At 41.6% G+C, this 66823-nt stretch overlaps 7 protein-coding genes and 1 pseudogene across 9 annotated transcripts; 3 read left to right on the forward strand and 5 right to left on the reverse strand.

Annotated features, from left to right (window-relative positions):
* Positions 1–2046: 2046 nt before the first annotated feature.
* Positions 2047–5498, reverse strand: LOC105055652 (peptidyl-prolyl cis-trans isomerase CYP19-3-like; annotated as a pseudogene).
* A 4186-nt stretch (positions 5499–9684) lies between these two features.
* Positions 9685–11205, forward strand: LOC105055653 (LOB domain-containing protein 15-like). Its single transcript, XM_010937563.4, has 2 exons — positions 9685–10014; positions 10521–11205. The coding sequence occupies exons 1-2, from the start codon at positions 9736–9738 to the stop codon at positions 10950–10952; spliced, it is 711 nt and encodes a 236-aa protein (XP_010935865.1). The 5' UTR covers positions 9685–9735; the 3' UTR covers positions 10953–11205.
* Positions 11206–18262: 7057 nt separating this feature from the next.
* LOC105055592 (LOB domain-containing protein 16) lies at positions 18263–20032 on the reverse strand. Its single transcript, XM_010937455.4, has 2 exons — positions 19181–20032; positions 18263–18855 (listed from the first exon to the last, which is right to left on the reverse strand). The coding sequence occupies exons 1-2, from the start codon at positions 19460–19462 to the stop codon at positions 18547–18549; spliced, it is 591 nt and encodes a 196-aa protein (XP_010935757.1). The 5' UTR covers positions 19463–20032; the 3' UTR covers positions 18263–18546.
* A 909-nt stretch (positions 20033–20941) lies between these two features.
* Positions 20942–23692, reverse strand: LOC105055593 (pentatricopeptide repeat-containing protein At1g06140, mitochondrial). Its single transcript, XM_010937457.4, is given in 2 exon segments — positions 20942–21101; positions 21103–23692. Coding segments are annotated over 2 exon segments (2070 nt in total). The 5' UTR covers positions 23101–23692; the 3' UTR covers positions 20942–21029.
* Positions 23693–23842: 150 nt separating this feature from the next.
* Positions 23843–28814, reverse strand: LOC105055594 (uncharacterized). The gene is made up of 5 exons (XM_010937458.4): positions 28501–28814; positions 26950–27233; positions 26513–26602; positions 24375–24739; positions 23843–24254 (listed from the first exon to the last, which is right to left on the reverse strand). The coding sequence occupies exons 1-5, from the start codon at positions 28685–28687 to the stop codon at positions 23990–23992; spliced, it is 1191 nt and encodes a 396-aa protein (XP_010935760.1). The 5' UTR covers positions 28688–28814; the 3' UTR covers positions 23843–23989.
* Positions 28815–30895: 2081 nt separating this feature from the next.
* On the reverse strand, positions 30896–36098 carry LOC105055595 (deoxyhypusine hydroxylase-B). The gene is made up of 7 exons (XM_010937460.4): positions 35873–36098; positions 34393–34526; positions 34075–34307; positions 33849–33987; positions 31999–32125; positions 31278–31396; positions 30896–31198 (listed from the first exon to the last, which is right to left on the reverse strand). The coding sequence occupies exons 1-7, from the start codon at positions 36027–36029 to the stop codon at positions 31166–31168; spliced, it is 942 nt and encodes a 313-aa protein (XP_010935762.1). The 5' UTR covers positions 36030–36098; the 3' UTR covers positions 30896–31165.
* A 1430-nt stretch (positions 36099–37528) lies between these two features.
* On the forward strand, positions 37529–44777 carry LOC105055596 (bet1-like SNARE 1-1). 3 transcript variants are annotated; one of them, XM_010937461.4, is made up of 6 exons: positions 37529–37718; positions 38193–38343; positions 41402–41549; positions 44215–44271; positions 44377–44436; positions 44512–44777. In XM_010937461.4, exons 2-6 carry the CDS (start codon positions 38330–38332, stop codon positions 44599–44601), a joined length of 369 nt encoding a protein of 122 aa, XP_010935763.1. In that variant the 5' UTR covers positions 37529–37718; positions 38193–38329; the 3' UTR covers positions 44602–44777. The 3 variants fall into 3 exon arrangements, with proteins under 3 accessions (XP_010935763.1, XP_073102895.1, XP_073102896.1); XM_073246794.1 differs by having other exon boundaries at positions 37576–37743; XM_073246795.1 differs by lacking the exon at positions 37529–37718 and adding an exon at positions 37818–37835.
* A 4671-nt stretch (positions 44778–49448) lies between these two features.
* On the forward strand, positions 49449–50891 carry LOC105055654 (AT-hook motif nuclear-localized protein 20-like; the record flags this gene model as incomplete). The annotated part of the gene is made up of 1 exon (XM_029267495.2): positions 49449–50891. A coding segment is annotated over one exon (951 nt), but the record flags the coding sequence as incomplete, so codon positions are not given.
* Positions 50892–66823: the final 15932 nt, after the last annotated feature.

A 66823-nucleotide genomic window follows, 5' to 3' on the forward strand; every position in this document is an offset into this window, starting at 1 on the left:
ATCTGGGGCGTGCCGGCCTTGGAGTCTGTTGCCGGGATGACTTTTGGATTCGTCGGGGTGGCGAGATCCGACTATCGGTCGGGGGCCTGCTGGGTTCGACGGGTTCCCGACCCTTCCTCCGCTTCTCCTTCGGGCCTCTGGGCTCGGCCAAGCGTCGGTCAGAAGCTCCTTCGTCCGCGCACATGTACTTGTATGCGCACTCCAGTAGCTCGGCATACGTCCGGGGGAGGATCTTGTCCAGAGAGTAGGTGAATCGGGACGCCCTCAGCCCCCGTTTCATGACTGAGATAGCCATGTCTTCGTTGAGGTCTCGGACCTCAAGCGTGACCGTGTTGAATCGCGCCACGAAGTGTCGGAGCGTCTCATTTTCTCCCTGTTTGAGGGAGAAAAGGCTGTCCGACGTTCGCGGTGGCTTCCGACTGGTGCTGAAGTGGGCCACGAACGAGTGCTCGAGCTGCCCGAAGGAGTGGATACTTCCCGATCGAAGACCGGAGTACCAGGCCCTGGCAGCCTTGCGGAGTGTGGCGGAGAAGCCGATGCAAAAAAGAGCGTCGGTTGCCCCTTGGATCGTCATGAGAGCTTTGTAGCTCTCAAGGTGGTCGATCGGATCGGTGGAGCCGTGGTATGGCTCCACGTGCGGCATCTTGAACCGACTGAAAATCGATTCGTCGAGAACTAATCGGGAGAGAGGTTGGATGGTCTGAAAGTCGACGTCGTTCGAAGACTTCTGGCCGTCCACCTGCAACTGCGCGAGCCGGCGGTCGATCTCCTCGAATCGGCGCTCGTAGTCGTCCGTCTGTCGGTGCTGGGAGACCCCAGGAGTGGAGTCTCCAGAAGATTTCGAAGGGGAGGCGGACGGCGTTCGCGGCCGCTTCTCCTTCCTCGCCCGTTCCAGCAGAGAAGGAGAGGGCTGCTGGGACCGTCGGTCATCGCGCCATGGCCGTCCCTCCTCCTCTCCGTGGGATCGCTGTTGAGGGCGCTCGCGCGGAGGCGATGGGGACCGACGCGGTCGTCGGCGGCTGCTCCTGGAGGGCATCGGACGGGCTGCCGGTTGTTGCTGGAGGCTCTTGACTGCGTCCGTCAGTACGGTCATCTGCCGTACGATGACCGCGATCTGCGCCTCCGTGGTCACTGCGGGGCGTGGAGAGCTAGGCTCCGCCGCCGACGGTGGCGGGGAGGCCTCTTCCCGGCGGGAAGAGCGCCTCGCCGACCCGGTGATCCTCGATCGTTGGGCTCTTGTCTTTGTCATCATTTTTCCGTCCCCTTCCTGGCGCGCCAATCTGTTGTGGCCAATCGCCTCGTCGTCCGATCGCCGGGGAACGTGCACCTGCAAAACGAGAAGTCCACACTGACCGGAGGTGGCTCCGACGGGGACCCTCCGATGGAAGTCAGAGAGGTGACTGGGCAACAGTGAAATGAAGACAGAGAGCTCAATCGAGGGAGAGAGGGAGAGAGGTGCGAGCCTGTGGTCTCCAAGTCGAAAAGTGGAGAGAGAGAGCCCCTTACACTGTTGCCTTCCCCGATTTATATAGTGGAGCACGGTATGGCGCCGTCATTAATGGCGCAGACAAGTGAGAAATTGTCAACTCACTGTAGACTGTATGAGTCACCGTGAAAGTGTCATGTCGCCGTAGGGCTGTCAAATCACTAGGGTTGACAATGCCCTCGACGGGACAATGCCCCTAGGTGGCCGTGCCGCATGCGGCTGTCAGAACTGACAAGCCCTGACGGCTGTACGGCGATTGGAGGAGCCGACCGACCCTAGGTCGGTGGCCAGCTGAGTGGCGTCGGGCCCCTCCATTGGTCGGCGAGCCTTGCGTGAGTCGGCCATCAGACTTCTAGGTTCAGTCGGTCGGGAAAAGCATGCCCGACCGACACATCCTCAGTCGGTTGTAGGTCGTTAATTGGTCGGTGATGGCGCCCGTCGGTCGGTCCCTCCGTCCGTCGGTCGGTCGGTCCCTCCGTCCGTCAGTCGGTCGGTCGGTCGGTCGGTCGGTCCCTCCGTCCGTCAGTCGGTCGGTCGGTGGGTATTCCCCAACAACAGGGTTCATAAAAATCTTATTACACACTATTTGAAACATCCAGTAACCCAAACTGCATATCAACCTCTAGTTACAAAAATCAAATTTCTGTGATCTGTGCGGTCGTTGATCACCACCAACAAAGAAGTCCTTCCACTTTCGGAACCCACGACCTCCATTGCCAGCACTACACTGTAACTATTGATAACCTTCCCAAACACCAGATGTTTTCCATCCAACCATGGAGTCTTCTCAGTGCAGATGTAACTAGGATCCATTAGGGTTGGGACCAGCATTTGCCATCAGTAGCATACAGGACCAGTTGCTTCTTCTTGAAGTTCTGATTCTCAAACTCGAAGTTGTATATAGATTCACCACCAGTTACACTGCCCCTGGTGAAGTCCCCACCCTGTCACACGAAGTTTGGGATGAAACAACGAAAGGTAGAGCCTTTGAAATGCGATGGCTTGGCTGACATCCCTATCCCCTTCTCTCCAATGCAGAGACCAGAAAGTCTCAGCAGTTTTTGGGGCAACATTGGCGAACAGCTCCATCACAATGCGACCAGCTTTTGCCTTTACAATCAGTATATCAAAGAAATACTTTGGGATTGGCCATTCTCTGGCAAGAGAGGAGAATCCCTCGAATAAATCTCTGTCCAAGTGAACAGAAAAAGTAAGATCACCGATAACATTCTGCTTTATGAAATAATTAAGAATCAAATAGTTGAAAAGTTGCCAAATTCCTGAACCATATTTACCGATAAAAGACCAAAAAGAAATTACTTAACCATGAGAATGAAATGAAAATAAGGGATCATTTTAGTAATATGTACAATTAGCAAATACTTTAAATCAAAAAATCTTCCCAGAAAAAAAAAACTGGGTGCAAAATCTGCTTATATACTTAGATGAAGTGCTTAAATCAGTAATATTTGAGGTCCTTTTCTCAATATGAAGCAATAGATTGAAGTAAAATGGTTACCAAGAGAACACCTAATCATAGACAATATTAGCTCTAACAACACCAACCACACACACACACACGCAAACACACAAAACAACAAAAAAGGGAGATAAGAATTACTTAAAATATGAGAAGAAAGGGAGAACGAATTCCTCCCATATTGCGTGGATCAGCATGTATGTTAATTCTGAAAAATTATTAGTAATTTGGTGAAACTCTGATTACAACCTCGCAAAAGTCAATAAAAATCAGCATTTATTAGAAATTCTTGGCAACCATTTGCTGATGAAACTATTAATTGAGGCAAAAGATTATAGCAAAAAATGCATGACACTGTTCCACAACATCAAATTAAAGGGCATAAAATTTGAAGAACAGAGGAAACAAAAATGTGATCTTTTCAATCCTTGTTCGGAGAAAACATGAAATTTATGCTAATGATTAAAAGATTTCCATCTTCCTCCAATGACTTCCAAGAAAAAAATTGGGCTTGGAAGAGGATATTTGATGGGAGAGAATTCTATATCGCACAAATTTTGAGCTCAACAGGCGCCTAATTTCGCCTCCAAGCCTTCGATATGTGCTCTCTCTCCTCGTCTGTTCTTAATTCTAGATTTCTAAAAATATATGAAGAAATTGAGAAATTTGAAGGATTCACCAATGGTGCGAAGGATCATTTTTTTTTTAATCAAATTGAATGGATCGAAATAGACATTCAGATAGAATCCGTAGTGTAGCGCAGAAGAAATGAGAGAAGAAAATAAAAATAAAAATCTAACCTTGTCGGGGAAGGAGAAGGTAGGCTCCCCTAGGGTTAGGATTTAGGGGGTGGAAAACGTTATGCTTGGAGCTGGGCAACGGTTTCTAGGGTTAAGGTGGATGAATTGACGAAAAACTCCTGGTCTTAGATTAGGGTTTGGTGGGCACTTGACGCCCGCCGAACCAGTTTAAGAGCCCGCCCAAGAGACGCTGGATTGAACCGACCCAGCTATGCTCACAGGCCGAGCTCATCTCCACGGGCTCTCTCGTCGATTTAAGCCACCCAATGACCCAAACCAGGCCACTGTCTTGAATCCTCATCGCTCCTTGCGACAATAGAAGATAAATCGCCCTGGCCCCTGAGGCATAAACAGAGGATTCCTTTCTGACTTGAATTCCAACTAAGTAATAACATACAATCTAGGGCTTTCATTCCAACCTGCAAAGATATGGCTAACTCGGACCTGATCTGGATCCTAGACCCAAACCCGACCTGTTAATGAATGGATTAGGTGTGGTCCAAAAAATCACATCCATTAAAATCCCGGCCTGAGCAAGTGAAAATTTGATTCTTCAAATGTGTGCTCGATCATTGGTAATCTTCCAAAGAGCAAGATTAGTTTCAAAATTGAGGTTCGGATTGAATCTTTCACCCAAAAAATGATTCATCTTTCGTGATGTAAATCATTGGATTGTGCGATAGCTACTTCAAGATCTATATATAGATGGATGAAAGAAAGAGATGAGAATGCTTTCGAGACCTATACAAGGTGCAATCCAATAATTATGTCATGAGAGAAGATCCATCATTTTTTCACATGAAAGATACAATCGGAACCAGTTTCAAATTCTTTGCATAGTCTTTATACATTGGAGCTCATGTGCCATGGATACAAGTTGAAACCTATATCATCGTATTTTTTTTTTGGATATAAATCTAGGGATCAAACACCTCATTAAATAACAAAAAATAAATTTCATGAACAAAATAGTAAATCACAACAAACTACATTCCCCAACACATGCGTGATATCGAGTCAGGCGGCAAACTTTCAATTTTCATCATTAAAGCGAATTCTTAGATGCGACCATCAGTTTAGAGACATGGACAGGAACCCCACAATGAGCCATGAAGCCTAATCATGTTCCAGTTCCAGGTCATGAGCCGCTTCATGGTATGACTCATTGACTGCACGTAGTAGCCGACCAGTCTAAAAGTGCAGAACAGATTGGAGTCTTAACTCTTTTTTCACTCCTACGCGTTTCTTGAGCCGCTCAACAAAATCAAAGGTAGAGACCAAACTCTCTTTACTCATTACATCCCCCCATGGGTCAGAGACCTACAAATAGGTTCCCACACCTCCAGCTCATTACTTCTCGGACTAGTTTCCGCGTGTAGAAAGACTAGCTCGGAGTCTTGGCTCTAAGCTTCTCCAAGGCCCCACTCAAAGATTTCAAGTTAAGGAAGAAACAATCTCAAACATCTCCATCACTCCCCTTCTTGGAGGAGCTTTTCATATAGACGCTAATGCATTAAATTTAGTCAAGGGTCCTACGCTTAGAAAATCTGCCTTCATGTGAGACAACACGTCCACATCTGATCCAAATGTAACCACCATCTTGCCACACCTAAAACCCTAGTATATTACAATTCCACGGGTCTGAAAGCGAGGCAATCTTGTCATGTCCCATGACCCTCAGGCAGCACCCGTCGTGTGGCCATCGGTGTCCCCGGGGTTCGGAGACCGCCATGGCTGACGAGAAGAGTGAACTAATGAGGTTGGGGGGGTGGAGATCTAACACAATTGTGACCGCATAACTACCTCCATGGTCTCAGCAGGAACGATAAGGACCCAAGACCTAAACCAAGTCGAATCCCATGCAATTTGGTCCTTGCTGTTCCACTTGTTGGTGATCATGTATCCTGTTATGAGCTTGTAAACAAATGCATGGAGTAGCGAGGTCTTTTCTTTTCCTCTTATTTATTTCCTCAATGCATGCTGAGAAGCACCAAAATAAACTCCTGAAAGTGATTGGTAGAAGCATTGGGAACACACTAGTCGAGAAGTAGAAGCCTTATAGCGTCAGCCTCTGGAAAATTTGAGCTAATAAAGACTTTGTTATGGCGTTTGGTGGTTCACCTCAGATGACAGGCTAAAGAACCCTAGAATCTACAGTCATCCAGCACGTGCATGGTGGACCCGCATGCAAGTTATCTGTCGGTTTGGTGGGTCTAAAAAGACTTACGTGAGAGCTATTGTTGTTTACGGTTTACACCACCCCTTTCGTTTGGTTGGATCCCCCTAACCCTGCCAAATTTGACCATCAACCAAACTGCCTTGCAATCAGTAACATTATTCATTTGATCGTTCTATGTGATGAGGGTGACCTTCTTGGCAAGGCCCACAAAAAAAAAAAAAAAAAAACAGGGAGTATAAGCATGGTTGGTAAACAAGATTTTCAAGAACAAGTAATTTTCAGGTTGTCGTCATAGCGACGAAACAAAAACAATTCTTCTGTCCGATTTGGAAATGCATGCATGAGTTGGCGAAGATGGTGGAGTGAGATCTCAATGCTAATCTGCGTGATATGTATGGCTTGATCTCTTATTAATTTGAAGGAAAAAGCACGGTGTAATTATCACTCAAATTAAGCACTTGAGATCTAATACAGTTTATTTTTCGAGTTATTTAGTACAGTAACTTCCAAATCTTTCAAATTGAATGATAAATTAATCCTGGTCAGATAAGTCTATATATGTTAAAGTTATTAGGCATATGAATAATGATTCAATGACTCTTAATTTGTCTTGATGTAAGTATAAAATAAATTGGCCTCATACTGTAAATTAGATATTCCAGACCAAAAAATTATTGCAATAATTTATATTTTGGTTGCCTAGACCATACCCACGGTGCTTACGAAATCATGTCTCCTGTTGGAAACTCTTAGCTCTGTATGGGCTTCACATGCAAGTATTTGTCACTTTAAAGTACCACAACATATAACAAAAAAAAATTAATAAAGATGTTTGGTATTGAGGATAATATAAAATGTACTTGAGGACGAGATTAGGCAAATTTTATGCCGAGTACCAATCTAACATCAACTCTCCAATAGATTGTTTCAATTGTTATGAAATGAGTTTTAGTTACGGTCAGTTGGTGTAATAATAGATAACCTCTCACCTAATTATGAAACTCCAAACCTTGACAGCTTAATTTCTAGTGATTCCCTTCTACTTTATTGGATTTTCTCCTCTATAGCAATCTTCCCACTCCACCCCCACTTCATTTGATTTGCCACACGTCAGGCCAATTAAGCGTGAGATTCTTGAACAGACTAGAATTCGGCGAGCACATTCCTTCCGTAATCCGAGAGCCCATTTGCCAGTAGAATAGACGAGAGCAGTGCCTTTTGATTGCAATCTATGTTTGTTTTTGTTGGTACACGCGTACGGGATTCCCCAGAGCACAAGATTCTGGGGTACAAAAGACCTTTGCCCTTTCATCTCTTGTTGAGCTCCCCACAGCCATCACAAATACAAAGCTAGTTTTTGATACGATCCACGGTTTTAAATATAGTATCGACATTTACACCCACCTGTGATTTGATATAGTTTTAACTATGCTAATAGAGTATTGACTCCATGGCGACGCAGGAAGATAAAAATCCTTCATACAAAGAGCCTGGGACCAGTTCACTACGGCACTTTGTTGGCATATTTGGTTGGAAAGGAACTCTCAATTTTTTTTTTTGAAAAAAAAAAATTCTTTCATTAATGTGATTCTTCACAAGGCCCTCCAAAATTTTTATCCCTGGGAAAATTAATGTTGTACGAAAGCAATGTCTTCAAGAGCTACTGAAATCCCTCACCCCTTTGATGCTTAGGATTAGCAACTATTGCCTCTTGTCTTTCCAGCTCTTATCTCCCATTCTTGTACATATACACTCTGATCATTAATATAATTGGGGGAAGTATGTCACTTCCTCCTTTCTTCTCTGAAAAAAAAAACTTTATATGTATCTTATATTAGAAAAATTGGATACATCAAACGGTTTACAAAAAGAAAATAAGGTGCTTTCTACCAGCTCTATTCATAAAATGGCAGTCAAATCAGCAGGGTTTGCTACACATATTAAAAGTCTTTTGGTAATTGAATTATTGATTTGATGAGCTATTCAAGATAACATTTTTGTTGGAGTGATGCATAACTTGAACCATTACTTCTCACTCCCTTTTTTCCCACTCTCTTTTTTTCCCCCCCGACAACCCCTCTTTTTTTCTTTTGATGGAGAAATTCTTATTGCGTTCAGTAATGAGAAAATAAACGAGGGCAGGAAGAACCTTCCACCATGACAGAGTTTGCTAGAATAGATTCCTGACACAGGAGCTATTCCATTTGCACCTCAAAAGATGGACATCAGATATTAATCAACTAAAAAAAAAAAGATGGACATCAGAAAGTCTGAAACACATCTAGTTGTATTTGTTGGTACTGCACCTTGGCATAGGACATTTTTGATGGCAGATCATATCTACTTTCAAAAGCCAAGTAGAAAGAGATAGGTGGAGGCAGTTGATAGGCTCCTTTTATTTTTCCTTTTCTCCTGCTTCTTTTGCCCTTTCTAAACTATCACCATTTGGAAAGTAACAGTTCTCTTTACAAGTGTTTCCGGTATGCTCCGCCTACTTGTAACCTGCACTAATGGTGCAAATAACCATTTTTTTTATAAGTAGCTGAACGGATTTGCCTTTGCTGTCTCCAAAACCAGCCATTCCTCTGTGGTTAAGTGGCCAACAACCATCCATGACCAAAACCATGCAAAGGTGGGAGAGTAATGACTTCCAGGGAGGCTAATGCCATGCATATATGAAGCCGTCGCCTCTTCTGATTATTCCACAAAATGGCAGACCACCGTGGTCCCAAAGATTCCAATTCACCACTTGCTTCCAATTTGAATCGCAAGTACATTAACCTCAACAATCCCAGAGAAAATTCGATGGTGTTTGTTCATCGAATTTATCTTTTCACCATGAATCAATTTACAAAGCATGTCATTCTAGTTTGAGTGGTAGGGAGTCTGTGTACTTATTTACCAGACTGGTGGTAAGGCCATCTCTTAGAGATAGGCTATATGAGCTTCGAAAGACAGGTTACATGATCATCATTGACAAATTACAAAACCTTTAAAGGTAAAATATATAGGAGCACTTTTAAACCCCGGTGACCAGTATGGTAGGTTTATTTCTTGATGTCTTCATCCTTGGAAAGATGCTAGGGTTGGAATAATATGAAACTGAGCATGCTAGGTGGTAGTAGGCAGGCTAGCAAGTTAGGGTGCACATCATTGCAAGGTCCACATGTCAATGCTAATAAGCGGCACGCAAGATTGATTGAAAGCGATTAATGAGCATGAGCATGCCATGGTTCTACCGCAGCGAGGGACTTGGCTATGCGACATGGGCCCAAAAACAAGCACGCATGTGAATCTAAATTTATGTGTGACATACTCGCGTTCATGTCCTCTTGTTCCACTGCCTTTTGCTCCATTTCTAGAAACATGCACCTCTCGTGATAGGATCGCCGGTGCAGATTTATTTCACAAGTTAAACAAGCGTAAATTTACCCTTTAATACACAAGGGGCCAAGGCATCGCCACGCAAAACAAGTAGAACGCCCAAGCAATCAGAAATGGGTTGGGTCAGTGTTACCTCCTTTGTCTTTTGGGTCTCTTTGAATGGAATCTCTAATTAGTATAGAATTGGAGATGAGGTGAAAAGAGGGCCATGCACTGCAAAAAATAATGAAAAATGTAGCCCATTAAGGAGACCAAGGCAAATTAAAAAATCCTTATAGTATGATCCACCCCCTTCTCATTCTAGTGTTTATAAGCAAAGGGATGATTCACTCCATAGGCATAGATGCAAGCAAGAGAGAGAGAGGGAGAGGGAGAAAAAAAACACCAGCAAACCTCAAAGACCAAGATGACAGGGTTTGGCTCTCCTTGTGGAGCATGCAAGTTCCTCAGGAGGAAGTGTGTGAGGGGCTGCATCTTTGCCCCATACTTCTGCCATGAACAAGGTGCTGCCCATTTTGCAGCCATTCACAAAGTCTTCGGAGCGAGCAATGTCTCGAAGCTCCTCATGCACCTTCCGGTCACCGACCGGTGCGAGGCGGCGGTCACCATCTCCTACGAGGCTCAGGCGAGGCTCCAAGATCCTATATATGGCTGTGTTGCTCACATTTTCACTCTCCAACAACAAGTGAGTATTCCATTAATCTCAAAAACAAAGAGAACTCTGCAATCTATATGAGGAATTCAATCATCACCATATCCAAACACCACGTCATGTCCTCAAGGACATGCCACAGCAGGACGTTCCCCGAGTGTCTCACTAACACTAATCCTATCAGCTTTCGTAATATACTTGAAGATGGTTTTCCCTTCTTTTGGAAAGAAAAGAGGAGAAATCCTTTCGTCTTAGAAGATCGACTTCACAAGCTGCCAAGTTTGTCGCTGCAATTGGCAAAAAATCTTCTCCAAAATGGATTGGATGAAATTGTTCTTCCAGATTTGAGCACTTGCCACAAAAGACGGACACTAGCTAATTTATTTTCCACCCAGTGTTTCACCTTGAGAAATGAACAGCCTTGTTCACCAATTCTGTTCACATCTCACATCCTAGTCGATTGATGGAAATAATTCAGCACTGTAGGGAATTAAAGCATTTGGTTTCTTGTCGCTGATATTACTCCTTGTTTTGTATAGGTTGTGAATCTGCAAGCACAGCTGGCTTCTCTCAAGGCCCAAGCAGCGGCTCAAAGCTGTGCCAGTGCCTCCACTTCGACTTCCAGAGAAGAGAAGTTGAACAACAAATTCCCACCTTACCAACAAGATGGGCAGGGTTTCTTTCAGGGTGGTGACTTGAGGACGAGCCAACCTTTGGTTTCAGAGCCAGTGATGAATCCCGAAACCATGTTAGGCTTTGACAATGGGCTTCTCAACCCTAATTCCTTTCAGTCTTCTCAAGAATATTACCCTCGTTCATATATGACTGAAGATCCTATCTCCTTCTCCTCCGACGACAATTACTCTTGTGCTGTGGCCTCTCCTGACATGCAACCGAACACCCGAAGACCGGCATATCACGACATGGAGGACCTCCAATCGGTAACCTTCGCCTATCTTCATCATGCATGAGAAGGCAGTGCATTTGAAAGAAGATGATCCAAGGAAACCTATCATCAAAAATTTTGTTATTAGTTACATCAGAAATGTATCGACCTCCCGGTACAAACTACAAATGCACCAAATTTATATGAGAAAGCAAATTCCATGCGACGGTTGATAATGTGTGCTAATGTACTATAATTTTGTAAAAATAAGAAGACCAGGGTTCATTCATGTCTATTATCTAGATATTTTGGACTTAATGATCAAACCCCAATAAAGCCTTAGGATTGAATACCCTAGCATTTGAATGCTCGTAACTTCGTTATATCTACTTTCTAGGGGACATACATAATGGGATCCAACAAAAAAATTAAGCACTTATGTTTTTAAAATGTGGATTATATATTAGATATTGAATAGCTAGCATTGTTTTTGGGGATGAGCTTGGTGCGATGGTAATTATAAGGTTGCTCCATTGTGATATGATGGTCATGGATTCAAAACATGAAAACAACCTCTCTGCACGCAGCGCAAATTTATTTGTATTTGGCCCTCCCTAGATCCCGTATGTGATGGATCCAGTGATACCTTGTTTACTCTCTGCTAAGCTTACATCTCCGTTTTGTTTTGAAGTGAAAACTGGAGAATGTTACCACTCCCGTGCAACCTAGACCAAGTTAAGGAAAAAGGAGAACTCAGTAAATAGTTCTATTCGAACTTTCTCGGAAAGCAACAAGATAAGTTTGCGTCCGAGGCTTCTGTTTGGGTCTAGTTCCATGGATTGTGGTGGGGTATTAATTCAGGTCTCTTCAGCTGGCATCTTTAACTTTCCCATCACATGGAATATGGAACCCCACTAGCAAGCACAAGGTCTGAGCAAGTCTTTGTTACCTTGGTCAACTTACAAGGATTTTCCCGATGTTAACTCACAAAAACTGTGAGAAAAAATTTTAGAATGCTGTGAAGTGAGTGTAAGTGGAAAATTATCCTTCCTAGTGGATTTCACTTACCCCAAGTTTGTGTTGCAAGTTACATATAGAACAATATGAAAGGATTGCCATTGTAAATTTTCCTAGAACAACACTATGTAGATCAGAGCAATTATACTCTTGTAGATTAGCTGCCACATTACAAGGTGCATTTAATTTTTTTCTGCATCATTTGGAAGCCTGAGTTTGCCCTCTATCAATATAGTCAATTTTCTCTTTCTTCTTTTGGAGCAAGAGTTGGGCTAGACCTAACCAACTTTTATTGTGAAATGTCAATCAAAAGGCAATGAATGTTGTTTGTGATTATGTTGTTGCAACTCTAAAGATCAACTGTTTTCTCTGGTTGTGTCTGGAAAGAAAGTTTTTTTTCAAAGAAGAGAAAAGAAAGTTGAACACTCATGACAATCTCAGTAAGAAACTCGGAAGGAACCTAGGAGGTTGTTGTTTCCATGGGAATCGGGCTCCTCAATGATTGGTCTTCTTTGCAATCCCAAGATGCTGCTGGGTTTCTCTATGCCTTGAATGTTGATTAAAGCAACCCCGTCCCTTCTCTAAGACCATTGTTTTTTATTTCTAATCAGCCTGCCTTTTTTTCCTTTCCAATCAGCCTGCTCTTTTATCTCTTCTTTTTTGCTTGAAGCATCAAATTTAGATGTCACAACCACTTGAAGTAGCTTGTTTTCAGCTCCCAAATTATCAAGCCTTCTAAACTTATTATTTGTTATAGTTGATCTGAACCTATTAAATCAATTTTAATAATCTTTTCTCAAAAAAAAAAAAAACATTTTAGAAAAACTCTTTAGTTCTTTGAATGCAGATATGTATACTCCTTCCAAATATATTTCAATGGCTTATAGTATGGATATAATTCTATATGATTTTTAATAACCCTTTCCTTCTCTTCCTGTAAATTAGCTGGCATGTTCATCGTTGTTGCCAACATAAGCCACATGCTATAATAAATATGACTTCAGAATCACGTAGACATTTTTCATTATATTTTGGCTTGTTGATATCTTGAGAATTTGTATTCTCAAAAACAAAAAAGATAAAATCAAAAAGAAATCTTGTGAATGGTTGATGGATTTCTACCCCCAGAATCCATATGATAGGCTAAAGCGCAAATGATTGGATCAGTCTCAACTATTGGGCCTCTTGCGTTGCACCTGGTAAGCTCATGATTATGTTACAAGGCTGGGCCTTGTGTGCATTTACCACGAGAGCAAATGCAAAGAAAACTTGTCCAAAAAATTATCATTTCTTAAATTCTAATATTTTATATTTTTATTTCAATTAGATAAATTTAAAATATTTTATAACTAAATTTTTTGGTCATGTAGCTTATGTCATGTATCTTAATAATAGGAATTTCCTTGGTACTAGGACATATATTGATATGTTAACACCAAGGAGGTGGTAGGGAGTACTGATCAACTATGTGCAATCAGACGGCCAAGGACTCGCATGATGATTTTGTATAGGAAAAAAAAAAAAAAAAAGGTGTGCATTACTTTATCTCTGATAACATGTACTCACGTTTCTCAAATAAAGATAACATGTACTCACGTGTCTCACGTCTGCCATTATTGTCTCTAAATAAAATAAAATAAAATGGGTCAATATGTTGTCACGGTTGGAGGGACGGTGGCCATTAATCCAATGGCTGAGATCTTACCAAGAGGCACAGATCATGCTCGGCTTTCGGCCTTCACTTAAACGAAAAAAAGGGGGGAGAAAGATGAAAGAGCTCGAAGTGCTTTGAGCTTTCAAGAAGAGGCGACTTTCTTTCCGACTTTTTGAACGAACCGCTTGAAGTTCTCTAATATTTTAAGCAGGACAACCGACAAATAAATTCTTTAAAATAAAATGCAATGAGGTGGCAATGGATGGAACATCCCATGGAGAGACAAACTACTGTTTGGCAGCATGCGCATATTGATTTGTTTGGTTTACGATCGAAATCAGAATTAAAAAATATAATTGATTGAAGAGAGTTAGATCATGAAACAAGAATGTATGGCTTTCATTTTAACTATTTTATTAAAAAAATATTATTTTAATTTTAATTTTAGAAAGAAAAAAAAAAAGACTATCTCAATTTTTTAAAATCTAATCTCAATATTTTTTTTACTATTTAAATCTCACTGTGATTTCAATTCTGATTTTAGTTTCAAATTAATTGCATTGGAAAATATGATCATTCCATTCCAATTCCAACCTATTCCAATTCTAGCTCAGATCATATATCAAGCACATCCTAAAATCAAAATTAGAATAGTATGGAATAAGAATTAAAATGATTATAATATTTTTTGATTTATTTGATATGTAAATATAATCAGAATTAGAAACAGAATGAAATTTAAATACCAAAGTAAAATCTGAATTCTTAAAGCATTAGAGTATTCCTATCCTCCTCTAGAATTAAAACTAGAATGGGACTTTTTCATACCAAACAACAAAGTAACTCATTTTTGTTCTTATTTCATGTTCCAACTCCTCCCAACCAAATATGTAATTAATTATATTATATAAAAATAATAATAATTAGACTTATCCCATATGATGCTTTTTAGTATATTTCTTTAACAACAAAAATATGAAAAAAAAAAAATTACCTATCAGAAAACAAAAATATGAGATGAGCGGGCCTATATTCCTTCTTAGCAAGCATAAAGAAATTTTCCTCTTAAATGCCATCTACATACACAATATTATTGTTGGATTTGAGCAAAGTATATGCGAAAAGTTTTGAATAGGCTTAACCAATCTTGTATCACTAGGTGAAGTTGTTGATATTCCTACTTTTGACCCAACAGCATTGGGGGGGGGGGGGGGGGGGGATCATATATTGCCTGAACATGGTAATATATAAGTCCTGGACACCTTCAAATGCATAAGTTTGTAATTTCTTTTTCTATACAAATTTCTTTGGTGTCTATATTGCTTTTGGTCTCTCTTTGCATATCATATGTTATTGGTCATAGGAATGAGTGGGTGGCAGTGGACTTGAATGGAACATCATACTTGGGTGTTGGTTATGTGCAGGGAACGAAGGGTAAGCATGAACAATTAAAATATCCAGACACCTTTCTTTCGTGTCTATTACTCTATTTTGCTTTTACTCTCTTCTTGCTCATCACATGTTATTGGTCATACCAAAAAAAAAAAATGATAGCAATGGACTTGAATATATTATCATAAACTAGTGTTGGTTATGTGTAGTGCACTGAGAGTAAGCCTGAATAATTGTTAACTTCCAATCACCTTGCAATTTTTTATTAATTTTTATCATATATAACTTGATGAAGGTGCATATTGGACTTGTCCACTATTCTTTTTTCTCATCTTTAGAGAGAGAATAAGAAATGGATATAAAAATAGTGTATTATTGAGGATGAGAATATTTATTTGACTTATGAACAAGATAATCCAAGCCGCTAATTTGTTTCATATATATTTTTTTTATTTCATCATAATTGTTGCCCCTCCTTCTTCTTTTTTTTTTCACCCTATTGGCTCTCTAAAAAGCCGATGGCGCTCCTTAAAAGAGAAAATGGAAGGAAATGAAAATAATATCATAATCCAACAAGTCGACGATAAAAAGTTCGAGTCTTCAATGATGGTGACTCGGCATTATAATATTAGAGACTCGTAGTTGAGGAATAAAGCTATAATCCAGCAAGAAAAAAATATAAGCATGGCTGTGTTCACTCTTTTTTTTTTTTTTTTTTTTTTTTTTTGCAAGTTTCTAGTCTTCAATATTATATTGTACTGATGAGGTTGGATCCATCTCCATCATAATTGTCTTTAAGCACTACCCACGTTCATTCAAGCTCTTTTCTTGAGCCATTTTTGTTTTGTTTTCTTTAGAAAGAAGAGTGTTTCTTTTATTACCTTCATTGGTCTCATTTACTTTTTCCAACGGGCGACCTTTTATTGATCCCCAAGCAGCAACAATGATGGATGAAAAAAGTATGGGTTTCCACATGGTCCACGCCCTCAATAAAAAAGAAAGAAATAAAGAAAGAACCAAAGCACAATTAAGTTTGGCAATTGGCATGGCCCTCTTGATTGATCAATGTTGTGATGACCTTACTTTTCCTAGAGGTTTTTTTTTTTTTTTTTGGTAAGAAACTTTTCCTAGAGGGTTGTTGACCCATTTGATGGTCTTACACTTTAAACACCACATTCCAAAGTGCACCGGTCAAGCCATAGGAAACAGCAAAAGCTGTAGGCCAGAGGTTATCAATACAATAAGCACACCCTATGTAATTAGTCTTCTTTTTTCTTATAAAAGAATTCAAAATCTATTAAGTTTTGGGATTACATGGATAATATAATACTAAGGCTTAGCTTAACGATACCTTTTTGTATTTGTTAGAAAATAAAAGATTAATCGAAAGATATTATTTAGATTTTGTTAATCTAGTATAAGCATCCAAAAATTATAGAGAACATAAAGGTGCTTTGCGTGGAAGCTCTCGAATTAAGGGCAGTAATATTTTATACTTAATAATATTTTATAACCTATTGATGTATATATTCATGCCTCGAGGAATAGGGCTAGGAATGGGTCAGACTTGAGATAAAGACAAGCAATTAAATCCCAATTACTCAGAAGGGAAAGCCTAGATGTCCAATTCGAACTAGTATGGAACAGAAGCTACCTATTTTCCAAATGTTGCCTGGTATGTTGTAGCTCACTCGAACACACAAGATAGGTCTCAAGATTCAGTATCTTTTTTCTCCCTCAGGCCTGGAACCTGAAGTCTCCTCAAAGATATCCATGCTTTTTACGATCAAGCACCCTAGACAAAAAGAACCCTATATTGAGAGATCAAAGGGACAATAAAAGATCATAGATCTGGAAGTGAGAATCTAAAAAATCCTTTCTTTTTGATCGATAAGTAAAGGACCCATAGACGTAGTTCAGGACTTTGGATATAATGTGCCATTGCATGTGCCTGTATTTATTATGTTAAATAAGAACGTGGTAGTGTAATCCATAGCACTATCTGATTCTTCCTTCCATATCACTATTTTTTGAAAAAATCAAACAACTCAATTTCTTATTTGTTCCCACATGCTCCACCTCTTTCTCGCCGTGCACGTAAGGCCAATAGTGGGACCACAATTTTTTTGGTAAACTGGTATTATTAAATAAATCTCAAAAAAATACATCCATGACAATCCAAAATAAAATATTGAAAAGCTCGTAAGGGATACCAATCTTAGCCATCTATAAGCCATCCAATCTGCAATACTGTTAATAGGTTACGGATTTTCAAACATAACTTTTTTCAACTATAATTTAAATCCAATAGCTCCAAGCATGGGAATGAATAGAGGAGATCGTATAGAAGATAAGGGATCAACGATGATAGAATAATCCAAAATTTCATTTATGTCCATGCTTCATGTGATGCTTAAATTGCACTTCTAATCAAACCATCTTGATAAGAGATGATTGCCATTAAACAAATGTTGCTTCCTGTATAATATATAATCTGGAGTAGTTTATTGTAATAGCTACACCACAGCACATCTGGTCAAGGTTCCCATAGCCTTTCTAAATACATGTGACAGTAGATATGTGTGGAAAATTTAAATACTATTTCCTTTTAGAAATCAGCATTTCACCCATTTATACTGCCTTGTCTATAAGATTGGCCTATGGCTATCTGCACGCTTCCCATATTCCATCTCTTCAACAAAACTACAGAGTGTTCAGAGCTAATCTATTGGGTGTTTGTCATGATACCCTAGCGGGGCTTCTGGGTAATGACTAATGAGTAGTCATCTATAAGGCATTCTTCTGCCCCACTTCACAATAGCACCTTTCATTGATCTGATCATGTCCCTCGTCACATCAGCCTCAGAATAGAAGATCTTTCATGAGATTGGCAAGGTCTTAGACTGCAAAGAAAGAGTAGCCTAGCGTACAAATATTGCATGCTTTCGATCAAGAAGACACATAAGGGACATACTAGGGCAAGTTCTAAACTTATTTGTTAATTCTATGTGCATGGTAGGGTCATTATATCGCTCCGTTAAAATTTTAATAGAAATATGTGGCGTAAGTTTGTACTTCAAAAATCTGGGCCTTGAGTGCTTGAAAGTCTAGAGTCTTTAATAAAATAAAATAAAATAATAATAATAATATAGAAAAGAAAATTAAGCTCAACTGTGAAGCTAATGATGCAGGAGGAACTAAAATCCTTGGAGCTTGATGCTTTCTGTTTCTTAAACACAGAATAGAAACATTTAAGTTGTTCACATGTATTACTGTTAAATTGCCACTTACTATAGCATTTAACTTGGGTAAAACCTGGAAGGCATGCCAAATAACTAGCAACATCCTGATTCCATTACTATTCATCACAGAAAAATGGATGTAAATCCACTACACATCAACTTTGAAGGACCCATTCATGTCGAGCCGACTCCAAAGAATCATTATTGGAGAAAGACCTAATCTTGGAAAGTTGAGAACAAGGAGCTTTGAAGGTTGGAAGATATCTAAACAGCAACATTAGATTCTCCATTCGAACCACCCTATATTACTTAAGATTTATGTACACTAAGCAGTTAAGCAGTAAGCACTTCTTATCACATCATGCGAATGAGGATCAGCTCCCCATGATCCTGAGAGCCAAAGCTTGAAGTTCCCCTAACTCATTGTGCGGTGCCCTCCTCTTGGTGCAATGCTGGGTAGGGAGATCCTCCTCAGAGCCCATCTCTTGCATGACCATTCCATCAGAACTATAATCCACGCAATCGAAAGACCTCTTGGGATACAGGGTCTGCATATTTGAGTATGCTTGGAGACGTGGATTGGCGATGTTCCCTTGCCACTGATCACCTGACAATTGTGACCCTGCAATTGTATGAGCCAATTGTGCTTTCAGTTGCATTAGCTGTGCTTCCAAGATTGCTACCTGTCAATTTGAACAAGAACAACAAGAAATTCATATGCTAAAGCAAACTTATGTAGCTGAACTCATAACTAAAGTTACCAATCAAACACATCCCTGACATTTTTAATGGGCTTGATGCTTCATACAAAGACCTTAGTGTAGATTGATGCAACCAACCTTATGTTACCAGAGGGAAAAAAACAAAAGGACTTGGGAGGAAATTAAAATTGTTCAAAAGTTCTAGAATGAAATGCTATTTCTTCCTCACATGGACTTATGTCTAACGACAAGATCAAGTTCATTACAGACAGAAGGAACTACATAGATAACACAGAACAAAGAGCACCTGTTGTTGGAGAGCAAAGATGTGTGCAACACAACCATAGACAGGGTCTCTGATCCTGGCCTGGGCCTCGTAAGCAATGGTAACAACAGCTTCACATCGGTCAGGAAGAGGTACATGCAACAAGAGCTTGGACACATTGCTGGCACCGAATATCTTATGGATAGCTGCAAACCGGGCTGGGCCTTGGTCAGAGTTGAAATATGGAGCAAAGATGCAGTCCGATGCACACTTCCGGCGGAGGAACTTGCATGCACCGCAGGGAGAGCCAGCTCCAGAGGCCATGTCAAGAGATTATGGAATAGAGCCACTCAAGATAACCGGGAAAAAAAAAAAAATGGGGCTTGGTCTAAGGGGTGAAAGGAGGGGGGACTCGGGCTTTTGGGGTGTGAAGAGAATTGTGTACAGGAGTTTATAAAACTGGTATGGGTGGGACACATTGAAGGTATGGATGTAGGGTTTTAAGGGAACAGTGCATTAATGGTGGATTGAAGATGGGTGTCTTCTTTCAAATATTTTGAAGGTAGAGTGGCTTTAATATTACCCCCAAGGATTGGGTTGGAATAGTATTTTATAGAGGTTCGATGAAAGTGAGCTCCTATAAACTATGTATTTTCCGCCGAATGCCGCACTCGGGGACTGTCTGATGTGGGTGATGCTTTCTTTCAGGAATGGGTTACCATGACCTACTAATGATCTTTTCTTCAGTTGCTGACTAGTGCTTTGTTTTTTCAAGTTATTTTACTGGGGAAGGAGACAGTGTCAGGCCTATACAAAGTAAATGTTTTGTATAGTAAATATCTTTCCGGAGGAGTTTCATTATCAGACCATCCCACTGGTCCTACCAGGCTTAAGATTATGCTAGTCTGTCACAGGGTCTTCCTATGAGCACCTATAAAAAATTTGGGTCAAATATTCTCTAGAAAACTCTATCCTGTGTGCTGAAAGATCTATTAGTTTATGGCTGAGAATAGATATAAACAGCCTGAATGCCTACTGAGCAGAACGGTTCCAACAATCTAATCCAGAAGTATTTCTGTGACGTATCACAAAGAAACGTGAAAACAGGGATAGGCATATCAAAAGACTTGAGCAATTCAAGCAAAAAAATAGTGAAATAATATGATGGCATACAGATGTGGTGAGAAAATGTATTGTAATAAATGCTGAGCTTCTCAAGTTTACAAAAAAGACGGGTTAATTTGCAATAATCCAGTTGAAATGAGGTGAAAGCACCATGGTCTCCAAAAGTGAATTAAGAAAAGGACTCAAGGACCAACAAGAAAATACAATAGGAAAAAGAAAAACTAGAAATTGGAAGCACTATATTAGTTTGACTTTACATGCAGCTAACTCATTAGGTAAATAATTAATGTTGAGTATGAAGTTTGAAATTGAGCTACAAGAGGACCCTTTCAAGGAGATAGGTAATACCATGGTTCTTGTTTCTTCCTTCCTCCTGCCAATCTAATTCTCAAAGTCAACTAAGAAATGGCAATCGTTATTAAGAAATTTGGTCATCGAAATCTGATACATATTTTTGGAGCAAAAAGGTAGATTACTCAACCTGTTTAGGGTTTCGATTTTTTACACTGCTTTTGCCTAAGTGTGTCCTGTCTGCAATCATCAAAATCACCAATATTATCAATAAAAACACTAGCAGACATTAGGAAAACGATCCTTTCAAGCCTTATGTACATTACAAAATGGGAAAAATATAATGGAACAAAAATTTTCAAGCATTTACTGATGATTACAATCAAATTTTAGCAAATGAGACTGCCAAGAAAAAAATGAATTCATGTCATTTTGTTAAATGGAAACTATATGAAGTACAAGAGGTGGAAATTTATCACCAATGGTCTCCACATGAGCAGACACCATCTTTAACATGATGAAATCTCTTCGAATCTCTCATTATTATTCTCCCTCTTTGTAATCAAAGACACAATCTTACTTGCAGTGTGGCAATCTCCACAAACTCTCAAGTTTTTTGTTATCCTAAAGGGCATCCTATCTCTAGTTTTCAGAAGCCCAAAAGCTATTGCCATCTTTTCGCTATGACCACCAAGCATCTCCTCTTTTGCCTCATCATCCACATCATGAAGTATAAAGGATAGATCTGGTACATAACCTAGTTCTTTCATTTGATTAGTTAGCACATGCCAAAGCTCTATAATCCTTGTATGCTGGCGGTCCCTTCCATTCATAGCATTAAATAAATAAACCCTTTTATCAACTTCAATTGTGCTGAAACCAACTGTTTTCTGCAATCCCCTCTCATTTATCATCTCTCTTGTCTTCCTCACCATATCCCACATCTCAGCTGCAGCATAGATATTTGAAAGCAATATATGGGCACCTGGCCGATCAGGCTCCAAAGCAAAGAGTTTGTTGGCCACTTGCTCAGCTAATTCCACCCGTTTATGAATTCTACAGGCACCCAGTAAAGCTCCCCACACACTAGCACTAGGCTCCTGTGGCATTTCCTTGATCAACGACTCAGCTTCCTCGATTAGCCCTGCTCGGCCTAAGAGATCAACCATACATGAGTAATGCTCATTCTTTGGAGTAATTTTATAGTCCTTATACATGGACTCAAAGTACAACTGCCCTTCTTGGACCTTACCTGAATGGCCACATGCAGATAGTACTGAGACAAATGTTACAGAATTGGGCACAAGATTCCCAGACCTCATTTCATCAAAAAGAGCAAGCGCTTTCTTGCACATTCCATGCATCCCAAACCCTCCAATCATCGCACTCCAAGAAAAGACATTCCTTTCAGGCATTGCATTAAACACTTTGCATGCCAAGTCCATAGATCCACATTTAGCATACATGTCAAGGAGAGCTGTGTTAGTCACAACATCCAATTCAACCTCATTTCTGACCATGTATGCATGGACGCTCTTCCCTTGCTGCAAGGCTCCCAAGTGCGAGCAACCCAAAAGAACGCTGGCAAGAGTCACCTCATTCGGCACCATCAAGTTTCCCAGCATGTCTTGAAAAACCAACAGAGACTCATGCGCTCTCCCAGATTGAGCCAGACCAGCAATCATTGAGCTCCAAGACACGACATCCTTGTGAGGCATTTCATCGAACAATCTCCGTGCAAAATCCATGAAACCACTCTTCCCGTACATATCAACAAGTGAGGTCTGCATATAGACATTAGAATCCAAAAAGTTCTTTTTAATGCAGAAGCTATGAATCACTCGTCCCTCTTTAGCAGCGCCAACATTTCCGCAAGCCCGAGCCAGACATATTGCCGAACAAGGGTCTAATCCGATTCCCAACTCCTTCATCCTATCAAATAAACCAAACACCTCAACTTCCATGGACTCCCTCAAGTACCCTTTCATCATGAGACCCCAAACAAGGGAAATCCCAACAGGAACTCGATCAAAGACTTTCTCGGCTTCTTCCAAATAACCAAATTCAAGGTACATATCGATGAGAGGAGGGGAGACGAATTCATCCGTCTCCAGACCTGATCGTATGGCTTCCAAGTGAATTGACCTCCCCAGTTCAAGAACAGAGAGTCCCATGCAAGCCCGTACAGCAAAGGCCAAACTGAAGCTGTCCGGCCTGCTACCCTCGGCGCGAGAGAGCTTGTAAAGCTGCAGCACTTCGGAGAGGTTGTGGGTTTTGGAGTAGCCGGAGAGCATAGTGTTCCAGGAATGGGGTGTCTTGGCGAGGATTTGGTCGAATGCCCGGCGGGCATCCTGCGGGGAGCCGGTGGCGAAGTAGGCGTGGGCGAGGCGGGAGCCGAAGAAGACGGAGAGGTGAAGGCCATGGAGGAGGATCCGAGTGTGAACCTGCCGGAGGAGGCGGAGAGAATGGCAGAGAGGGAACAGGGAATTCAAATGTTTGGAAGTCGGGGTGGCGATGGCGGGAATGGTAGCGGCATCGTCGCGCATCAGGAACCGCCCGCCGTTTTGATTGCCTCATTGGGCTGGAGATCGGGGCTCCGGACATAAATAGACCGGCGCCGCCTGACACAACTCTCAAAGTCTGATGTGTATCACACTCTCCTGGGAAATAGTCTTGCTTGCGTCCATACTTTTTCAAGCATTCGCTTCACAGCACTAAATCCTAAAGTTTCAATCAATCTTGCTGTTTGTTTTCACGAGCCTGGGGCAGAAGTGCAAATTTAAACATTAACTACATTTGGTTGCTGGCTTAAGGAGAATTAAATGCAATAAAAATTTCTTTACTCCAACAGAAAAATGCTGAACATCAGGTCATTTATTTCAAAAATAATTTTTTTTAAATAAATATTTTTTTTAAAAAAAATTTAACTGGTAATGAACTACTTATGGTATAACTTATTTTGCAGTAAAGAGAGATAGAAACAGGTTGACCCATTTTACTCGGAATTGACTTATTCAGCAACACAATGATTATAACTTCGGTTTCAGAGGATTAGCTCATGGGTCTGCCATGGAAGGAATCACATTCATAACCGGGAGCAGAGTCAGATGCAAAGGAAGGCTAAGCACGAAGACATTTGATCTGGCTGATACATGCACTAAGCAACTTAACATAGGCAAGGAGGAGAAGCTGCAATTCCAACCATCATCCTGAGAACCTAGCTAAGACCCGAATAGTAAAGTTTGCACGAGATTGTTACCACTTCCATTGATCTGGCAAAGCATCCTGTTGGCAAAGATGGTGGTAAAAATTTGAAATTTCTCTTTAGTTCAAACAATGAGTAACACAAGTATATACGAAAATAGTTTTGATCTTAAAACAAATGGAGATGCTCCATTTGGTTTCCCATAAACCCATGTCTAGGCATAGAAACAGTTAACCAAGCCACTGCTCAGCACGGCGTTCCCCGCCACCTCCAACAGCATGTCGAATGCTGATCTTCTGATGGGCATACTTCTCCTGAAGCCACTCAAAAGCATTCATGTCAAGTTTTCCAGTGACAGATTTCCCCTGCTTCCTTCTGACATGCTGTTCCTTTATTGAAGCCCAGAGATTCTCAATTGCATCTCTTTGTTGAGATGTGAACCTGTCTACGTTGTCAAATGCATGCTTGACCAATATGTCAATCACAGTTTGGGCCCTGACATGGACAAAATTAACACAAATGATGAAAATAATGTTAGTGAAAGTGTGAAACAGAATGAACCCAAAACAAGTAGCAAAACATCGAAGGGAATCAGTGAGAATGTGATAATCCGACCAGGGTACTTTATAACGTTTTGCAGCAATCTCCAAACATAATAGTAAAACTTCTCTCTGAGACTTGATAAATCTCTTGGATTCTTCTTCTTCTGCCATGCTGTTTCCAGCTGTTACCTCCTTTACTTTAGATCTTTCATCCTTCTTAGATGTACTTGGGAGCAGAGCATCTAATCCAAAAGGATCGGATGCTCCTTTATTTGATTCAGACAAATCAAGTGATGTAGTTTTCTGCTGACAATTGTTAATGCCAACGGCCTTATTTTCAGCTAGTGCCAGTGCTGCCGCTTCATCATTGTCATCATCCGTGGTGGCGGGAGGGAGGCTAGAAATGGCTTCTTTGATTTTTCCTGCTGCTTTTGAATACTGAAATAGTAACAACACTCGGTAAAGGCAAAGGCACAAAACATGATAAAAGATGCATTATAAACACTTATTTCTGAGAAATATGTAATATTAATATGGTTTTGGAGAACATCTAGACCTTCTCATGTCGAAAGACAAGAAAGTAATTACTAATGAATTCTGTTACATCCACAAAAGAGCCTCACAAGTATTAAGCCTGTCAAGCTTGAGCATTTTATCATGATCATCTAATAACTGGATGCATTTATACTATATTACAACTAAACACAGAGTATCAATGGGAATATGATTCTAAATATGTCCGGTTTTATATCCCATACAGTGAGTGAAACCTCCAAACTTAACAGCAAGCTCAACATCGGATATAACGAAAATAAATCTTTGAATTAGTGCATCTTTTATGCTTTTGCTTTGTCAACCCACCAAGTCAAAATCCAAATCACTACTCATGTAGAGCAAAGGTGATTTATTTATTTATTTTTGGAGCAATGGCAGGGGGAAAAAAAATTGCCTCACAACCCACTTCCACTTTGTGAATACATTTCACCTATTACTGTTTAAAAAAAAAAAAAAAGAATCCTTACGCTGAAAAGGCCATTACTCTTAGTGAAAATAATTGTATGATTCAACTTAAAATAAGTCCCTCCTGTCAGAACAAGTTGATGAAACTAGAGCTTACAGATCTTGTAATTTTTTTATATCAATTCAGGGAAGAACATGATGGTTAAGTGTGAATGACGGTACCATATCAAATGGTTTTCTGTCAACAATAACTACTAAAGCACAATCATGCTTTCTTTCATTTATTAGAGGTTAAACGGTTAAAGAAGTGAGACAAATATTTTGCAAGAAATTTAATTTGCTAGGAAGAATGGTATTAGCTTAAACATGCACGGAAATAAAATATTGATAATATTGAAAGTAATAAGTAAATAATATTTAAATAAAGAGGACTCAATAAGAAGTTGCCAATATTTTATATAGAGTAACAATAAAACTAGAGTAACAATATAACTATGGTTCGCCGTACTAGTACATACCGCCCTATACCGAACTTACCATACCATACCAGTACAAAACCAAGACTCTGTATGTGGGGCATATAGAGTCTCGGTATGCTACATCGACCTCATACTGGGTGTACCAACATTGTACCAGCATGATAACTGTATGGGGTTCCATACTGAGTTGGTGAACATTGATATAAACCTAGAAAAATAATGAGTGCATTCTCAATAGAATATCTCTAGTTGTCTGAGTTCAATAATTTACCAAACAAAAAAGATATAGTGATAATTAAAAGACAGCATCTCAGTGAAGTGACCAAATGTGCAATTGATTCAACAGAGCAGACAGATAAAGCAGACTTGTTTGCCATGGTTTAATGATCTCAGAAACAATACACTTTGAGACAACATGACATATAATTTTCCTTGCCTTGTAAAACAAGAATACCATATGATGTTATTCAATGAGCATTATTATTAAATTACAAAAGTAGAACAATTTTCTATTAAGAAGACACTGTATTTCATTGACATGAGCGTGTAGAAAATTCCAAATGTGTTCCCACTAGCATGTGCAATTAAAACTGACGTTCTTGCAACAGAGTGTTAGGGCATATGACATATTAACACTTGTTTCCCAGTGGTACAACCATATAGCATATATGATCAATCAAATATTATTGGATGAAGAGTTCATTTCTTTGTTAAATCTACTGACTAATCTAATGATCCACCACATATAAGTAAGAAAACCAATTATTCGTACCACAAAGCTGTCATCAGTGTAAAGATCATTTGCCACCACCGCCCGCAATGTCCATGTTATTAATAGATTTTTCTGCTGCTTATTGAAGCACTGCACATCAGGAGGAGGAGGAAAAAGGAAGGTAAGGTCAATCTCCACAAGCACAATGTTTCTGCTATCAAGGAGACAACCGAATATGAAAAGAAAATATAACAATGCAGTTGCAAAGGTCATCTTCAAATCACAGCCGACAGATCAAAAATAGGCTAGCTATGACAGCTTGGCAACACTGATAGCCTGCTGGATAATGACACACTATTTCTAGATCTGATGTGGCCAATTCCTCACAGATTCTCAATTCAACTACTATCAAATGGCTATAACCAACAACATGACAATTCATAACCAACCCTTTATCAAATATATTGTAGAACTTACAAGAATTTTCAAAACCTCACCTCTGTAACATCTTGAACTGCAGAGAACAGGGCCTGATAATCTGCTCTTAGTGCAGGGTCATTACAAGCTGTTGGTGGAGACATTGCAGCCTCCAATACAGCAAAGAAGTGATCACTAGTCCCTGGCTTCACACTTCCAGCCTGGATTAGTTGCATAGCAAGCTTTGACGCCTTGCTGAACTTCAAAGGATTCTTTATATGTGATGCTATCTTTTGCATTGCTTCTATAATCTGTGTTTCTGTTGCATCAACACTTGTTTTGAATCTCAATTTCTTCTGGGGTGCTGTTGGACACATCAAGTAACTTAATTTAAAAATAAAAATTATCTTTCACAATGAAATACTGTCTGATTAGCTGAAATAATAGCATTCAAACAAAAAAGAAATGAAAGTTAACCGTTTTAAGTACAAAAACAGGTGCATTTCTACAGATATTTGATTTAGATGCAATACACAGTCACAGAAAAACAATCTTGTACCTCAATTCAGATGCTTCTAGCAAACAGGTCAGCCTAGTCAATAAGCAAGCCAGCAGCAGGTGTTCCAAATTTGCTAAATCAGAGAGCTTACTTCGTCTATCCAGTACTGGAGGACACTAAACTAGGTCAAACTGCAACAGTTTTCACTGCTAAACTATAATTCCAGATTTAAACAGGCAGCGATCAAAATATAAGATCAATCAACTATATGAGATATCAACAAAACTAATAGAGAGAATAAAAAGGATTGGTCGCTCAGATCGAGAATTGGTTATCCACAAGCGGCCTGATAACCTAGTCTTAAAATAAGACAACAGTATCAATCCAATAAATCAACTACCTCTAATATCTAGGCATTTAAATATGTTGTCAGTTCCTCTATCTTCTTGCAAGAGAGGTTTCAAGATGTTAGTGTGGTGATAGGTTTATGGCCCATGTATTATGATGGGGGCTTCAGCTGCAATTGTCTTGTGAAAGAAAATAATCGTGGGTGAAGCATGCCCTTGTGACTATGAAAACCAGAAGTCATTTGAGTCAGTTCTGATTGAGATACAACAGTTATGCAAATAATGAGGGATCATAACTTGAATGGGTAGTGTTTTAACTAATTCACAGTGATCATTGCTCGGACCTTTCTTAAAATCCATACCTCCTTAATCTGTGATCACTCCTCCATTATCTCCCATATAATTCCTGTTCCCCGTGGGAAAAGCTGTTTCAGGTATGACTTCTAGTTTAGTCTCTCTATCTCTTTCCTCTGACAATTATAAACATATTTCCTTGCATTATAAACTCCCTTAAACTTCCGAAAAACCATTTTTTTTTCCCACTCACAAACTTGGCCACCTTCAATAAGATCCAATCACTGATTAAATTGGAGAAATTTAATCGGAATCATACAATTATCTAAATATTTCAAGGAATTCCCCTAAATTCAATACCATGCTCGAAATCCAGTGAAAGATAGAGACAAATAACGGACAGCAGACAAATTCCCACAAACCCTAAAGTCGCAGTAGATGGAAAGCGCACCAAAGAGAAATCAGATAATACCCTAGGATTTAGCGCGCACCTAAGTCGTGGGACTCGGGGGGCTTATCTCGCTTGAGGGCGCTCTTGAGGGGAGAAGGCGGGGCGGCGGCGGCGGCGGAGGAGGGAGCCGGAGATGGATCTCTCTTGACAGAAGTTGGGGGCTGCTCTGGGGCCGCTGGAGGCGTCGCGGAGGGAGGAGGGAGACCCTGGAATAGGTTATCCGCCATGGATTTGGGAGGGCAGAAACTAGCGAAGCTCCTCTCTTCTCTATCTTCCTCTCGGTCGTTCACCTTTCTTCTAGCGACCACGCACTTTGAGGTCGGAAAACTCGGCGTTCAAGAGTCGTATTTCTGCCGGGTCAGCCAGAAATCAAGCCCCCCACGCCTCGTCCTCATCGAAAAGAAAAGATTTTTTTTTTTTTTCTATTATACAAAGATAATTTTAGTATTACAATCTATTGATTTTTAATGCATGTGTATGTGTATTTACATATATAATCATGATTATTAATAACATAAGCCAATACTATCATCAATATAGAATTCTAACAAGCTTTATAAGAATGAATTTAAATCATGATAAACCTCCAAGTTCATATGTCACAACTCAGGTTTCTTGGCTTTGCCTTAATTGAGAAAATCATAGGATAAAAAATATCAATACCCCTAATTGTGTGACTTATTGCTTTATGGTCTCTAAGTGATTAATTTTATGACAATGTTGATTGATTTTGAAAATATATTATAGATCCCTAAGTGAATTTTTGATTATTTACCATTACCAAACCTACAACATTCATTAGGATGGAATGTGCACGTATGTATATATGTATCTATCTATCAATTTATGAATTCACAAAGAAATAAAAAAATAAATATAAATACTTATAGCCCTCAAAACTACATGATTTTACTAAAGAAGTATTGCTTTATTAATTGATTTTAAGTATAGTAACATAGTCACACACCGAATGAATAAAATAGATGCCATGTGGACTTGTTAGCTTCAACTAATCTTCCTAACAATCTAAGTTTTTGGACTATGAAGTCCGTGACAAATGTTATCAAAGTCAGATCCATTATGCATCACATATTTTATTAGTCATGTAAACTTCTTACTAATAGATTCTAGAGTAGGACCAACCATGGATGGGCCTTCTTTTCTTAAAGGAAGAACAAATTGTGATGAGGGCATCATGAGATTAGATGGGGAAGAATGGCATAGTTCTATATAGATTAATAAAAAAAAGGTGCAACATAAGTTTATTAGCTTGAATCGATCGTCCTTTTAACAGTTTAAGCTTCTGAACTATGATTCCATGACAAAACAAAGCGTGTGCTTGTGCTAGTTGATCCTGCACATCCATCCCTATTGTTGCAATATTATAATTATGTCCACAAACCCTACGTATTCATCCATATAAATCATAAATCATACATAAGATGCCTTTGGTAAGCAGCCTTAAAGTTAGAATTAATTACACACAACGTCTATGTGAAGGTTTTGTAAGGCAGAATAGAGTAGAAAATAAATGAGGGAGAAAAGGAGAGGTGTAAGACTAGTTCAATCTAATTGAGGAGAAGGGAAGGCAAAAAAATGCTAGATATGAGAAAAAATACAAGAGATTAAGAAGGGTTTGGAGACTTTTCTCTCGCATCCTGATGAAAATTTTTAAGTTTTCTTCTTTACCCCTCCTTGATTTCTATCTAAATAAAAGAAAATGAGCTTCTCCTCTCGCCTAATCTTCTCCTAATCTAACAGTGATTACCCTCCCATTTTCTTCACTGTTTCTCTCAATACAAAGAGAGGGATATGCACGGGTTTGTACAAGCAGGACTTGTAAAAGAAAAGGCCAGCCAGTTTAATTCCATTAAAACCAAAACAGATGACCCCATACTTCTTGTTCTATCATCCTAAGGCATCTCTGATATCGCCGGCTACAATTTAATCCCCTAGTCTTACATCTTGTATTCATTATTTGTCGTGTGCCCCCCACCTTCAACTAAATACTTGAGCACCTGGACCAACGACCACATGACACCATACTTGCCATGGGTGAAAGATATCGGAGCATCTTACAAGAACCTTAAACAATGAACATTACTAATCGAGGAAGCATAAGAGGTAGATTACAGCATGCTTTCATGCTTAGATTAACATTTAAACATCTTTGCTCTGACGGCACTGACTTGTGCCCTCAATACGTACTTTCTGAGAAATGGAGGATGACTGCATCATACATGTTACATGAGCCAAAAGAGTAGGTTAACCATGGGCATACACACGCTAATGCAAGACATTCTGGAGGAAGATTATATACTAATGAGCACATGTTAGAAGTGGCCGTGTTTGTGACACGTGTAGATATCGGATCACTTAAAAGAGGGATCATTCCATCATATGGGTATGCATCAACTTAATATTAACCATCAAAAGGGAAAAAAAGGACATATTTCATAAATTGAGGTATAGAGAAGCAGTCTTATCAACTCATCTTTTGACAATACACTACCTCGTCCTGAAAGTTGACCATGGTACATTTTCAGAGAAACTAATAAGCAACAGAACCAGATATTGAGCCAATCTGCAAATACAAATGTTTCACTTGGAGGCCCTAATGCACTAGTGCTAGTCTTTTCATTTTCAAATCCAATCTTCTAATGTGTGACAGACAAAATCGGATGCAAAGCATTGTGGATGAGAGACTACTGCACTTGAGGTGTCTGCAAGAAAAGATACTGCATGGAGAGGACACAGGTCAAAAGTTTTTATCAACACAGTACTGCACAAAGGCACTGCATTCTTTGACTCCCTTACCTCAAACGACTTGCCCGAATTTTCATATTCGAGCATGCTAAGGGCTACTTCGCAGCTTTGGGAGACTATAGGTTCACGGTCCACTGCGAATTCCTTCAGAAGTGCCACACTTTCACTATCTAAAACAATGACAAAAAGTGAGACAACAAGTATATCTGAAAAACACCAAGTTCATTGACTTGAAAAAACAGAGATAATATAGCAAGACATCGTTCGACTTCTGTTTAAAGATATAAGATATCATAAGAAACTTGACCAATCAAAAAAGAAAAAGAAAAAGGAAGGGGAGGATGATGAAATCAGTAAAGCTAGAATGCCTAAGGCAATGGAAGCAAGAGGACAACATCAGCTCTTAACATAGAATCATGAGGATTATCAGTCTGGCGGTCACAGATCAACGAACTTACTAAGTGCACAATGTGATGAGACTTTGAAGGTTCCAAACAGGTACCTGGTTTGTTATACAAAGTCACTGTCCATTTGGATAATTTAATGTCGCTCTCTCCTTTTTTTATGGTAACTAATGTCACTCTTTCTTGTTTTTATGGTAACTAATGTCACTCTCTCAAGGGAAGCTGTGATATGACAAAACAAATAATATATTTGAGCAGGTTTAAAATATCCTCTTAAGCAAATAATGCATGTGAAAACACAAGTTCATGATATAATAAAATGGAACCATAGTACCAATATCAGATCAAACACACCATCTTTAAAGTACCTGCAATGGATCCAAGGGCTTCAGCAGCTTCATGTCTAACCATTGGATGCTCATTCACATTTCTGAGGATCTCAGAAAGTGCAGCAGAAGCAGCTTTATTTTGTAATTGACCTAACACATAAGCGACCTGCACAATAAGTTAGAATAAAAATATTTTCAGTTCTAAGACCATGATAAGGCAGCAAGAAGATCACACAATAGAACAGAAGACAGGTTCTTCATGCAAAACTGCATTCATGAAATTTGAAATTAGACAATAACTAATTATGTGCTAGAAGCATAAAGGACCATCTGATTCTGGTTTATATTAGCTAAAAGCAACTCCTTCACCAATGATAATCCGTGAGTTCAAGAAAGTACATGCATAAAAGAAATGAAGCTCAGGAAGTCAGGTGACAATCACATGGCAACTATCAAACAGAAAAGCCCAGTATTCCGAATACTGAAGTTTTCTGAATGTTATTAGAGTTAAAGGCTGTCTTAGACTGAAAGCATCAGCTGAATATCAATTCCCAGTAGGCAGATAATTGTAGAAACACTTGCATTGTCTAGATAGTTCCTAGCAAGTACATTAAAAAAGAAAAGAAGGAAACTTGATGGAACTTATAAATCTTATAACAAGTTTACCAAGTTCAAAGGCTAAATAGCACTACCAAAACCCTTCTAAATATTTTAGCTTATTTAATAAAATCAGCAGACATTACAAAGAAACCACTGGCTGCTACATAAGCATACACCTGTCATTAACTAATAAAATGCATTGTCCAAAAATAACAGCAAAAGTTATAACCATACCTACCAGGCATCATTAACAAAACAACTCAAATCAGGCACTCATCCTGTCTGGGTAATGGAGAACACAAATGGCATGAAGGAAGAACAACATGATCAAGCCTCCTAATAGAAAACCCTCAAAAGCTCAAACTGTTGATTGAAAGATTTCCATCACAGGTCCAATACTTATCTGACGAGGCTATTTGACAGCACAGATGGATGGATGGATGGGGGAAGAGAGAGAGAGAGAGAGAGAGATGGAGATGATGATGATGAATGGATTCAATGTTTCCTTACTGCAGGCCATGACCCCTTCTTTTTCAATAGAATGAAGGAATCCTGGTACAATATGTGCACTCTGAGAATCAGAATAATGAAGTTGGCGTATGGTCCATAGCACCAATAACTCATAAGGATCAAATAATATAGTACCTAGAATTTCTTGAATAATATCAACTATACTAAGAAAAAAGAATCTACTATCTGATAGAATTTGTTTATAATGTTCCTTACTAAAATGCCAAGAACAGTAACCTTTGTAATAGAAATGCCAATATCACAGTCATTATTTTCTGATCCCTCAATTTTCAGTTTCCATAAGCTACATAATCTCATCTAATTGTATAAACGTTTAATGTTTTTTCATATATCTCATGACAACCACCATCTTTAACAACTCCATCTATACAATGGGTAGTATTAGTTTCGAGCAGGTTAAGGATCATAACAAATGCCACCAAGCCAACACCAATTTGGAAAAAAGATAAATTGCAAAAACAAATTCTACAACCTATGAAATGTCCAATCTCCAATTAAGGATCACAAGGTCCAGCTCACAACGTTTTATACCGAATGCCATATATACAGAAAGCATTTACAGTAAATAGTTCATGAAAAGTGAACCAAGCTAACCACTGCAACAGAAGGTATTGATACACATTATTCATGTCCTTCACCATATAAACCAACCAGTCTCTTTTTTTTCTGGAGGACAATCTAACTAGTCTTTAATAAAGAATATCATGTTTAGAGCAAAGGACAACCACAGATTTATTGATCGAAAAGAGTTGGCAGACCTCATGTCGTAGGAGCGCACTTCTAGCATTTAATGATGCAATTATAGCATTGACAGCAGCATCTTCACCAGCATTCCTAAGTGCAAAGAGAGCTGCATACCGCTCATACATGCCCTCTTCTTCATTCAGGAGAACTTCCCTTGAACAGGAGACTCAAAATTTATCAATAATTTGTCTACATGCATGGTAAGAAGTTTAGGAATTCATATCTTGCTAAAATGTACACCTTAGCTGATCCACTGAAGAATTAAGGGAAGCAGGCATGGCTGGATCAACTGACAGGAAAGGTGAAACTTTTACAGATGCTCCATCACCACTGCTAATGTTCTTTTGTTCTTGTATACGTCTAAGAGCTAGTTCACATGTTTCCTGCACCTCCTGAGCAGGATCAGTTGCTAAACTCTCTTCCAACAGGGGAATAATGCCCTCCAAACCAATTGCTCCAAGAGCTTCTGCTGCCTGGTATACATAATCATTGCCATGAACAAAACAAAAGAAACAGCAGTAAATCAATGCTAAATTAACAACATTGAAGAAAAATGACCTCATGACGAACAATTGGATGTAATGAAAGATCTCTGAGAGCTGCCTCTAAAGCAGGAACAGCTTCAACATCCTGCATTTGACCTAGAGCAAATGCTGCCTCATGTGCAAGCAAATTTGAAGAATCCCTTGTAGCTGAAAGCAACGTGGGAAATAAAACATAAGCGACATCGAACTAAAAATTTATATATTCATGAAGTTATAAGAGCAAAAAATATCACGCATCACTTTTATGAAGGATGTACTTCAAGAGGTTAATTAAGGAACAATTTGATTACACAGGTAGTGTAAAACATACACATAAAGAGGTATATGTTGACATTAACCTGAATTTTTGTCATTAAACTGAATAAAACAAGGGTTTTTTGCCCATCTCCTGGTCTAAGTTCTTTGTTGTTCAACCAACTGACATTGCATAGACATAAATAGGTATCTTCAGTTTGAGCATAACATGATTGTGGAAAACCCTGGTGATATATCTTTGGCTTAAAGTGAACCACTTGATGTAAGATTTTCTTTGGCTTAAAGTGAGGATCTATTTCGAAGTTTCCCACGCCAAATTACTGATATAAGAGAATTTTGGGACAAACGGCTTAAAATACAGGCAATATGTCTCACATGTGTCCGTAGCATGTATGATTGTGCACCATTCACCTGGTTAGCATATTTCCCTCATTCAAACACCAAATGAAGTGAAATTGGGATCTCTCAAATCAGCTTCCAAGTGATACCCTTTTAATCAAAACCCCATATAGTTTGAGAGTTGCTTGTTTCTAGTATCACTCTGACTTCAGGCACATCTATTAGAATTTTTAGCTACTCGGCCCAGATTACTAGCAAGTTCAACTTGGTCAATCATTCAGGACAAACCCTTTTCATCAGTAATACCAATGCACAAGCAACAGAACATCAGGCACTAGGGCATGCAATTGAATGATTAAGAGTCAAAAAAAAGAAAAAAAAAAAGAACAAACTCAAGTTTTTGACATGGGTTTAGAATTCTAGGATTCAGTTTCTGGCATTAGATTAGGGCATGCGCTCCAATGAGATGTTTCTTAGTCCAGATTACTACCAAGTTTAACCAGGTTAATCATTCAGGAAAAGGCACTGTGCTGCAATCCGATGTTTAAAACAAAAAACCGATAAATTCAACATTTTGACTATGTTTAGGGTTCGGCTCTCTGGAGTTACATGGGTGCATGCATTCCAATGACTTTTAAAGAAAAAAAAAAAAACCAATAACGTCAAAGTTTTGACACAATTTTAGGACATCATGGTTTAGCGTTTGATCAGGGAATGCAATCCAAAGACAAGAAACCCGGATAAAAACATAGATTTTGACAAGGGTTTAGGGAATTTGGTTACAGCTCTGATCAAATCCAACAAATAAACAAAAATCAAGAATCCAGGATGATATTTACCAAGAAAACTAACGGAAAAAGTAGAAATCAATCAAGAACGCGATCGAGATCGAAGCATACCGCGAATGAGGGCCTCCCGTGGGCCAGGGCCCCGGAGATTCCGAAGGGAGAAGAGAGCCCTAAACCGCTCGGAGATTGGCTGGCTCTGATCGATAAGCCTCTCGCAGAGAAATCTCTCCATCTCCGGCGAGGACTGGAATAAATTCTCATAACCCATCGCCGGGCAGAGGAAGGAGAAGGTGCCGGGGCAGGGAAGGGAAGCCACGGCTTGCACTGCCGCTGGGGCGCGGCAGGCGGGGATTATATAGGGTCTCGAGAATCGGAAATGTCCCCGAAATTTGTTAAAATTACATCTTTGCCGATCGAGCCCACAGTGAAAACCTTACGCGTCGGATTTCAACATTCGTGCTTTGCGTCGTTCAAACGCGCTCCGTGGGCTCACGGATATCTCTTACGGGCTGCGGCAGAACCCACCGAATTTTGGATTCCGTCGTGCACACACCGATCACCAGCGTCCTGTTTTGGCACCCACTTCTAATCCTTTGGTGCAAAGGAGGTTTAAAACGGAATACCAGAGACAGGACAAGATATTGTTGATGTGAATCGAATGGTATTAATTATTTGATGATTTGTTAAATTATATATTTACTGGTTGCTGATGCGTGGGTTGGACCAATGTAAATTCTCAGATCTGTTTGTTGAATAATTTATTGTTAATAATTTCCAACGGGTGCTGTGCGCTAGATTATTAGAAAACTGAAGTACATCTTCTTTTTGGAAATCTAGAGATTGGAACATGGATGACAGAAATGTTCACTTTAGACAAAACTATGTTGACGTTCATGGTTTTTGGTTCCGGTCTGCATCTTGCAAGCAAATGCACGCAGATATTGATGGAAAAGAAGGGTGATAAAAACAATGGACGACTTGAGTTGGATTGTGATATTTTGCAGAAAATTTTTCTTTAGAATAAGAAAAATAAATCTAGCATTAATATACTCAAAACAACCAATATAAACAAAGAAAAGGAACAAAATCAAACTTTTGAATAAGCCAGCTCATGTAGTCTATAGGACAATGCAAACCCGGCATAATAACTATCCACCGAACTAAGTAGCGGAACCAGAGATCCAAGATGTGCATGGATCGGATCAATTTGGAGATATACCCAAAATCAAATCAATTTAAACATATTTTCTAAGATCGAATCGAAACAGAATCAATTTAATCTCATTTATTTCATTACAAATAACTAGGTAGAAAATAAATCAAATTTAGACCCATATTGACCATCAAAACCTATATCAAGAATTCTCAATACAGGAGATAAAAGAGAACATAATACTATATTCATAATAGAGAAAAATTTGTTAACTTATCAAGAAAAAGTTATAATAATTTGGGATTATCAGATAAATTACCGAGTAAAATCATGCATTGCATTTTTGTGCCAAATATGTAGGGCATGATACCCTTAAATACCATGATATTTCATAAGAAGTTGTTATTTTCAAAAAAATCTTAACTATTTAAAATTATAAAGATATTGGGACAAGTATATCATATTTTTCAAATAAATCCAACGTATTCTGAAAAAACTTTGCAGCAATCCAAGAGTTAATGGATGTATCTTTTGATTATAATAAATTTTCTATATATATTCAGTAATTAGCTAAACAAAAAGTACCAGAAAAACAATGGTGACCTTTTCTTGGCGTGGGGTGTTTGACGTGCGGTGAAACCTCAGGTGCCAGCAAACTGTATCGCCCTTAAAAACCCTGGGCGTTACTGCGCTGCACCTCTCTTCCGCTTTGCAGCTTCATCTCAAAAAAAAAAAAAAGAAAAAAAAAAAATCCCCTTCCCAGCTTCGCCTTGGGGCGAGATCACCGAGCTCCAAGAACCCCTGGTTCTACTTCTCGTTTTCGTTCTTGGTCGTGAATGCTAGTTTTCTTACCTGATCACCTGATCATCTACCGATAGTTTATTTTTGGATTCCAGAATTAGCCTTTTCTTCAAGAATTGGGTTAGGGTTTTTGGGTTCTTCGATGATCTGGATATGTTATGTATTCATCGTGTCTTGTTTACTTATTTTTCGATTTCTGCTAATAATTCGTTCTCTTTTTCCTTTTTCCCCCTTCGAGATTCTCGCATGAGATTTTGGTAGGGAATGAATTATTTTGGAACCTGATAATTTTTGATTCGTTGGTCTCTTTTCTGTAAGCTTGAATGATTTTGATCGATTTCGTCTGAGGTTGCAAAAATTTAGTTAATGTATATGAAATCGGTTGCAAGAATTCAATTCGATGAACTCGGAATTTTTTGGCCTATTTGCGCGCGGACGTATTTAATGTTAATGATGATTTCTCGGATGTATATCCAGGGTAGAATAGCGAGAGGGAACTTTCTGCATTGCTCTTATCCAAAAAAGCTGATTGTGACGTAAAACGGAGAAAGATTTGGAGAAAAGTTCAAAAAAGGGGAAGGAAAACCTTCAAATTCGCTTAAATCAGTGGAGTCATGAATTTGAGAAGGTACATGTCCAAATCGTCCTCCATAAACTTTATTGCTAGATTATAGGATGGTAGCTCGATGACTTATAAGCTTGACGTTTCATGGTTATCCATGAAGGAACGCAAAATCTATTCCTTTGGTTTATCTTAATGTTTAACAGAATAGCAGTTAATTTTGTTTATGGTGATAATTGAAGAAATTGTCTTCTGTTTTGTGCCCAAGTTCTTGGTTTTTGAGTTGAATTGACACTTGAAGAACATGCTCATGTGGATCTGAATCTGATTCATATGAGCAATTTGGGATCTACTGTAAATGAGAGTAATGGGATTGCAATGGAAACCTGGATTGGAAAATCATGAGATTTGAGCCCTAGCCCGAAACTAATTCTATTCTGTATCTGGATTTAGGTACTGATCCATATCTTTTCTGTCTCTTTAATTTGCATTGTGCATATTTACATGTTAAATCAGGTGTTTGGTTCTAACTCCAAAATGATCTGAATGCCATCCAATAAAAAACATGGATTTTATCAGACTCAAACATGAAATTATGGAGCTTGGGGTCATATTTTCTGAATTCAAATCCAAAATTTTTTGTTCGGAATTACTTTGTCATATAAAACCACAATCCCGGCCTAAAGGATATCTTGCTTTTGCATATTTAACTTTAATGATTCACACCCCAATATAATATTCTCAAGACATGCTTTTCTTGCCAAGTTTTGAGAGAGTAATCTGACAAGTTTTCTGTCTTAGTAGCATTTTTATGCTGTCATTATCCTGATTATGTAGTTGAATTGTCTAATGTTGACATAAATAATCAATCGTAGATAATATTTTTCTTGGTTCACTATCTTCATTATTTATTTGTCAAAAGGCTTGTTTGCTATTATTACCGTTATGGAATTAGAGAGTTCTCTATGATACTTGATTTTTTGTCTTAACTTTGATAGCTATTATCTCATGGAGATTTGTATGTGCATGTGAAGTTTGGTATACACCAAAACTTTTAAAATTGGACTAGACAACAACACAGCAAGTTGTCTAGTTCCTAGGTCGACCAGTTAGACCAATCGATCGGTGATGTCAGCATGATGTCATTATGACATCATAATTATAGTTTTTTCATAAAATTTTAAAAATCGAAAAAAGGGGAGGAAGGGAGGGTGACCTATGGCTGGAGGGTGGCGGTGGTTGGAGGGCCACGGTTAGTAGTGACTACAGGCGGTGATGAATGGTTGGCAATGGTGGCGGTAGGCTAAGAAACAGGGATGGAAAGATGGTATATTGGCTTAGGTCAATCTGGGTTCCAACTTGCTCACCGACGGTTGGGGTTTTTACCTCGGCCATGGGACATCAAGGAGTAGCCGAGGGTCCCAATGACAAGCGTCAGTAATAGTGACAGTCGGAAGAATTAAAAAAAGAAAAACAAGGCTGATAATAGGGTCAGAATTTTGATAAGATTTTCAGTGATTCCTAATTGAAATTCTACTAGTAAAGGCTTAACCAAAAAGAGGAAGAGTAGGGTAAGAAAAATAAATAGCATTGAGGGCTTCTTACCCTGTCTCCAGTGAGGATTTGCAGCAGCCATAGTGAACCCATGTCATCGGCTCTTGAGAGGAAGGAGAGAATGAGGTAGAGTTGAGGAAGAAAGTGATTGTTCCATGATAGAGACAAGGCATCTACATTCAAATCGGGGAAGATGCCAAGCTAGGGGCTAGCCAAGAGAGAGGCAAAGATTACTCACCATGTTGTAGGCATGGAGGAGATCTCCTTGGTCAATTGAGACGATGGGCTTCCAGTCCATTGATGAGCTTTTGAGGCACTGATCTATGGCATCTGCTCCTCTTTGATGTCAGCCAGGGCCACGAGCTTCTGGTCCAGCAATGCAGCTAGGACTGTGGCCGGGGTTTGACATGGAAAGAAAAAACAAAGGTGGAGAAGATAGAGAGCACAGGTTGCCAGGTGGGTGGAGGATTTGAGGGAAGTTTGAAACCGGTTTTGGCCACCAATCGGGTGGTGGATTCTGGCGGTGGAGGAGAGAGGGTGAGATCAAGAGAGCTTTGGGAGGCGGACAGTGATTAGTCGAAGGAGAGAAGAGGAATTAAGGTTAGGGGCCCCAATTAGTTGATTACATCAGCCCCAGGGCAGACCCAAAAAAAAAAAGTGAGAACTAGACTGGACCAACTGTTCTGACCAGTTCGTTTGATTCTTCTAGGATTGACCGAGTTTTGACAACATTAAAAATATCCTTTGAATCAGACTGGACAGGTGAATGGTTCACAATTCAATCGGTTGAAGTGGCCAATTCATTCCAGTTTTAAAAACATTAGTATGCACATGAAACATCTTTTGCAATAACTATAGGCTATTAGTGGTTTACTCATCATTAGTGATTGTTTCACAGCAATCATACATCTTGGTTCAACTACTGCATCATATGCTAAAAGATATTAAAACTCGATTACTGACATATGTTGAGAATGGGAAAATGACGTGTCTTGCTTTCGTCATAGTTTTCGGATGGCAATTTAAATTTTGATTATGATATTAAAATCATCCTTTTTTGACCAGCCACCTTTTGAAGCATTAAATGAATTCTTAGTTTAGTTGTTTTGCACCGTATTCTTCAAAATAAAGAGAAATTTGGAAAAAGTATAGTTGGTACCAATCTTGGAAAATTGGATATCTAATTAATTTTCATATTTTCAAAAGTGAAATTTTGTTGATATATGTGGTGAATGATCATGTTTCAATGTTTTAAAATTAAACATCATGCTACAAACATTGGACCCTCAGCTGACTAAAAAAAAGTGCAATACCGAAGGAGTTTACTTTTTGGTTATTTCAAGTAAAAACATAAATATCTTGACATTACCTTTTTTTTTTACGCCACATAAGCAAGTACAGTTCTATCTGACTAGAATAGGTTGAGTTTCCACCCAATTGAACACTTTCTTTCTTTCTTTCTTTTCTTTTCTTTTTATCTGCTGAGTCAGGGCTATTGAGTTACTAAAAGAGCATTGTTTCCTGCAAGATTATATAGCTGTTACTTATTGTGGAATTTGATTGAGTACAGGGATTATCGTAGCACCAGAGCTGCTCTCTTTGATGGCATTGAAGAGGGTGGAATCCAAGCTTCATCCTACAGCTCTCATGAAATTGATGAACATGAAAATGATCGAACTATTGAAGGACTACAGGGCAGAGTAAATATTCTAAAGAGTGTAAGTCATAATCCACCAAGTGAGTGCATGTTCTATAGGTTGATAGTCTGAACTTGAGAAAATTAATCTGCTTCTTTGAATAATTCTGAATGTTATGTTACAATTAGCTTGCTAAGTATGGTTGCATATTTTATTCTATTTCAACACATTAATTTACCCAAGAACAAGTATTGGTTAAAAGTCCTTCTGTTGGCTCAGACATAACATTTGTCATTTTTCTACATTTATGAATTACTTATAGATTTTATTTCAGTGCAGAGTTTGTCTTTTATGAAACAAACTCGTCTATCTTGTAATGTTTCATCTAGAATAGTGAACATTTTCTATTGCATTGCTGTGGCATGAACTTTTATTCCCTTATCATGGAATTTCTGTAGCCTGGTTGGTCTGGTTCGAGCTAAATTCAAGTTGAATTTGATGGCAGATGCCTGGGCAATTTGGGCAAATATTGATATGGTTTATAACTATGAACTGGAGTTTTTAAGGCTTGCCTGAGAGCTTCTCTTTAATGGGTTTTATGAAGTCATGGTGAGGGTTACTCATAGATTTGATGATATGATAGGGATGCATCTGAGTCAGTTGAAGCAGATGGAGATGCGCTGTAGAATGCAGAACTGAGTTCACTGTTGCATGTAGTGGATTTCTATACTCTCTGTTGCACATAAATGCAAGGAGAACAGTTTCATTGGTGAACTTGGTATACTTGTGAACCTTTGCTTAGATAATTATTTTGATAGGTTTAATGCGTACTCAATGATATCTGAGCAGAACTGTGTGAATTATAGATACACAATAATGCTAGAAAATTTGGTATTATATAGGATTTAGTTTGGCTATTTTTACTCAGCAGATAGTGTAAGCATACTAGGTTATAACTGGAATTACTATGATGGATTTAGTGAAGTTTATTTTTTACCATGGTAGTGTTTTAGCTGGCTGAAGTTCAAAGGCTCTGTGAGGCTGGCTAGATCAGTGCTTCATGAGTTTACCAGTGTCACTGGACTTTGAGTCTTTCCATTTCTGGATGATTACCAAAACAACTATATGCTTCTTTATTCTTGCATTGTTAGTTTTCCTTGCTTCCTAAATTCTTTACTACTTGTTTATCCGACCAAAAAAATATATTAGCTAGACTACGTTAATTAGTATTCAATAATGAAGTGGAAGACCATCCAAGATTTGGGTTCAAAGATCCTATCATGACTCATTGAGGATCCATTTTTTGGAGATGTTGAAGCTTATCAACAAGAAAAGTCTGGGTGCTTGGGCTTGGATGGTAATAGGTAGATGTGGTGTTTAAAAGGAATAGGCAGATTAATTTTGTGCTTGATGAATGATCAAAACCTTTTCCTTCCCAATATCAGTTAACTTGTTTTCTTCAATATATGGAATCAGGAGGTATGGCTTGAGGTCCGTTGTCCACCTAACCGTATTTGTTCCATTGGTTAATAGCTTGGTCTGACATGAGATTAGGGAAGCAAAGAAAACCTTTAAAAGTTCATGTTCTTTTTTATCTCTTCTTTTTGACCAGAGTGTGAAAGCTCAATACACATGGTAGTATGGTTAACATGCTATGGGCCTAGAACAAGGTTCGTCAAATCAGTACCAGAGGGTGTACTAGCCGGTGACTAGTTCGGCACGGTATGGATCTGTATTGTGTTGTTCCGGGACACATCGAAACAAGGATAGAGGGTTAGGGTTTCTACATGGTGGAGAGGCGAATGAAGCGAACAGCTGAAAATGGACCAGAGGTGGTGAGGAGGGGTTGCAGCGAAGGGGAGGTTCGGCTGCTGACTTACCGAGAAGAGAGGGCTATAGATGAATGACTGAATGAAGATTTTGAAGGCCGAGAGAGTGAACCAATTATATAATCTGATCCATGCTGGTAACAGATTGGTCTGGTTTGGTATGTTTTGAACCAGCCGGTTTGGCACAGTTCGGCAAACTGTGGCCCAAAGGTTTGGCTTGTGTGTAGATTGTACCAAACATAACATTATCCTGAAAGGATGGTGCATGATTTCATGAGGCTAGACAGTGAAACAGACTTCAAGGTTGCAATGCTGGGATCCCTTTTTGGCATGAAAACAAAACAATTTCTTTGTCATCTTTGATATCATTTTGATTGAATTTTCAGCAGACATTTCTGTGGCATCTTTTTGGTCCAATACAGTAATCTACTAGTTTCTTCAGAGGTAGAAGACAAGGACACTTCGATTTTGGGTGGACAGGTCCTGACAGATGAGTAATTACTAGTACTTGTGTTTGATTTATGTGATTCCAGCAACCTGATGATCTTGTTCTAATCCAATGAATCTGTTCTATGATTTATCTGGAAGCCATAAGTAGTCGTATCTTGCTGATTCTTGTGGGGCTTGGATCATTACTCTCAATGCATGACTTAGCATACTACATATTTGGTGCGCCCTAAAACTTAAGCTTCATCAGCTGTTATCAATATGGGTTTTGGGGGCCTTAGCTTTACGTTGATCCTGATCCTGTGTGCTTGTGAAGGTCGGTATAGTTAGCTTTGCTTCAAGCATCACCTTTTGCACCCATGAAGTTCGGGACAATGCATAGTTGTTTGGCAACTGATCTGTTTTAATTCTTGCTTTTTATATGTTATACAACAGTGATTAATGGAGTACTGTTTTTCCCTTTTTGACAGTTGACAGGTGACATACATGAAGAGGTTGAGAGTCATAATCGTATGCTTGACCGAATGGTACATATTTTATGGCTATTTCTGCTTACGCACGCGCATGCATGTGCACACGTTGCACGACCATGACAAGGAAACGTCTTGCTAGTATTTGTTTTGTGCATTCAGGGCAATGATATGGATGCATCTAGGGGAATCCTCTCTGGGACAATGGATCGATTCAAGATGGTATTTTAGTTAAAACTTACTCTTTCCTCTTTTCTTGTTATATTTTTGCTGATTTTGTTGAGCTGTATCTATCAGATTTTTGAGACCAAATCAAGTCGCAGAATGGCTACCCTTGTGGCATCTTTTGTAGCTCTCTTCCTGCTCGTATATTACTTGACCAAATAGCTACCCGAGCTTTTCTGTTAAGCTAAGACAATTAGCTTTGTCAAGAACTTGAAAACATACCCTTAATTCTCTGCCTATGCTGTAATTCTTATGACAATGTATCAGTGTGTATAGTATTTCCCTTGCAACATGTTAACGTATAAGACCTAATGTACCTCGAGGATCCATTTTTCTCATCATTTGCTGTAATCATATAGCGGTGCATGAGCTCGTGCAATCTTATCGTTGCTGTGCCAAAAAGGTTTTAAAAGCATTCAGCTGCAATCAATCATGATTTTCATGATGGGTCTTTTGAAAATGTTATCAATTATCCTTGTGGCGATTGCGTATTGTTATTGTTTGTTTGTCTGCACGATCATGGGGCGGTTCGCTGATGTGCTCCTGTCAGCTAGTGCTCAGATCACCAAGGAAAAATAGTTACAACGCAAGGCACAAGATGAATGGTCAGCAACTTCAAAGTTTTTGGAGCTTAGTTAGAAGAGCCCAGCCAGGTTTGAATCCCATGGCATTGGTTGTGTCATCTTTTTGCATATGCTGTCCTCTTTTCATGCGCCCGCCTCTTACCTGTACTCCTCTTGTGCCACTTGGGTGTCATAAGATGGCCCTTTTCCAGCCCAAGTTAGGAATGTCACGCATACCACCATCCATTAAGTTTGACGAAGATTAGGTTATCCATTTCATAAAAGCTGTACCACTAATTTAAGCTAGCTGTTCTTTATTTTCTCCTTGGGTTATGGGTGGAGGACGGCAAGTGGAAATTTAATAGCTAAGCATGTGAGAGGATCTTTTAGTTGGGGAGCCGTTGTACTTGCAAGTCGTGCCGTGGACCACCGTTTTAGGAATCTCTAAATTGTATATTGTGAACGTCTTCCCGTGAGGCGTTATTCCGTTGGCATGGCTACGCTTCCGTCCTGTCTAAACCTTCCCCGCCTAACGAAGGTTTGTCTTTGGCCGTTACTGTGGTTTGGGGTGATCGGTTTGAGCTGCCAGTAATGAAGCTAACTTTCCTACCAAAAAAATAAAAAAAAAAAGCATTATTCTGTTTCACGCAATATGCTACGCTTTGTGGGGCCATAAGATACTCGAATAAATGGGTGGGTGAAGGAAGTTTTAGAAAGTTTCAACGAAGAGGCTCGGCTAGATATTCGTGTATATTTTATCGCCAGCCATCAGCTTGATGTACCTTCTATATTTTATGGCCAACCATCCTGGTCATTGGTTAATGTGAAGGGACCGAGGTTTTAAAATTTTTTAGAATTTTCATACAAATATTTATTCCAATTAATTAATGTTTAAACATATATAATAAATCATAGAAAGTTGGCAAAATGCTACATTTGCATTCTGTAAAACAATTTATTGGGCTTCCACCTGATGGACCCATAACATTTTGGTTGAGGATGTAAAAAGAAAAAAAAAAAAATGTATTGAACGTTCATATGCACCAAAGGGTTCTAGGCGGTAGATTGTCTGGGACCCAGCCTATAGAAAATTTCTATAGGTTGGGTGCATGTCTTGTTTCAATTAGCTAAAGCTAGATGTTGTAAATTAGCAAACTATTTTTTTACTCATTGGAGCCCATCTATGTTGGTTGAATTAGGAGTGAAGGTGGATGAAATAATATCAATCTGGATTTATTTTTATATCCAAATCTATTTGAATATGGATAAAAATCAGAGCATCCAAATAATATATGCATCTGTATTCATATCCATCGAAAAAAAGCAAATATGGATATGGATAAACAACTACCCAATACATATCCGAATATCATTTTATTTGTATCCTTTTTAATTTTAAACAGTACTCATGAATTTTTAAAAAAAATATATAACCATATAAGTATGATATTATCTTGATTTGCTATTTAGTTAATAATATCTTTGATTTTATGGTCATAAAGTCTCAGTGTCTGACTTACATCTATATCTATATCCATACTTCAAGTCACCAATTTATATTGGTATTTATTTAAAATAGATATAGCTAGATGTGAATTATTATATCTAATTAATATCTTTATATATATCTATATTTATCAAATAAAATAAATATAAATATGAATATATTAATATCTGATTTGTATCCAATCTGATTTTAGCCTTTACGTTGAATTAAATGACAACTTAAAATTATGCTATGACATACAAATCAGAGCTTGCTGGATGCACGTCTATAGGGGATTGGCATTCATACAACTCAATCTTGACAAGAACATGGTTGGACATTCTTATTTATCTAGAAACCTAGTAGATTTCATTTCGATCGCCCAACTTTGATTCGCATTTAATTAACCAGAGATGCTTGCGGCATCATTTCGGCCAGAGAGATTCTGCCATGTAGCGCGAGGGGATTGGTTTAAATCGGAAGAACTGCTACCAAAAAATAAAATTGGAAGAATTGATGTGATAGAGGGAGGTGGTTTAAGTAAATTGCTAGACGTCTCCATCAAAATAAATTAATAAATAAATAAATTGCCAGACGTTGCCAGGCAAGCCTTGGTGGGCCCAAGAAAACTTTTCGTGTGCATGTAAAGGATGCCAGTGTATTTTTCATTCACTAGGGCTTAGTTTTAGATGGAACAAACTTCATGTAATTTCTTAGCCCATCAAAATCTGCCATGTATATAACCATACAGGAAAGTCTTAAAACTTTGTAAGGGATTTCTGCTGTTCATGTTGTTTGAGTACAAATTTATTTTCGCATCATATCCATGTATATGATTATAGTGCTGTAAAAATGTAATCGATCTTTTTCTTTGAGACTTGCAATCCAACGCTTTGCAACTCTAGAGGGACTCCCTACTTCAAGCTGTTACACGATGTCAATGCGTTAATCATAGCTCCTCTTGATGATTGTTCTCCCAAGTGATAGGCAATCCTTCTCATTCAATAATTCTACCTCTCAGTATATTGCCTATAAGTTTATGTATTGTGAGCTTACTGATATAATCTTACGCTCTTTTTTTTGTTAATAAAATCTTGTGCATTATATATTTTGTAAGGGATTCATTTTATATGGTATCTGCTAGGGTAAATCATTTCACAAGTTGATATGAGGGGGAAGCTATTAATGCATAAAAGGTGAAGATGTGAGGAGTAATATTACTGGACAAGTACAGTTAACGTAGATGAAGGGGTAAGGTTGATGCAAAATCACCTGCAGCTTAGAAATTCTTTTATTGGTTCAAGTAGCAATTAAAAAATGAAGAAAATTATCTATAGATCTCTGGATGAATCTGAAATTACATTTAAGTCTTGGAACTTTTCAAGTTGAATAAAAAGTTTCTGAAATGCTAAGAAGTTATTTTTAAGTCCCTGCCGTCCATACAGATTGGTTACACAGATTCATGTTCAGGTTACACAGATTTATATTCAAGTTATACAGATTTATGTTCAGGTTACGCAGGTTATCTAATTTCAATATCTAGTTATTCACATTCATGTTCTGGTTATACAGATATGTATCTTGGTTATACAGAAATAACTCGTTAGCATTTCAAAAAAATTTTATTCAACTTAAAAAATTTAAAAATTTAAAAATAAATTCGGATCCACCTAGTGATCTATAGATAATTTTTCCTAATAAATGCCAACTTTGATCAGATTCTTCTATACGATTACTTGTGACCAAACTATCAATTTGCAGTTGAGATAGAATAACATATGTTATTTAAAAGAAAGTAGAATAGTGTATGATCTAGACATCTCCCCCTTCACCTTTTTTTTTTTTTTTTTTTCCTCCTTCAAGTCTTGGTCTCACATGGCTCTTCACTGAACCTAGTACTGATTATTCAAGAACGACAAGCTAGCTCCATTTCTGCACTATCCTTTCAAAAGTATTATAGCCTTTATTACATAAACAACTACAACATATATAATTGAAGAATCATTGGAAACGATAGGTATATAAAATATATTTTTTTATTATATATAGGAAACTTTAAGTATCACAACTCTAGGTTCTCTCTCTCTCTCTCACTCTCTCTCTCTCACCCACACACACAGAGAGAGAGACACACACACGTACATAGATAAAGAAGTGTACGTGATGAATACTTCAGACTTTCTTAGTACTATCCTCCTAAGGCTGTTCCCATGGAGGGGATAGGAGATCAGAAGAGCCAGGAGGGTTTGCTCTCTGATGGGTTAAAAGAAGTAGGAACACTAGAAAGCAAGCAGACAAATAGTCCCTGTGTGTGCGCGCGCGTTAGTGTGGTTGGGATGTCGAAGTTTGAGAAAGGGACGTGCTCTCCACCTGCCCACTGGCACGCGTTTCTACAAGAAACCCTAATTTCCACCAGACTCCCCTCTTCTCACATTCAACCTTGGATCCAAGTTCATAGCACCCACCCACCTCCTCATCACAACTCAACTCTAAAGGGTCAAGGATATCTCTAAACAATGATCTATCCGTCTGGGGTTACTTTCTTCGGTCCACTTGGCTTGTATTTTAGTGTTGAACAAGAGCACAGAAAAGAATACCCTCCTCCTGCACCACCTGCTTCCGTGTCTCCCAGAAATATACCATTGGCTAACCCAAAATATTAAAGGAAAACAATCCTTTTCCTTGGTCTCCTATGATGGTAGGTCTTTCTGGTTGTTAAACTTCTCTCCATATATAATATAACCCATGGATAATATATAACCCTTCTTCTCTTAGCTCTTCCTCCTCAAGTTCTCCTCTAGCCAAAAGCTAATAAAGCTACCTTCTTTCTTTTCCCCCATGTTTCCTCCACAAGGCTTTCTTTCCTCAAGATTTGATTCATGTGCACATGCTTAGAGAGACAAAAGTTCGATTAGCAGGAACAGAAGGAAAATAGAAGTAAAAGAAGTAGACTGGAATAAAATCGCTATAAAAGGAGGAAGAGGACAAGAAGCAGCAGGAGAAGAAGAAGAAGAAGAAGAAGAAGAGGCTCTCTATATTCCGACAAGCTGGCGAACCGTTGGTGGTCTGGCCACTTGGGCCTCCCTGGAGACGAACCGGCCTCCAGCTCCCCTGGTCCCAGGAGCCAGGAGACACCCCCGCCGAACGAAGCCGATCCTCGTGGCAGCGCTGCTGTTCCTAACGACGACGAGGAGAGGGACAACAGCAGTGAGCCAAAGGAGGGCGCCATCGTCTCCGGCACCCGCCGGCCCCGTGGCCGGCCCCCAGGTTCCAAGAACAAGCCCAAGCCCCCCATCTTCGTCACCCGGGACAGCCCCAACGCGCTCCGCAGTCATGTCATGGAGGTCGCAGGTGGTGCAGACGTCGCGGACGCCATCGCCCACTTCTCTCGCCGCCGCCAGCGAGGCGTCTGCGTCCTCAGCGGCGCCGGCACCGTCGCCAACGTAGCGCTCCGCCAGCCAGCAGCTCCGGGCGCGGTGGTCGCCCTCCACGGCCGGTTCGAGATCCTGTCCCTCACCGGCACGTTCCTGCCCGGCCCTTCGCCGCCTGGGTCCACCGGGCTGACCGTGTACCTGGCCGGCGGGCAAGGGCAGGTGGTGGGGGGCAGCGTGGTGGGCTCCCTAATCGCTGCAGGGCCCGTGATGGTGGTCGCCTCGACGTTCGCGAACGCAACCTACGAGAGGTTGCCATTAGAGGGAGGGGATCACGAGGAGGAGGGGGGTCCAGGGGAAGGAGGGCCAGGGCCCCTGCCGGGGGAATCGGTGCCGGGGATGGCCGGAGGTGGAGGTCCGGGGGGCCTTCCGGACCCGTCGGCTCTGCCCATGTTTAATCTGCCGCCGAATTTGGCACTCGGCGGTGCGCAGTTGGGCCACGACGCCTTCGCATGGGCTCATGCGCGGCCGCCGTACTAAGCGAAGGAGACGACACCGATAAGGGAGGAAGCATAAAATATCAGAGGAGGAATTCGAGCAGTCATGGCCATGAACACAAGTAGAAGGATGGAGTGCGCAGGGTGAGCTCTTATTTACGTTCTCATAAGAAATAGACTATAGATGTGGTATTAATGATTGATCGATGACTTTTTAGTAGTTTACCTTGTACTCTTAACAAAGGTTACATGCAGCACATTGATGTTGTCATGATGATTTAGAGGTTTTGTTTTGATGGAGGGGAGTGTAGGGGACGTCAAGAAAACTTCCAAAAGCATCAATTATGTTGTTAATCATCCTGATCTAATTTCTGCTCCCTATTGGAAATTTGCTTTTGTTACAAAGAATAGATATGTAACATCTATCTTAAACTAGAAAGGCGAGAACTACAAAAGATATTCAGGTACATGCAAAATCCCTTTTCCAATTCATGCTTCAGATCTTCAGGTCATTTGATTTGTTTAGTGTTACCAATTCATAAAGCTTTGAATAATTTAGAATATTTTGGAAATTCAAGAGTTTTTTTTTCTCTCGTGGTCCAGACTAGACTGATAAAATTTGCTCAAAACACTAACTGGCAAAAGATCAGGGCTTGTTAAGCTGCATCATAGCTGATTGAAGCTTATACAGGGCTAGGTTCTTTCTTGACATCACTCTTTCGTTGTTTTTTAAATAGTGTTACATAGATTTTTTTTTGCTTCTTCAACCACTGTGGCCTTGTAGACATTTATATAATGCATCAGATGGAGTTAAGCATACTTAAATTTTCTTGAAAAAGTAATGTTCAGAATCTGGTGTTGAGAATACTATACTGTACACAAAGCAATGTAAAATACATAAAGCAATCTTAAACAAACGTCCAGCTTGCCAGGGAAAGAAACAAACAATCAAGTCAAAAATAAATGTAAAACTAACAGTACATAGTTCTAGATGTGTAGCAAGGATCGCCAAGGACCGGAAAAATCCCATATATGAACTACGTTGTAACAAATGCAATTTTTTTTTTTTTTTTTTTTGCTGGAAGTAACAGATGCAAAATTAAAAGCACATGTTTTCAGTAGATTGTTTCGTCCCACTTTTTATGGAATTAATTTTCAAGTAGTAGTAACATCATGCACATGTCTTCCCTCTACCAGTCGTGCAATATATATATATGTGATGCTTCCCCCACATGGTTCAAGATCCAAGCACAAACTGAGAATGATCACATAGAAGGTGAGTTTAGGATGGACGCAAATACTTATTATCTTTTTTATAAAAAAAAAATTAACCTTTTTTGAAGATTTTATCTGGTTTTAGTTGATAATAAATTAAAAGATAAAGAGATGCAGGTCAGCCTAGCAAAAAGAAACAAACTTAATTTCTTCTTACAGATATGTGATGCGCAGATATTAAGTATCTTTGCTGATATGCACTCCTAAAATGAAACAAACCAGCAGTCAACATGCATAACGATTACAAAATTATACTGTGCTCAGATATAGTTCAGTTTAGAAAGACAAATCCTGTACGTCCTAAAATTTGCCATATATAGTTCTATTATTCTTCCATCCTGCAAGTATTAGTCCTACGTTTTTTAACCTCCTCATGTTCACTACAGACAAATCATGTTTACAAATTACAAAGAAAGGTTGGATTAATTTATTTATAGCATGCACTCTGAATTACTTCTCGCATTATGAAATGGCAATGTACTATAGAAGATTAAGTTAAACTTATTAGGGTCTGTGGCGTAGTGTAAGAAGGAGGTCTACTCCTTCAACTGCTTGTGCGTCCTTTTTTGCCGCTATTTTATTTCTAGGCTTCTTACAGCTTGACATCTGCCTTGTCCACCTTCTAATTAAGGAGTCATCTACCACCTACTATCTTTTGATGTTTCTGTACATTTTAATATATGATGCACCACCTATTATGGCCTTCTTCCAATGGGTGAAATCTTGCTTTGTTATTTCTTCTTCAAAAACAATTATGAGTAAATTACTTCAGAAATCATGTTTTCTAGACAGCCTTATGTATATTATCATGTTAGAGTTTTGGTTTGGTTTCGCGTGCTCATTTTTTTCAAGACTTTGGAAACTTGGAGAGATCACCTATATATTAGTGTTTTGACAACTTTACGCAACCCAGTCCTGATTCAGTGATTAATTAAGAATAAATGTGAAAAAAGAAGTCCATCACTTTTAGACTGAACTGTACAATTTTCACCCTTTTCTTGTGAAATATATATATATATAATATTTCACTGTTAGACGTTAATTTTCTTATCTTTGTTTAGACATCCAGTGATCTTCTGTCATCACCCCTCCTTTATAATTTGAATGTCTTGCAATCTGCAAATATGACTAAGGCTCAGCATACTTCAAGTATGCAAGATTAAGCTTCTCACATGCCGGAGTCCAAAATCGTGTATGATAAGAACCTTTTAGTCAGGTAGGCTTCTCAGAGGTGCATTAGGTTTTATCTTCCAAGAGCAATAAAAATATCAACAAATTACCAATTGCTTCTCATGGATTGCAAACTAATAACAAATTATCAATGGATATTAATGAAATAGGTGCACTTGTTTCTCAAAAGAAATCACAAACAACCTCCCCACCCCCACCACAACGCCACTCCTCCATAATGCAGTTATCATTCTTCTCCCTTGTAGTAAGAAGTGTAGATTATTGACACATTCAAAATATGCTAGTGTCACGGATAGTATTGCCTAGGCTGAGAAATGTCAATCAAATCTATTGACTTTGACGAGATCATGATTTGTTCTCATGATACTGCTTGATATGTTAAAATTGTTGGACAGTGAAAGTGAGAGTGATTGAATAATAATTTAAAGCTTGGAGTGCATCACATCACTTTCTTTCTCTGTCGAGAGGGTGCGTGGTAACAACAAATTTCGTCACTAGATAGATTATTGGTGTTTTTCTTGGAGGGTAAGGAGTATTGCTTGACTTCTTAACCTGGATCTCACATGGCATGAAGAGAATGTTTAATGTCGGTCTTCTTTGAGATTATTTCATGACCTAATGATCATCTGTCTCTGGGTTGCCGTTGTCCTACGCAGGTGACAAAGGTGCAATTTCCAATTGGACAACTAAATTTCTAAATCGATTGTATCATCAAAATTGCGTTATATAATGGGTGGAGAGTTTTAGAATAAAAGGGAACGAAGAACAACGTGCGTATACTCTATTTTTAGGGAATCAAAAGTCTAATATGGTAGGCTTTTTTTCGTTTGAATAACCTCAACCCTCCAAAAGTCATGCCTCAAGTCGAGTTCTATGATGTATTGGTGTTCAAGATTTGCTAATTTTTACATAATAAGCTAGTTATAGGTTAGTGATTCCAGTAATCAATTGGTTATTCACGTCCACTGCACCATTTTCTGAGATTGACCGACGCCCTTTTCCCATTTAATTTGACACTTGAAAGATCAAAATAGTTTACTCGAAAAAAAATTGTTCCAACACCTAATAGAGTTCATCTTGCAAGAATTCTTCAATTAGAATGCTGAACTTGAAGCATAATTAAATTTAGTTCTTGGACACTAGAATAGTTCAAAGTCATCCGTAAAATCTAGTAGGCTTACGTTGTGGGTTTGTACAATGACCTAGTCCACGTCTGTCTCTACCCTGTGGGAAATTTTAAACGAAGCAAAGGAATACCTTATGGAAGTACATTTAGATGTTTTTTTTCCAATTACCATGTAACCTTGGTCAAATCCAAAGATTTCAAGATTGCACACGTTCAAAACTGAGGGGCTAACTAAGAAGATAGAAGGGGTTTGATTTCAGAATCTAAAGAATTAATCTGTCTACGGGACTAACTAGATAGAAGAAGTCATTTCTTTTGTTTTCTATGTACAATTAAAATATTCATTTTTGTGTGAAGTGTTGGAAACAGTTATCATTCATAGTCCGTGTTGGGGGATACCCGCTGACCGACCGACTGCCAGAGGGCCCGACCGATTGCTGGAGGGCCCGACAGACTGGAGGGCCCGACCGACCGGACGGCCCGACCGCCCCCGTCGGACGACTCTGACTGGCCGAAAGGCCGACCGATCGTCGGTCGACCGACTGACGGGAACCATCAGCGACTAATAACCGTCCATCCAACGGCCCATCGCCGACTGGGGGTATGTCGGGCGTATCCATCCCGACCGACCGAACCCCGAGGTTCGATGGCCGACTTACATGACGCTCGCCGACCAAAGGAGGGGCCCGACACCACTTCGCTGGCTACCGACGTTGGGTCGGTCAGCTTCTCCAATCGCCGTACAGCCGCCAGACGTTGTCAGCTCTGACACGGACATGCGGCACAGTTACCTAGGGGCATTGTCCCGCCCGGGGCCGGGTCAACCCTGGCGATTAGACGGCTACACGGCGACATGACATTTTCACGGCGGCTCTGACAGTCTACAGTGAGTTGACAGTTCCTCACTTGTCCGCGCCATTAATGACGGCGCCATACCGTGCTCCACTATATAAACCGGGGAAGGCAACAGTGCAAGGGGTCGATCCGCCCGTCTCTCCCACATACGCAGGCTCGCTCCTCTCTCTCTCTCCCTCTCTCCTTCTCAGAGCTCTCTGTCTGCATTTCACTGTTGCCCAGTCACCTCTCTGACTTGACCGTCGGAGGGTCCCCGCCGGAGCCGCCTCCGGTCAGTGCGGACTTCCTTTTACAGGTGCACGCTTCCCGGCGATCGGGCGACGAGGCGATTGGCCGCAACAGATTGGCGCGCCAGGAAGGGGAAACAGCATGACAAAGACAAGAGCTCAACGATCGAGAGTCACTGGGTCGGCCAGGCGCTCTTCCCGCTGGGAAGAAGCCTCCCCGCCACCACCGGCGGCGGAGCCTAGCTCTCCGCGCCCTGCAGTGACCACGGAGGCCCAGATTGCGGCCATCGTACGGCAGATGACCGTACTGACCGACGCAGTCAAAAGCCTCCAGCAACAACCGGCGGCCCGACCTATGCCTTCCAGGAGCAGCCGCCGACGGCCGCGCCGACCCCTGTCGCCTCCAGGCGAGCGCTCCCAACAGCGCTCCCACGGAGAGGAGGAGGGGCGACCACGGCGCGACGACCGACGCTCCCAGCGGCCCTCTCCTTCCCCGTTGGAACGGGCGAGGAAGGAAAAGCGGCCGCGCACACCGTCGGCCTCTCTTTCAGAATCCTCCAGAGGCTCCACCCCTGGGGTCTCCCAGCATCGACGAGCGGACGACTACGAGCGACGGTTCGAGGAGATCGACCGCCGACTCGCCCAACTGCAGATGGACGGCCAGAAGTCTTCGAACGACGTCGACTTCCAGACCACCCAGCCTCTCTCTTGACTGGTCCTCGATGAGCCGATTCCCAGCCGGTTCAAAATGCCGAACGTGGAGCCATACGACGGCTCCACCGACCCCGTCGACCACCTCGAGAGCTATAAAGCCCTCATGACGATTCAAGGGGCAACCGACGCTCTTTTTTGCATCGGCTTCCCCGCCACACTTCGCAAGGCTGCCAGGGCTTGGTACTCCGGTCTTCGATCGGGCAGTATCCATTCCTTCGCGCAGCTCGAGCACTCGTTCGTGGCCCATTTTAGCACCAGCCGAAAGCCGCCGCGAACGTCGGATAGCCTTTTCTCCCTCAAGCAGGGGGAAAACGAGACGCTCCGATACTTCGTGGCGCGATTCAACGCGGCCACGCTCGAGGTCCGGGACCTCAACGAAGACATGGCGGTTTCAGCCATGAAGCGGGGCCTGAGGTCGTCCCGATTTACTTATTCTCTGGACAAGACCCTCCCCCGAACATACGCCGAGCTACTGGAGCGCGCATACAAGTATATGCGCGTGGACGAAGGAGCGTCCGACCGACGCTTGGTCGAGCCCAGGGGTCCGAAGGAGAAGCGAAGAAAGGGTCGGGAGCCCGCCGAACCAAGCAGGCCCCCGGCCAATAGTCGGCTTTCTCCACCCCGACAGATCCAAAAATCACCCCGCCGACAGACTCCGAGGCCGGTGCGTCCCAGGTATGACTCCTACACTCCTCTCTCCGCTCCCCGTGCGCAGATCTTGATGGAGATCGAAGGGGAAGAATACCTGCGACGGCCTCCGCCTCTGAAGGCAAAGGGCCTCGACCATCGGAAGTACTGCCGGTTCCATCGGAGCCACGGCCACGACACCGAGCGATGCATCCAGTTGAAGGATGAGATCGAAAATCTCATCCGCCGGGGGTATCTCGGCAAATTTCGAAAGGGTCCGCCGACCCGACCGGCTGCCGATCGACACCCCCAGCCGACTGAAGAGGCTCCGACTAACCAGCCGACGGCTGGAGTCATCAACTTGATCTTTAAGCGACTGGGATCGGGGACGTCTACAGGGGGGAGCCGACGAAAAGGCCGCGCCCGGACGACGTGATTACCTTCTCAGAAGACGACGTTCGGGGCGTCCAGACTCCCCACGACGACGCTGTTGTTGTGTCGGCGACAATAGCCAATTATGATGTAAAATGAATTTTTATTGATAATGAAAGTTCGACAAATGTTTTGTTTTACTCGACCTTCTCCCGAATGCGACTACCGACTGATCGACTTAGTAGGGTCTCCACGCCCTTGATCGGCTTTGCCGGAGACACCGTCACGACAGAAGGAGAAATCACCCTGCCCGTGACGGTCGGTACCGAACCACGGCAAAGCACGGTCTCCCTCATTTTCGCGATCGTCCAAGTCCCTTCGGCCTACAACGCCATACTCGGGCGACCCGGATTGAACGCCCTCAGGGCGATCGTCTTGACGTACCATCTCCTTGTTCGATTCCCGACCAAAAACGGAGTCGGGGAGATGCGCGGAGATCAACAGCTCGCCCGACGATGCTTCCAAATCTCCGCTCAAAGCGACGAGACAAAGGATCCCCTGACAATCGACAAGCTGGATCAACGGGAGGAGGAAGAGCGGGGTTCGCCGGCCGGCAGAGCGGAAGTTCATCGTTGTCGCCATCGACTACTTCACGAAGTGGGTCGAGGCCGAGCCCTTGGCGCAGATCACCGAGCGGAAGATGGAGGACTTCATCCAAAAGTCCATCATCTTCAGGTTCGGATTGCCGCGCACCATCATCACCGACAACGGACGGCAATTCGACAACCAAGACTTCAAGGACTTCTGCGCCAGGTTCCACATCCGTCATCGACTAACTTCAGTCGGGCACCCACAGTCCAACGGTGAGGTTGAGGTGACGAACCGAACCCTGCTCCATGGACTCAAGACCCGACTGAACGAAGCCAAAGGTCTCTGGGTCGACGAGCTGGGCTCCGTCCTGTGGGCTTACCGAACGACCCCCCGCGTCCCGACCGGAGAGTCGCCGTTCAGTTTGGCCTACGGGACAGAAGCTATGATCCCGCTCGAGATTGGCCTGCCATCTTCAAGGGTCGAGCAGTACCGCGAGCCGGACAACTCCGAAAGCCGGAGGACCGACCTAGACCTTCTCCCCGAACTGCGAGATGAGGCTCAAATCCGAATGGCCTCATACCGACAGAGGGTCGCCCGGTACTACAACGCTAAGGTCAGACCAAAGCTCTTCAGGCATGGCGACCTAGTCTTGAGGAAGGCGGAAGTATCGAAGCCCTTGGACCAAGGGAAGTTGGCTCCCAACTGGGAAGGACCCTACAAGGTTGCTGACACCTTCGGGCCGAGGGCCTACCGGCTGGAGACCCTTGAGGGGAAGCCCATTCCCCAGACTTGGAACGCCGACAATTTGAAGCTGTATTACCAGTGAATTCTGTAATTCAATCGTCGGAATACAAGTTCAGTTTGAAAAATCGGAGTTCTAACTCTTCGACTACTGATCGGCGCTCAGCCCCGACGCATCGACGCGGACCTGGCACCGACGACACATCGGCCCCTTACACGGACCGATGCATCTACGATGACGGGAGTTCATACTCCTTCTACGGTCGAATTTTCGGGCATAATCCATCGGCCGACTGGCCGATCGGGCCCCGACCGAAGAAAGGCTAAAAGCCCACGCGGCTATTGCCGCGACTTCCGACCAGGCTACGGCCGGTCGAGGGATATTCGGCTTACCACCGTCTATCACATGACGCGACCTTAGTCGCACCCACTACTCGCCGACCGACCTACGGCCGGCTGAACGACACTCGGCTTGCCACCGTCTGTCAAAGGACATGAAACCCGACGCAAGAGCATGGGGACCCGACTTACTATCGTGCCCCCGACACTGCGCCGGACGATGATCGACTAAGTGCATCTACGGAGGTCCGGCTGCCGAACCTTGGCAGGTTCGGTCGGCTTCCGACTCAACAGATGGACCCGACTGGCAACTTCGACTACCCGAAGCCGACCTAAAGTCGGGACCCATTCCGCTTTCAGGGCTATGCAAGTTGTCGGAGTCCTACCGACTCACGCGAGTTAGTGGCTTACTTAAGTTAGCAACTAAAGTTCGACATCGCAGCAAGGGTCGGCATTACAAACAAGAAGGAAAAGAAGAAAATTTCATTCGTTGATAAAAGGAAATTAAATTACAGAGTCGGGACGAAGCCCGATTACATGTATTCTCAAAAAAGACAAAAATAAAGATGGTCGGCAGGGCCGATCACCCGTCCTGATCGATCTCTTCGACCGACGGAGGATCGGGGATGATCGGCGTCTCGGCCATAAGCGACGCTTGATCGGCCGCCGAGGGATGGGCTTCGGTCGACAAAGGAACTTCGGTCGGCACCTGCTCTGGGACGGCTTCCTCCACCACGATGACGCCTCCCGACGGCTGGTCGGCCATCTCCTCCGTTCCTTCTTCTTCGGCTCCTTCCTCGGCGAACGGCGGGACGACGCGGCTGACGTCCACCTCCGGGTACAAGGCATGGACGGCGTCCCGACCATCCTCGAACCCGACCCGGTATGAGGCGAAGCCCGATTCGAGCATCTCCTCCCGGTATCGGTCGGAGGACCGGAAGTCCTCCACCGCCCGTTCGGCCGACTCTCTCACCGACACTGCCTCGTCCTCAGCTCGGGCGAGCTCCTCCCTCGCCGACTCCGCCTCGGCCTTCGCCATTTCGGCGTCGATCTGGGCGATGGACAGCTCCTCTTCGGCTTCCGCGAGCTTCTCCAGGCTGGCCCGGAGTTGCTCGCGTTCCCCTTTGAGTTCGGCGGTTGCACCATCCCGTTCGTGTCGAAGGCGGCGTACGGCCCGACCTTTGTGCCTGGCCTCCTTTTTGGCCGACTGCAGTTCGGACCCAAGCCGGGAGACCTCGTCGACTAACTTGGCCTCCCGGTCGGCCGACTGCAGGAGTTGTTCGGCCAACATCGCCCTCTCTGCTTCGGCCGCCGCCGACCTCTCCTTGAAGGCTGCCCGAACGTTGCCGAACCTTCGGTACCCGGCCTCAAGTTCGGACATTGTGAAAATCAGCTGCCGATCAAAAAGCTTCGTCAGAATTGCATGATAAGCAAAAATTCCCAAGAAAAATCTCTAAGGAAGAGAGGACCCGAAGCTTACCTCGACCATCGTCGGGTAGAACCGAGACAACATCTCGGACACCTGCCGAGTTCGCAGCAACCCCACATCGGTTGGGAGGAGGATTCCTTGGCACAACCTCCTCGCGAGATCGTGGTCGGCCAACGCCGACGCACCCTCGGGGTAGTAGTTGCTTGGGGGCATCGACCGGCCCCCCGACCTATCCTCCTCCACGGGCTCCATCGGGGCTTTCCCCCGATCAGCTGCCCCGACCGACGGGACTGGCAGCGACGGGACGCTGGAGTTTGATCCGACGCCCCCGGTTGCGCCGACAGACGCCGCCGGACGATGTTCGGTTTCCCGAACGTCATCCGGCTCCACCCGCACAGGCGAAGACACCGATACTCCTTCGGCCGCCTCTTCAGTCAGCCCCTCCTCGACTTGGACCGCCGGAGCCGCGAGAGCTATGACCGGCTCCGACCGGTCGGTTGCCGACGACTCGACGATCGGCGGGGCTGGGGTTGGCTTCTTTACAGGACGCGAAGGGCCGGCCCCCGATGCAGGCCTCTTCCTCTTGGCGAACTGCCGAATCTCGGCATCAGTCGGCCTCATCCTCGGTGGTGTCCCTGCAATACCGACAAAAGAGTTAATGGCTGGACCAAAAGCCGACCAAAAGATGGATAAAAAAGAAAAGCCGGAGGATCGGGCGATACCTATTCGGGGGACCAGACTCAAGCCGGCGTCATAGAGAGCTTGTTCGGTAACAAGCTCCCTCTGCTTCGGTACCGACATGTCCTTCAGTCGGTGGAAGTCCTCCCGGTCGTCCGCATCCACCCGACTGTTTTCATTGGCCTCTGTTCGGGGTGTACCCCAACGAGAAGGAAAGCCCCAAGAGGAGGAAGAGAAAACAAAGAAAAACTGGTTCTTCCATCCATGAATGGACGATGGAAGACCGGTTATGAAGGCAAGACCCTTCCGGGGGTTGAAGAGCCACCACCCTCGGGCTTTAGGGTGGGGTCGGAGCACAAAAAATGCCCGGAAGAGGGAAACGCGAGGGTTGATCGGCAAGAGCTGACACAACAGCGCGAAAGAAATGATTAGCCGGACAGAGTTCGGCGCCAGTTGCGCCGGACAGAGTCCGTAGTAATCAAGCAGATTCCGGACGAACTCCGGAATCGGAAGTCGAAGACCCGCACGAAGGTCCTCAACATACAGCGCCAGGTCGCCAGGCGGAGGGTTGTTGACCCGACCGCCGGCCCCTGGAGCAGAGAGCCGAAACTGCTCCGGGATGCGATAGTGCTCCCGAAGCTGATCGACGTTCGGCCCCGAAAGCGAGGAGGCCTCATCTTCCGGAGCCGATCGGGTGTCGTCGGTCGGGTTCCCCGACCGAGCTCCCTGAGTCGGTTTCCTGGTCATTATGCAGGGACCGAAAGAGGAGAAAGAGAAGAAAGGAAGGAAGAAGGGGAAGGAGGACCACGAACCGGATCCGGATGGACCCTCCGCAGGCGGAGAAGAGCTCTGCCCGCGACGACTAAAAAATCGCCCGGACAGAGTTTCCCCAGCAAAATGTGGCAAATGTGGGTCAGGGTCCGGGAGGTCCTATATATATAGGGCCGACCGACGGCCGAGATCCTTCCGCGCCGACCGAAGACCTGCAGATGCGCGACGCGTGGCGCCCCCCGGTTGGCGGAAGATTCGACGCGCCCCGCCCCGGGACGGCCGCACCGCCCGCATTAAATGCCGGGGCGGGCGCCAGCCAACCACCTTGACACGCGGCGCGCGGGGCGCGGTCCCGCATTCACGCACCCACGCCGGTTCGCGTTCCCGATGGGACGCCTGACAGCGGCCCACTCTTCCGCAATCGGCGCCGAATATCCGATCGACTGACGCCGTATCGTCCGGAGCCCGATCTTCTGACACCGACGTGACGACTGACGGCGACAAGATGTGGCGTCTGACGCCCGACGCTGACGTGACCTCTGACATCGACTGGACGTCCGGATCGCTGAGCATTCATGAGGCATCTGACATCGGACCATCCGACAGTACGGTCGGATCTACACGTGTGACAAATCCACTCCCAGTCGTCCGGGATTGCTACCCGAATGGAAGCATCGTCCTGTCCACCACCCGACTTGGGAGTGGAGGGGGGCAACTGTTGGGGGATACCCGCTGACCGACCGACTACCAGAGGGCCCGACCGACTGCTGGAGGGCCCGACCGACTGCTGGAGGGCCCGACCGACTGGAGGGCCCGACCGACCGGACGGCCCGACCGCCCCCGTCGGACGACTCTGACTGGCCGAAAGGCCGACCGATCGTCGGTCGACCGACTGACGGAAACCATCAGCGACTAATAACCGTCCATCCAACGGCCCATCGCCGACTGGGGGTATGTCGGGCGTATCCATCCCGACCGACCGAACCCCGAGGTTCGATGGCCGACTTACATGACGCTCGCCGACCAATGGAGGGGCCCGACACCACTTCGCTGGCTACCGACGTTGGGTCGGTCGGCTCCTCCAATCGCCGTACAGCCGCCAGACGTTGTCAGCTCGGACACGGACATGCGGCACAGTTACCTAGGGGCATTGTCCCGCCCGGGGCCGGGTCAACCCTGGCGATTAGACGGCTACACGGCGACATGACATTTTCACGGCGGCTCTGACAGTCTACAGTGAGTTGACAGTTCCTCACTTGTCCGCGCCATTAATGACGGCGCCATACCGTGCTCCACTATATAAACCGGGGAAGGCAACAGTGCAAGGGGTCGATCCGCCCGTCTCTCCCACATACGCAGGCTCGCTCCTCTCTCTCTCTCCCTCTCTCCTTCTCAGAGCTCTCTGTCTGCATTTCACTGTTGCCCAGTCACCTCTCTGACTTGACCGTCGGAGGGTCCCCGCCGGAGCCGCCTCCGGTCAGTGCGGACTTCCTTTTGCATGTGCACGCTTCCCGGCGATCGGGCGACGAGGCGATTGGCCGCAACAGTCCGTATAACCATTTAGATACTTTGTAATCCCTCATGTTCCCTTCCTAACAAGCATTTCCTTGTTCGGTCAATGATGCGAGTAATGTTAGAATTTCATAGCCAGCAGAAAACTTTCTTTTTCACTAGATTCTCTTGTAGAATATTGTTCACCTTGCACTTGAAGGGTTTTTAGAGTACGAAGGACAACTCTTCAGATGGATCAAATACAAAATACCGTTATATAACTTTTTTGTTGGAGAAGGCAGTGCTAGTTTCGTGTAAAACTCTGATAGTAAAGCCTCAAATCCATGAATTCTTTTAGGAAGATATATCACCCTAATCGAACTAACTCCATCTCAAGACTCACAAATGATGATTCTTCATTCTGTATTTCTTTACATTCCATGGTTATGTTTGTAATTATCATCATTTTCAATATCTTGAGGATCGAATCAAAGCCTGAAAAAAGAATCCACCAAGCATGCATTAATAATCCATATTAAAGCCACTAGTTACATGTAGGTAGGGGACCATGCCTGACCCTAGTTTACCAACTAACCTTTGGATTAAAAATATTTAGGGGAAAGTGTGGAGCACCTGAGTTGTGTTTAGTGCGTAAAAGATGCTTATTATAAAAAATTTAGCGCCAACAGTGGCTTGGGAGACTCTTGGTTCCAAGTTGAAGCACTCATGGAAGCTGGAGTGCATCCACCAGATTGTTTTCGAAGGGAACATCTTAGCAAATGGTTCTCACTTTGGTATTCTAAGTACCTAGGATTCTAGCTAGGTAATTCATTCTTCATCAGAGTTAGGATTTTAATTAGTAATCTAAAATCCAATTTTGATTCCCTTTGAGGAGGATTCATGTAATGATGAAAACCATCGACCGTTAATTAATTCATCCATGCCCTACAAAAAAAAAAAGAAAAAAAGGGTTGATTGCTGATCATTTTAATATGTTGAGTACAGAGACTTCATCGAGGTCTGTATTCTTTCCATATTAGAAGGCCTTTACGAGATGTCTGATAGGATTTCACCAAAGTAATTTGTTTCCAACAGAGCAAAGCTTCAAGTGCATTTAAGAATAATGAGTTAGAATTGATTGGTGTTATCTTGAAAAACATTAGAATAGAGTGGTGGCATGCCAGATAGAGCATCAAAGTAGACTGTTGGACCAAAACTAAAATAACATGATTTGTTTCAATTCCTGTAAGTCCTGAGAACATACATAGAAAACGTACATTCTCACCACCTTGAAAAAGTGAAAGATACTTTCTTACATCAAAGAAAAGGAGATTGAGTTTTCTTTTTGCCACATGAACTAGCTCGTTTTTATATCCTTGTGTGTGTATGCATCAAAGAAGAGGGGACTGAGTTTTCTTGTTGCCACAAGCACTAGTTCGTTAATATATCTTTTATGTGTGTAGAGTGGTGGCATACCAGGTAGAGCATCAAAGGAGACTGTTGGACCAGAACCAAAATAACATGATTGTTAAATCAAGAATATATATTCCCACCACCTTGAATAGGAGAATGAGATTCCAAAGAGAGAGAGAGAGAGAGATTTCTTGCGTCAAAGAAAAGGGAATGAGTTTTCTTGTTGCCACAAACACTAGTTTGTTATTATATTCTATGTGTCTATTCTTGAACAATCTTGACAACATACATCAAGAATGTATACTCTCACCACCTGGAAAAGGAGAATGAGATTTTCTTGCATCAAAGGGAGAGGGAGTGATTTTTTTTTTTTTTTTCTGGTTGCCGCAAGCTCTAGTTCGTTATGATATTTTTTTTGCGCGAGAGAGAGAGAGAGAGAGAGAGAGAGAGAGAGTAGAAAGGGGCGCACTTCGTCGCTGGGAATCAAAACTTGGTCGAATATTGTGACCTTTCCCCATGGTCCGACGCCTACTCAAGATCCCTTGTCAATGTCGGTGTACATTCCTGCACAAATAATGTTGACCTAAAACGGTGCATTGGTTACACCGTATAGTGCTGTGCAGCACTTGATAGCAGCCATCCAAAAATCGACAGCTATTAATAATAACGTACCATATGTGATATGTATCTGATGGCCGTCCATCTCTTCGATGGCATCAAGTGCTGCATAGCATTCTACCGTATAAATCATGCATTGCAAAGCACAATAATATCTGTAAATAATTTAAATTTGATTAGTCATTAAAAAAATATTTTTTAATTTTTTAATTTTTAAAAAATAAAAATCAAAAAATAATATTTGATAATATCATAAAAAATTAAAATAAAAAAAAATAAAAATAATTACTTTATATGTAAATTGAAAATCTTTTGCTTTCTAAAATTTATTTTTCTATTTTTTTTTACTTCTACACATCTAAAACGTCAAACCAAAAAGTAAAAAGTCTGAATCTTTCTCCCTCGTCGAGCTCTTCATCTCTTCCTCCCTTTCTCCCTCCCTTTTTGAATCCTTCTCTCTCATTGAACTCTTCACCTATCATCCACAAACGTTGCTTTTTGCTTTATAACAATATAGTTACCAAATATATTTTTTATTTTTTTATTTTCATTCAATAATAAAAATCAAAAAAAATAAAAATATTTCATAAAAATCAAAAAGTGTAACTACATGCATCCTTGGTGGTTAAAATTGATAGATTTGGATAAGTATAATGGTGACTTTAAATTAAAGCAGGGAGCGTATTTTGACTTCGAATATAGTGATGCAATAGACGGCAAGGAGTAAGAAATTTTTCAAAGCAAGTGAAGATAAAGACGTCTGAATTGCCACAAAGCCAAGTTATTGAGGCTTTTGCAATGCTGTATACCATATAAAAATGTTTTTTTTTTCTACTTTTGGCAAAAAAGAAATATTTTTTATATAGTTATATTAACAAGCTCGCTGTGCCAATAGCACCAAAAAGAGCACATGATTGTAAATAATAATTGTAGAAGTGGAAACATTAAGGTTCATATGAAATCATAAAGGCATTATCCATCTAGGTTTCTTACCCCTGACCAAATTAATAACCTTTGTAGGTAAGCCGACATGAGCATGACATAGGTGAAGTTTAGGTGCATAAAAACTGTCAGCACATATTCATTCCATCTCATCACTCTACTTTTGACATATACTTTTATTTATTTTCTCTCTATATTTAGTAAGTCAATATATATTCATATTTATCCTGCACACCTATTTTTGGTTTCTCTTTGTTTAGCAATTCTACTTTTGGTTCTTTGGCCTTACTGAGTATGTAATCAAGATGTTCTTTTTTCTTGTAATTACTGTAATTGCTGGTATTGTAATCTACAAATACTCCTATTGAAGATCAATGAAATAAAAGTGTGAAAATAAAAAATTATCTTCAATAAAGAAATTATCATTGTCATGGTATCAGAGCCCTGAAGCTCCAACGAGCATCCTTTCTTCTTCCTCCTTCAGTGCTCTCTCATGGCCACCAGTTCATCTATCTCCACCTCCTCCAATCCCTCTTCTCCTTCTCCACCAATCACAACGACCCCTCTCACCTTTCCATCTGCACAGCATTTTCTATCCATCAAGTTGAATACCTCCAATTTTTTGATCTTGAGAAAATAAATTACTCCCTTCTTAAAATGTCAAGGCTTATTTGGGTTCCTCGATGGTTCTCACCCACAGCCCACCGATCCTATTGCCACTGCTGCCTGGCAACAATAAGATATCCAACTCATAAGCCTTCCCATTGCTTCATTATCTAAAGATTTGGTTCCCCTTCTTCTTGACAAAGAGATCAGTTTTGAGTGTTGGAGCACTCTTCATGAAGCCTTTGGTTCAGCATCTCCTACCCGACTCATGTTTCTGCATCTGGAGTTGAAGAATCTTCATTAAAAATCAGATGAGACCGTCACCTCTCTGCTCTGACATGCAAAAGCTATGGCTGATGAACTTGCTGCATCTGGTAATGCTCTCAAGCCTACTGAATTTAATCTATATGTGCTGCGTGCTTTATGTGATGATCTACAAGATGCGGTCCCTAGTATTCTTA

This window comes from Elaeis guineensis, chromosome 12 (genome assembly GCF_000442705.2).
Source record: "Elaeis guineensis isolate ETL-2024a chromosome 12, EG11, whole genome shotgun sequence".
In the NCBI taxonomy this organism is placed as follows: domain Eukaryota; kingdom Viridiplantae; phylum Streptophyta; class Magnoliopsida; order Arecales; family Arecaceae; genus Elaeis; species Elaeis guineensis.

Coding starts and splice junctions, on each gene's coding strand:
- LOC105055653 (XM_010937563.4), top strand. CDS start 9,736: ATGACAGGGTTTGGCTCTCCTTGTGGAGCATGCAAGTTCCTCAGGAGG. Junction 10,015..10,520: donor TTTTCACTCTCCAACAACAA/GTGAGTATTCCA, acceptor TGTTTTGTATAG/GTTGTGAATCTGCAAGCACA.
- LOC105055592 (XM_010937455.4), bottom strand. CDS start 19,462: ATGGCCTCTGGAGCTGGCTCTCCCTGCGGTGCATGCAAGTTCCTCCGC. Junction 18,856..19,180: donor TCTTTGCTCTCCAACAACAG/GTGCTCTTTGTT, acceptor TCAAATTGACAG/GTAGCAATCTTGGAAGCACA.
- LOC105055594 (XM_010937458.4), bottom strand. CDS start 28,687: ATGGCGGATAACCTATTCCAGGGTCTCCCTCCTCCCTCCGCGACGCCT. Junction 24,740..26,512: donor ACACTGATGACAGCTTTGTG/GTACGAATAATT, acceptor TTACTATTTCAG/TATTCAAAAGCAGCAGGAAA. Junction 24,255..24,374: donor AAACGTTATAAAGTACCCTG/GTCGGATTATCA, acceptor TGTCCATGTCAG/GGCCCAAACTGTGATTGACA.
- LOC105055595 (XM_010937460.4), bottom strand. CDS start 36,029: ATGGGTTATGAGAATTTATTCCAGTCCTCGCCGGAGATGGAGAGATTT. Junction 33,988..34,074: donor TCTTCAGTGGATCAGCTAAG/GTGTACATTTTA, acceptor CTCCTGTTCAAG/GGAAGTTCTCCTGAATGAAG. Junction 31,397..31,998: donor AGCCCTTGGATCCATTGCAG/GTACTTTAAAGA, acceptor TCATTGTTTTAG/ATAGTGAAAGTGTGGCACTT.
- LOC105055596 (XM_010937461.4), top strand. Junction 44,272..44,376: donor ATCGTATGCTTGACCGAATG/GTACATATTTTA, acceptor TTGTGCATTCAG/GGCAATGATATGGATGCATC. Junction 44,437..44,511: donor CAATGGATCGATTCAAGATG/GTATTTTAGTTA, acceptor TGTATCTATCAG/ATTTTTGAGACCAAATCAAG.